General features: G+C 43.5%; 2 protein-coding genes across 3 annotated transcripts; both read right to left on the bottom strand.

Moving 5' to 3' along the window:
- Positions 1-22,050: 22,050 nt before the first annotated feature.
- On the bottom strand, positions 22,051-33,284 carry KCNE3 (potassium voltage-gated channel subfamily E regulatory subunit 3). Its single transcript, XM_014842100.3, has 3 exons — positions 33,096-33,284; positions 31,786-31,868; positions 22,051-23,985 (listed from the first exon to the last, which is right to left on the bottom strand). Exon 3 carries the CDS (start codon positions 23,943-23,945, stop codon positions 23,646-23,648), a length of 300 nt encoding a protein of 99 aa, XP_014697586.1. The 5' UTR covers positions 23,946-23,985; positions 31,786-31,868; positions 33,096-33,284; the 3' UTR covers positions 22,051-23,645.
- A 12,574-nt stretch (positions 33,285-45,858) lies between these two features.
- Positions 45,859-47,322, bottom strand: LIPT2 (lipoyl(octanoyl) transferase 2). 2 transcript variants are annotated; one of them, XM_014842101.3, is made up of 2 exons: positions 46,822-47,322; positions 45,859-46,297 (listed from the first exon to the last, which is right to left on the bottom strand). In XM_014842101.3, the coding sequence occupies exons 1-2, from the start codon at positions 47,285-47,287 to the stop codon at positions 46,068-46,070; spliced, it is 696 nt and encodes a 231-aa protein (XP_014697587.3). In that variant the 5' UTR covers positions 47,288-47,322; the 3' UTR covers positions 45,859-46,067. The 2 variants fall into 2 exon arrangements, with proteins under 2 accessions (XP_014697587.3, XP_070346811.1); XM_070490710.1 differs by having other exon boundaries at positions 46,858-47,320.
- Between the last annotated feature and the right edge of the window lie 24,502 nt (positions 47,323-71,824).

The following is a 71,824-nucleotide window of genomic DNA, read 5'->3' as shown; positions in this document are numbered from 1 at the left end:
TGTTGGGGAACAACGTCTCCAACCGGGAGTAGATGCTGGTAACTGGCAAGCTGAGACTAACTTAGAAGAGGGCTGTTGTTCCCAAGTTGGATCTGACCTAATTTGGAACTGGTCTAATTTGGTACATATTGGTAAAGACTGCTCCTCACACTGGGTGCCCTTCTTGGCTATTCATTCTCTCCACTTCCACCCCGGGCACAGACACCCCTTGGGCTCCAGCTGCCATACAAACAGTTTCAGAATTGATTCTGGTTTCTACCTATCACAGATACAGAACCACTCCCTCATTTTTTATTTAAAAATTTTTCAAAAAAACATTTTTTATATGTTTATTTATTGTACTACTGATTCCAAGTAGGGGTAGAGCCCTGTACTTGTTCCCCAAAATAAGAGTTGGAAAATTTTACTGCTTAAAATTGAGGATGAGTCATTTGATCCTCAAAAACTATTTCCTAATGAATCACTGACTTGAATTATATCACGTCTCTATTCTAAATCTACCTTTTATGTTACTTCCTCTATTTCACTGACTTCCTGTTGGTGAAAAGGGAGTTTGGTGATGTCTACCCTTTGAAGAGTGCATTCATTAAGGCTCTCAGCACCATGTCACTTGAACATTAGAACCCTGGTTTTTATTATGTTTCTTTTCTGCTTGTTCTCAGTCTTGATTCCTGAATGATCTGCAGTCTCTCTTTGCTGCACGCTTGAATTACAAGTACACGCAAAAGAAGCGGATTTTATGACATGCTAGGACAAGGATGCTGTGTTCCAGCTTTATAATAATAGCACTGGGGAAAATATTTTATTTCAAAAAGACTGAATAGTTTCTACTTCAAAAGAGTTTTAGTTAATTAAAGTTAGGGTAGTGAAAAGCCTAAAAAGTAATTCTGGGACTCTATAGTATTTTTATTTAACTATTAATTAAATATAATTTCATTGTTTATAGCCTTACCTATTAATACTTTGTTTTCAAATAGTCAAACAAAAATGGATATGCATGTTGGACTGCATTTACTGTATTTCATTATTTCTTTTTGCTACATTATGGCGTATTAAAAGTGATTTCATATTTGCTGACATGGTATTGATGATTCACATTTATTACACAGTTAATATGAGGTATATTGTGCATCTTGGAGCAGCAACCTGGTCATCTGTTCTTCTGCCCCTCCCTGCAAGCCATCTGCTTGCTCTCGTAACAGCTCTACTGCTTATATATTCCATATACTGCCTTTGACAAAAATTCACTTATTCATTTAACAAACATCTGCTGTGTCCAAGGCACAATTGTACACATTGCAGGAAAAGTAAAAAATAACACTACATTATATACTGTTTTATAATTAAAAAAATATTTTTTACAATGTAGGGTGAGTGGGAAATAGGGAGGTAAGATTCATTAGAAATGAACTCTGGAGTAAATGGGTAGGGTATTGCCAGACCATTGAGAGGGAGGAGATTCGAACATGGAGATGTAAAGTAGGTAAAATTTATCCTTGTCTCCCCCATCTTACTCCTCTCTTCATCCAAAGCTTGCTGTCAGCATGCCTCCCAATTCTTTACCCAAATGAATGTGAGCTTCGCCAGGGCAGGGATTTTTATCTATTTTGTTCACTGCTGCATATTCAGCACCAAGAATGCCTGGCACATGTAGATACTAAGTATTGTGAGTTGCTGAATGAATAAATGTATGAATGAAATGATAATTGCCTGTAAGATTTAGGGTCTCTGGCCTTCTAAGATGCCAAATATTTGACTTTTTTTCCTCCTTAAACCTTGGCCAAAACAATTAATTATCAAACTTTTAAAAAGTTCTTAATTTTAATTTATATCTTTAAAATTTGAGATTGCACATCGTATTATGTATTTTGCAGGCATTTTTTAGTTTGTTACTTCTGTTTGTGTCTTTTCCTATTTGTATATTGGTTGTCTCTGTCTTATGTAAGAACTCTTTGTATGTTAAGGAAATCAGTTTTTTGTCTGTCATATGTCTTGCAAACATTTTTTCCAGCTTGTCATTTATCTTTCGACTTTATTTATTGTATTATTTACTGTGCGTTATTTTAAATTTTATGTAATCTATATAAATATTTTACTTTGTTTTCTCGGTTTCTCCTTGATTATTTAAGAAAAATTATCCCATACTTTCTCCTAGCACATTAACTATTTTGCTTTTTTTACTTATATATGTCTTTTATCTATTTAGGACAATTTTTGTTAAATAACCAATCTTTTTTGTCACTGATTTGAAAAGTCATCTCATCAAATACTTAATTTCTATATGTATTTGGATCCATAACTGTCTTTCTTTTCCATTCTAATGATCTTTTTGTCCATTCATGTGTCTGTACCAACATGCTTAGAATACTGTATCTTTATAATATGTTTTTTTGGTGTGTGTGTGTATAGTTCTATGCACTTTTATCCCATGTGTACATCTGTGTGACCACCACCACATTCAAGATACAGATCTGTTCCATAACCACAAAGGAACTCCCTAGAGCTACTCCTTTATATTTTCACCTCACCCTGTCATGCTCCGGCAACCACTAATTTGTTCTCCATGTCTATAATTTTGTCATTTCAAGAATGTTATTAAATGGAGTCGAGTAGTAAATAGCCTTTCGAAATTAACTTTTAACTAAGCATAATGCCCTTGATATCCATCCAGGTTGTTGTGTTTATTACTGGTTTGTTACTTTTTATTGCTGAGTAGTATTCTACTGTATGGATGTGTAGTTTGGTTAACCAGTCACTAATTTCAGTTGGTGCTATTGGGGTTATTTTCGGTTTTTCACTATTACAAATAAAGCTGTTATGAGCATTATTCTTGGTGAAGAATGTTGTTGTTCCTAGTAGAGAGTATAGATTAAATATAATCCTCAGTTTATGATATATAGTCATCACTGGTCCAGTACAAAGCCCTCTTATTCATTTATTTATTTTCACTTATTTATCTGTACTAATAAAATGAACATCTATGAACCTACCACTTAAGCTAAGAATAAATAACTTACATCTTCCTATGTTCTCCATCCCTATCCCATCTCCTTGCCTCCCCCTCAAAGACACCCACCCTCTTGAATTTTGTTTTTATCATTACTTTTGGGGAGAGGGTTTTTTATCACACACGTCATTTGTTTTACTCATTTTATTTTATTTTATTTTAAAGATTTTATTTTTTCCTTTTTCTCCCCAAAGCCCCCCGGTACATAGTTGTATATTCTTCGTTGTGGGTCCTTCTAGTTGTGGCATGTGGGACGCTGCCTCAGTGTGGTTTGATGAGCAGTGCCATGTCCGCGCCCAGGATTCGAACCAACGAAACACTGGGCCACCTGCAGCGGAGCGTGCGAACTCAACCACTCGGCCACGGGGCCAGCCCCAGCTCACTCGTTTTATTTTTTAAAAAAGATTTTAATAATCTATGTTATCTTCTGGGATTTTCTATGTTACTAAAACTTTTTTGTCACTTCATTTTCATTCCTGATTAATATTCCATTGTGAGAACATAGGAAAATTTAGGTTGTTTTCAGTTTTTGCTATTATGAGCAAAGGTCCTGCTTCTAATCATTAAGCTGTAATTTAATAATGATAATAATTTGTTTTAACAGTAATAAATATAATGTTATAATCTAATAATAATAACAATAAAAATAATAATGTACTGCCCATCATAACAGCTACGTTGACCTGAGCTGCTTTATGATAGCCATAGCCTTGTATTTAACTTCATAAGTTAAAAAGATTAGTGGAAAACCAGGTAAGATCTAAATATTCTGCCTGTTCATGGTGGTGTTTATGTTTTATAATAAACCTCTCCCCAATATACTTTTCCAAGATCAACTCTATAGAGTATTTGTTGGGAGCAAGGAATTATTTATATGTTTAGATAGTTGGTCCAAGAAGCAAGCCACTGTCCCAAACAAGGCCAGAATCCTTTTACAGGTAGTGACATTCAGATGATGTGAAAAAGAAATACTCTCATTCTGCAAAGGCTGCTCACCTTAGTGTACCAGATGTCTTCCATACTCCCCTCTAAATCTACTCTCCATTCTTCTACAGCCCACTCTGCCTCAGGAGGTTGACCTGTACGGAGTACATCCACAGGCTTCCTTCTCGTCTGCTGCCAATCTAGTTGGCCAATGGGGAAACATCAGCAGGTAACTGGAGGAAGGAAGAGATTGATGTTGAAATGCAATCTGACTTATCCCTTGACACAACTCATGTCAGGGTACCCTCTCCACATAGCCCTTTTGGTCTCTAATTCCAGTAACTGCTACCTCCCCTCATCTCTTCGGGTTCAGAGAGGTAACATCTTCCCACCAGGCTGTTTCTAGCCCTGGGGCACTACATTATCCTTTGTGGTATTTCCACCCATATCTTTGTATATAATCTCTTTATTAAACTCTCCTCAAATTACTCAATGTGAAACGCCTCTATTTCCTGTCAGCACTCTCTCTGATACACTGAGGTGGCAGGTAATCATTTGTTTGCCACCTGGTGGAAAAAGCATGTCTACAAGAGAAGAAAATGAAAGTGCAAGATGAAAAGGGAAAGTCCTGGTGACCTGGAGACCTGAATTCCGATCCCCAAAGCCCTTGTTTCTGCAGCTCTTCCTTCCATTCCCTCAGGTAACTGAGTTATACTCCGTGGCAGACAGGCGAGGAACAGGAAGCCCTTCAGCGTCTAGACCAATCTGAGTTTTCTGTTACTTGCCATGAAGTATTCTAAGGCAGCTCATGGTGTATGAAACTGCAAGATTCAGAGATAGTTGTGCTTCTGAATTAGTTGATCTAGTAGTTTGACAGTGTTATCAAAGACCCTGTTTGCCATCCACAGTGTCAGCTTCATTCTAAGGCTGGTTTTCTGTATAGTTGTAAAAAGGCAGTTGTATCCATTCCCCTCACATCTGGTGGAGACAGTTGCTTCCAGATACTTTTTCAGGAAATTCTTTCCCTGAAACTCTCAGCAAACCTCTCCTATCTTCTCATTGGTCCATGTAGTGTCACATGCCCATCCTTGAACAAATAACTGTGGCCAGGAGGTGGGATTATGCTGATTAATGGAAACCTGAGCATAAGCCCTCCTTGAATCGAGGGGGTTGGGGGTGGGGTGGGGGTGTGTCAGTTCCCCCAAAAGCAGATGGGCTCCACGCTAGGGATGGAGAGGGAGAGTCGATAATGAACAACAGTTAGGGGAGATGCCAAGAGAAAAGGGAACAGATATTGGGGAGATAACCACAGTATCTTCTATAACTTACCAGCTGTATAAGCCAAAAATTTATTTGCTGCTTAAACTATTTTAACTTTCTTGTTTTGAAAAAAACCCTGATTAATACACGTAGGGATATCTTGGTACTAGTCCCCTCTGCCATTTCCTAGCTGTGTGACTTTGGGCATGTCATATGAGCCATCTAAGCCTTAGCTTCTGCTTCTGTGAAATTAAGGTGAATAACATCTGCCTGACAAGGTTGCTGGGAGCTCAAGTGAGATGAGCGATATGAAAGCACTTTGTAACCAATAAAGGACTAAACAAATGTGAGGGCTCTTTATTAGCAGCAGCTTTGTTCTTGCCATGCCCTGGAGATCATGTTGCTGTCTTTAGTGAGCAAATTAAATGCTGTCACCTGACTCAGCAATGCTAAATTGCTAACAAGGTTTTATCCTCTTCCCTTTTTGTAAGAGACTTCTCTCTGAGCTACTAAGGGCCAGAGTCGGATTAAATTAGAGAGCTTTCCTCACTACCTTGAAAAAGAACCAAGATGTACAGGTTATTCTAGTAAATTCAGAAGCACTTATTAACCACCTTCTAGTGTCTCCTACTGTGCTAGATATAAATATAACCACAACAAACTGTTAGTGTGAATTATCAGAGACAGCAGCCCTCTGTGCAACTGGAGATTAGTCAAGCAGCAAACATGTATTGTGCTATCTTCCAGGCTTTATGTGAACTCTTATCAATGTAAGGCCTTTTATGAGTTGACTGTGATAACGGGGAAAACATTGAAGGAAACAATTATATTGTTAGGAATTTCACAAGGTGGGTTTTGTAAGTAGACTGTAGAGAGCTTAGGACACCTATGAATCTCTGTGTTTCCCTCTCCAGCCCCCGGAGATGAGAACTCTGAGAAAACAGTAACTGGCTTCAATTTAATAAAAACGGCTCTTAGTAATCAGAATAATCATGGAAACATGGTGAAAGACGCTTTCTCCCTGCAACTACACAAAGCTGTCAGAGGTCACTACACTGAATAATCTCAGAGTCTAAGGCTGTAGTTTTCCAAATATGTCTCGTTTTCTCTTGCCCTCCCATCCCAGGGTAGTGAATGAGCAAGAGAAAGGAAGGATCAGGCCTGTGTATTTTGGTTAAAAGTGGCTGCTCCTGCAAACCATTGAGACCCACTGGCCTAAGATAATGTTTTCATCCAATGTTTTCTTTTATTGTATGAGAGAAGCTCAAGGGATAAGTAAGTAACTTCTTGGTCCGGAATCCCAGAGCCAGCGTATTGCCTTGGAGCCTGTGCTTCTAAATCCAGTTTTCTTTCCTACTGTTCCAAGCTGCTTCATGCTCATTCTTGACATAAACCTCAGCAGGGAGTGTTTTGGAAATGTGTCTTGCCTTTCTCTTATGCTTAGTGCACTATGATATAACTACAAGATAAATTAAATATATATGCATATTTATTCATGTATAGGCGTATATATCAATATCCTTGTTTTTCTTGATGTTTTTAACGTAGTCAGAAAGATAGGCATATCCTAAAAAAGATTTAAAAATAAAAGAGTTTGTGCTTAGCGCCAAATGAGGAATTTAGACCAGTGAGGCATCACAAGTAATTTGTTGCTAATAATGAAGCAAATTTTGCAAATGATTTACCTTTGTAAAATAAATCAGAGCAGATTATAAGGATAATAAAGTCATTTTTATTCACATTTCAGTATGCTTTCTTAAATTGGGGAGAAAGGAGTAGAATTACATCCAATTAGCCAGAAATTACAAATTGTGCATAACAATAAATCGTTTAACATGTAACTTAATCTAGTAAGTTTTTCTGTGAGGAAAGCCTGAGAACAGTTGATTTAGACACCGAACTTTAGAATTTTCTAACAGACAATTATTGAAGGCTAGTGATTTTGGAAATTTTTGTAAAAATGAGAGTAGAACTACATTTTGATTGAAGTATAGGATTTAAGCAGACTGTAGGGAGATTATGGGGAGTGGAAGGAAGAATTCACTCCAGGCCTTAGAAATGTCAAGTAACTGTATGACTTAGAGCAAAGGAAACTAATATTGGATAGATAGTTGTTAACATGGCAGGGAGTTCTAAGCATTCATTCAATAAATATTTATGCAGCATTTGCCATGTGCTGGGCTCTTTGCTGGGTCCTGGGGCAAATAACGGTCCGGGGAAACAGGAATACTCTCTGTTCTCGTGGAAGTTACAGTAGAGTGGAGAATAGAGACAAAGAAAGCAGGCAGTTACTGTCCAGGGTGATAGACGTTGCGAGTGCTTATAAGAGGTATTCCTGACCCATACTGGGGAGACCAAATAAAAAAATATATTTCACTTCCTGAAATAAAGTGGTCTAAATGGATAACTGAGAGACAAGTGGGAGTTAGCTGAGGTGATGCCTGAAATTTGGCCATGCATCAAGACTAGCTTGCTTAAGTAGTAGGTTCAGGTTGAGGGGTAGGAAGAGAATACTGCATAATTGGGGGGGGGGTCTCTGGTATTGGAATTTCACTCCTGACAGCTGAGGGTAAGACAACAGCTAGGCAACTGGGACCCAGGGGTGACTAAGCAGTAATATAGGAAAACTGACCTAGAGAAGGCGTCTCAATCGGTGACCCAGAGAAACAAAAGATTGGGAAGAAGGTGAGATTAAGGGGTTGCTCATCTTTCAGGTTTTAATGTGCAGAAAAACAAAGGGTGGTACAATGGGAAAAAGGAGTGTCGGATGACATAGAGTCTGATCTTGATTTGGCCATAAACTCCCTTTTAGTATGTGATGTTGGATAAGAAATATTCCCTTTCTGAGACTGGTTGCTCTGTCTGTAAGCAGTGTGGGTCAGACTATTTGAAAGGAGACAAGAAAGGAATGCTACGGAACAGAAAGTGAAAGTGGTCAGACTAGGGGAATAGTATTCCATTTCCATGACAAGTAACATTGTCACTTGAGCCATGACCTGGCCAAAGCACATAGGACTTAGGATCTGATGTTGAGCAGGTGAAGTCACTAGCTACCAGTTCTAGAAAGGGAACCAACCTTTCTAGATTTGTGGCTCGCCTCTCTGCTTATTTATTGAAGGTTTGCAGAGGGAAGTGGACTGTGATTTCTACTTAGCTGCCTGTCTCTCTCCCTACTTTTGTCACACTTCTGCTCTCCTCCTTCTGTTATAGAGAAGGAGGTGAAAAAATGAGCCTCGAGGAGCAGAACCCAAACCACAGCTAAGTGATTGCAAACGGCGGCACTTCAGGTCTCAGTGTTGGAATGATCTTTAGAAGACTGGTGGACATCTATTGTTTTGTCTGCCTGGCACCCATCCTTTCTTGGAACAGTAACCTCCCTTCTGTTTGAGCACTGATTCCCCAACTCTAATCCTGTGGTTCCAGTAAGGGCTAGAGATCATAGTATCCCTCTGCCTTGGCACAGAGGTGGATGTCACTCAAGCCAGGGCAAAGGGAGATTTTGCAAATTGGAATTAAGAGAAGGGGCTCAGGCCCTCTCAGATGGCAAAACTGTGAGATGGAGTCAGAAGCTATTGGTAGCCATGTCCCTTGCTGTGTGGAGGAAGCCAGTCTATAGTCTGTAGACTGACAAGAGAGGAAGGCTAGGCGTGGGGGCAGTGAGAAGACTGAGGAGAATAAGAATGCAGTCTATCTTGTAGCATTATTGTGCCTATTTCCAGTTGTACTGGAGGCCCAGCTGCAACTTTCCTCTTGTCATATGAAGCAATAAATTTTCCTTTTGACATTTTTGGGTTTCTGTCCCTAGTAACCAAAAAAGTATTGCCTGACCTAGAAGTCCTTAGTTTTCTGTTGGAGGTGACTTCTTACTCTGTTAAGATATAAGTTTTCTCTGGGTCCTGGTCCCCTCATAGTTCCAGGTTCCCTGAAACAGCCCCTCACTTCCCACGCGTTTAGTATTTTTACAGTTTACCAAGTGGTAGTTTTAAATCGCTCCTTACAATGACCATTTGTGGTGGACAGGGCAAGGTTACCCCTATTTTGCATCAAGGATACTGGGGTGAAGTGACTTGCCCAAAGTCACCTAGTCTGTGAGAGGTAGAGCAAGGTCTTGAACCCAGGATGTGCCTGGTACTCTTTCCATTATGCCAGGCTCTCTGTCCACTTAGGAAAAAGCATTGGACTGGCTCAGAATATGTTGTTCATTTGTTCAACAAATACCATTGAGCCTGTGCTAGGGCCGAGCACCATTCTCAGGCCCAGGATACAGTGTGGAACAAGACACAGTGTCTGCCCTCATGAAGCTGATAATCCAGTGTGAATATAGACCAGTAAACTGGCAATTAGAATAAAGTGTGGCAAATGTGATGGTGGGGGGAGTACAGGGTCCTTCTGAAGCAGAGAAGAGGGCACTAAACTTGACCTGAGTTAGGAAAGCCTTCTCAGCAGGGTCACTGCCATCTGGCACCGTTTTGTGAATCAGAAAAAAGATGCTCTTTCTTCAAAATACTTAACTACCAACTGCTGGAAAGTTGTCATAAAATATATAAATCTGTAATATCTATGCTGCAATTGGCACACCCTTGGTGTGTGCAGTGTGCACCCTGCACAACTATGTGTGGCACCCTGCTTCCCAGAGGAAATAACATTTAGGCTGAGATCTAAAGGGTGAAAGTAAGTTAGTAGACACCCTACTGGTAGGCCCCAGGCATGTCCAAGAATTTAGTCTGCTGTCAAACATGCCATTATTTATTTAGGCAGCACAGCCCTCCTGTGGCTGCTCTTGTGTCCTCATGGGTGCCCCACCCTTTTCCCTTCACTGCAGCCCGTCTCCCAGGGAGCCCAGAGTCCTCTCTCCCTGCAGGTCATGTAATCTCCCTAGATCTGTTTGTCTACCAGAGGCTAGGTTAAGAGTTTATGTTTCTGGACCATAGCCCTCAGTGGTGCTTAATTCAAACAGGAAGAAACCCCAAGGGAAAACCCGATCCTCTCTGGGAGGGGCTAGTCTGGAAGGTACCATGTCTGAAGGCCTGAGTTGTAGAGGCTTCACCTGATTGGCTGCTAATTATGCCATTCCCTTGACTGCAGTTTTTGTTTTTGTTTTTTCACTGGTGTTTACTTAGCTCAATAGGAGAAATAAATGAGAAGGGAGCGTGAAACCCTGTTCTTAGAATCCTAAAATATTAGGCCTGGGAAAAATCCCACGGTGTGCTTTCCCCTCCCAGAATTCTTACCTAGGTAAAAAGAAACAGCAAATGCAAACTTAAAGGGGAGTAGAAATGGTTTGTTTTTACAAGAGAATACTGGAAGAGGCTTCAGTAAAAGACAGGGACAACTCCATCCTCTTTGCTTTGGTAACTACTTGGGGTTTCCTATATTGATGGAATGTATATGAATCTCAGATCTTTTAGAACCAGCTGACAGGTAGAACTATTTTCCTTCCTGGATCATCTGCAACTCTATATAAAGATAGAATAGAGTCACATTTCGATGCCCCGAATATCTTGATCGTGAAATTAACTCCACTTTAGAGATGTTATAGGTCCCCATTCCTACACTCTCCCGCCTAATATAATGCTTGTTATGTTGTGTCATGTTACATTATGTTGTGTTGTGTATATTATATTATTCCTGGAAATTTATATTCCTGGAAATATTATTCCAACGTTATATTATATTATTCCTGGAAATTCTTTTCATCCTACACCTCCTCTCTTTCATGCCTCTCGGCAGGCTCTTCCGAGATTATTTTCGGGAAGCTGTTAGAATCTTAGACTGTTCAAATGGAGGAACTTTAGAATGTCTAGCCTAGCTCTGCAGATTACAGCCAAGGAGCACAGGCCCAGAGGGGAATTGAGTGACAAAGGTCAGGCCAAAAGTTAGAGGCAGAGCTTAGGTGTCGTGTCAAAGCGTTCTTTCCACTGCGGACACTCTCTCGTTTGCCAGGTGATTAGGTTGGAATGAATTTTGGCATGCTTCTGAAAAGCCTGCTGTCTTATCTCTCCAGCGACAAATCCCTCTTTCCTAGTTCTTTCCTCTTCCCTCCTTTCTCCCTGTCAAATTTTGACTCTGATCCAGGAGCCACAACAGCTGTCGGGCCTGCCTCTTAGCAAATCATGAATCTTGGCTGGCAGGGTCCTGGGGGTGGAGCGTGCCCTTGTGCCGCCCGGTTGGCTGCCAGATCAGTTTCAAGGTCTCTCTGGTAACCTCCAAGGCCAATTCTAGTAAGAGACTCCTTCCTCCTTGGAGCATCCAATGACTGGCATGAGGAAAGTCTTCAGTAGTCTCCTCTGAGCTTCTGAAGGGTGAGGGACATTTATTGCAAACCTACCTTGAACTCCCTAAAGATTGTACTAAGCTTGACACAGTATTAATAGACAAAAGAGGCTATTAAAACATGCCTGTTGTTGATGATAATGGTAATAAAAACTCACCTGACTACCTGAAACCTTCCGGGACTCAGTCAGTCTGCTGGAGAGGGCACGGCTGCTGTAGCACCGAGTGCAGGACCTTTTGTAGGCTCAACAGATATTTGTAATAAATATGCAAAATAGGCCTCAGTTTAAGCTTAAATTCTGTTCACTTTTTGAATTCACACAGGTGTGGGCATGTCCAGCATGGCAGGTGTAGGGAGGAAGTATGCTGCTCAGGTCTCCCACACAGGGAGCCTGCTGGGAGGAGTGTAGTTAGCTGACCGCCTCTGGCTGCAGCACCTTCAGAATCAGTGTTTATACCATGGTCATGCTCTCCCTGTCCTTCTCCCTGTCAATCACTGAGCACTGCAGACGTGCTAGAGCCAGGCCTTTCCTGCCCAATGCAAGACTCCTCTAATGGGTAATCTTTGCTCTGCAGCTCCCCATTAGCCCGGCTGAGACTTTCTCAGAGCTGTAGTGAAGTCTGAGCCATCTCCTGTCCACTCCTTCCTTCCGCCTCTCATCGATGTCAGAACCGCATCACAGTCTGAGGCCCTCTCACCTATTCCTGTTCCCTCTCCCCTTTATACTTCACAGGTGTTTCCCCCAGTAAACCTCTCACACTTCCTACTCCATCTTGGCATCTGCTTCCTGGAGGATCCAAACAGATGCTTCCAACCTAGTAGGCCCAACTCACAAAAGTCTCTTTTTCATGAGGGCGTTAGGTCTCTCCTGGGAGGGAACTCATCCTAAGAAAAGTGAGGAGATAGGCAATGTGGGTCCAGTAACAGAATCTTCAGAATCAAAGAAGAGTGAGTCTCAGTTCAACATGAGGTTTATCACGCAGGTTTGTTTCCTGGCATTGCTACAGCCCTTCCCCTACCCTCACCATTGGCTCATGCTTAGTAATGTGGAAAGGAATGGGAATGAGGAGGAATCAGCAAAATAAAGAAGAGCTGCCTTAACAAAAACTTTGAGTCAAAGGGTATAAATAATACCTATTGGAAGCTCCTGTGAAGTATAGCATGATGAGGGGAAAAAGGTATTCTTCCCTCTGCACAATTCATCTGATGGTTCTGTGTACCGGGGACCACAGGCAGGTCAGTGTCACCTGGCATGTCAACCACAAAGCAGTGAGAATCACTCTCTGGGCCTCCCAGAAATCAAAAAGAGCATTTCTCAAGGAGCTAGGGTCCTTTGTTAACAGATGGAGACAAGAGCTTGCAAAACTAAATGCAAATTTGGATCACAGACTATCAGAACTGAAAGGAACTATAGAGATCATCTAGGCTGCTGGTTCTCAAACTATGTTCCATGGAGATTCTCAAGAGCCTGGGGGATGGAGTGTTACAGATGAAATATAAATGTATGATAGTTCAAATAAGCAAGAGGTTAATTTGACGTAAGAGAGTTTTCAATAAAAGTTAGGGGATGAGTAGATGAATTAACCAGTCTATGTCAAGTGGCTAATTGGAGGAGCTAAGATGAGAATTATGATTTCCTGGCTCCTTGTGTGCCTTTATATGGGACTTTTGCTGTTTCTTTTGTAATGTGATGGCTGTGAGCAAATTACTCAGAATGGAAAGAATTTGGGGGTCATAGTGTACGTTTTGTCTCTATATTCCTACTCCTGGGAGAGGGGCAGATTGCATCTGCCTTTTGGATGGAACTGGGTGGCTCTAAACAAGTACGCTCTTCCTGGAGTCTGGTTTTCATTATTTTTATATCCTCAGGCTCACAAGTCAGCCGGGGCAGAGATGCTGACAGAAAGGCCTAATGGAAGGAATATGTTTGCTTCTAATTTAGAATAAGAAAAACCACACCCCACAGATCAAAACCCATGGAAACTTCCAGTACCCTGCAGCAGTGTATTGAGCAGCATTTCAGAGAGAGTTCTAAGAGATACTTAATATGCTCCTGAGAAAGGATTCCACATCAATGCTTTGGGGGAATATTATATCCTTGTCTTGGAGATTCATAGAGAAGTCTCTGAAGAGCTGTGCAAAAGATGTCTATTCAACCTTAATCCAATGTTTTGCAAACTTGCTTGTTGGTGGAAACTTTTTTTAATGGAAAATCTATTATCATAATACAGAGCACGCTTGGGAAATGCTGAGGTAAAGTCTATTGACTGGGAATAGAGGAGTCTGGGTCGTGATCCTGGCTCTGCCACTAACTTGCATTTTTCGCTCTTCTTTGGATTTCATTTTCCACATCTGCAAAAGGAGAGGGTTAGAATCAATGACCTAGAGAGAAAAAAAGACTGCTGTTTATTGCACACTTACTCTGTGCCATGCACCGATGGCACATCTGGGCTCCGTTTTTAAAAGGGCCCCATGCTTGTCTTAATCCTCTGCTTTCACCATCTTGAGATCCTCTTTAAACAAGCAGGCCTGCATTTTCATTTTGCACTGGGTCCTGCAAATTATGTAACTGATGTGTATAAATAGACAGGTAGATAGATATTATCTCTAGTCTTCCCTCAGTCTATTGAGAATTTATGTGCATTATTGTGACACACACATATGGAACTTGAGAATGAAAGAGGTTAAATAACTTGCTCAAGGTCACATAGGGAATGAATAGCAGAGCCAGGATTCCAGTCTAGTCCATTTGGCTCTAAAGCTTTTGCTCTTCTCTACTGGACCAGCTGCAAGTGCAAACAGTCTGTGATTCTAAGATTCGTTTGTTTTTCAAACTACTTCTAGATTTATCTCACTGTTCAAGTAACAGAATAACTGTATTAATCCCATTCACTGTCTGAGCGAATATTTGGCTAAATGAATTAGTGAGGGATGGACTAGATGTCAGTGAATGAATGGCTATAGAAGTTAGACAGACATAGAGTCCAACAAACCTGGTTCTGCCATTTACTAGCCATGTCACCTGGGGCAATCCACTTGACTTCTCCGTCTCCGTCTACCTCATAGGTGTGTTGTGAGAATTAAATGAAATAATGCATTGCCTAACACATGATAACCCCTTGAAAGATTATTACCATTCTTTCATTAATCTGGCCAGGCTAGATTTGCTATTGTGATATCAGAGCTTCAAGTACTGGAACTATTTGATTTGTTCAATAACAAGGGCAAAAACATTAGATTTCTTTACTATTTTTCTAATTCAGATCAAGTTAAATTTAGCTTCACCCCCACCTGCCAGGTTGGTGGGACATCCGATTTCAGAACTTTTGTGGGGATGCAGAAACCCTAGGGCTTACCCAGTCTAGGAAACCTAGGGAACTGTCTTGAGTCCATTGTAGTTGTGGCTCATTGTCCAAGCAGGTGTGTTCCAGTCGGATGTACCTGGGCCAGTTGTTCAAGGCATTTACTCCTTCCATTCTAAATCTAGCCACCAAGAATTCCTATATGGCTCCCAAAGCCATACCTTGGTGTTCATTCCCTGGGTGTCCCTGTAGTCATCACTGCCAGAGATAATGGGAGAGAACCAAGTGCGGGTCCCACTACCCCTCCATTCTCCTGCTTTGTAGAATCCAACTCCTTTCCTCTTTAATCTTTAGAGTTTCCCTCTTTCAAACAATCCAGCTCTGTCCCTTCAAGAATGTATTTGTTGGAATCAGAGACCTCTAAATGTTTTCCCCCTCAGATAAAGAAAGCCACCCCACCTACAAAGGACTAACTGTCCTTCCAAAAAGGGTACAGAGGAGAACTTTCCTTAAGTCTTTTTATGAAGTCCCCAGCAGAAAAAAATTAATTGATTTAATTCATTCAATTACACAATGTTCTCAAACCTTTTCATCTTCTGCGAAGACTCCCATAACCCTTTTCTCCCTTGGCCACTATATCTCACATCTAAGCCTATATGTCTTATCTTTACTGCAAACAGGGGGAGTGGAGGGGGTGGAGAAAGTGACAGGACTAGACAGATTATGTTGCTTTTTTTTTTTTTTATGAGGAAGATTGGCCCTGAGTTAACATCTGTTGCCAATCTTCCCCTTTTGCTTGGGGATGATTGGTGCTGAGCTAACATCTGTGCCAATCTACCTCTATTTTGTATGTGGGATTCCTCCACAGCATGGCTTAATGAGCAGTGTGTAGGTCCATGCTGGGGATCTGAACCTGCGAACTCCAGGCCACCGCCATGGAGCATGAGAACTTAACCGCTATGCCATCGGGCCAGCCCCCAGATTATGTTGCTGATTCTCTCCATTTCTAGGTGAGAATTGTCACAACCAACTGTTTGGAATTCCACATTTCTGATCTTCTGAACTTCCTGGGAACAATGAGAGCAGTGGGTGGAAAAAACACAGGCTTAGGAAGCCTTGATTTATGGGAATACATTTATATGTAATGGCCCAGAGGGCTTCTTGACACAATATTGGAAAAGGCTAGGACACTGATTTCCGTGGATTAGGTAAAGAAAGAAAGCGTTGGGCCAATAATTTCTTTCCCCTAGTGCAGACAATTATGCTGGGTCTCTACTAGGTGAAGGGCAAAATTAGAATCTTGCTCTAAAATAGCAGCAGATCTATAGACCTGTCGTACTGGGCCCTCTAGTGGCTGGTTCTTATTCAGTGCAAGTAACGGGCTGTTTTCTACACTGCCAGTCTCCATCACTGCCTTGTTTTCTTTTTGGTTTTGCTAGAACCACTAACTGCCTCCATCTATATTCTATTATCCCATTCCTCTCTCATTACTGACAGCTACTTTGGAACAGGCTCAGTGTCAGGACACAGTTCCTGAGGGAAAGATTGGTTCCCCTGGAAACAGACCCAAGATGCGGAGTAGCGTGCAGGTTTTTTGGGGGAGTGATACATCAGTAAGGAAGTGAGAAAGTGGGAGTGGGTGGATGGAGAAGCTAACAAACAATGTGTCTGCAACTGCAGCCTCAACTGATCTCACAGGGAGTTCTGGAGCTGAGATGGCCCCTCAGAGTTATCCCAAATTGATGTGATGGAACCAGACCTCGGTATCTCTGCATTAGTCTGTCATTGGTTATGAGCCACCCCCAAGAGGGGGTATAGCCTTGAGGCAAAATAGTTCCCTGTGGCCCAGGGCAACAGACAGCGAGGGATGTAGCTGTGTGCTTTCCCAGCAGCTGGGCAATGGGTGCGCTGGTCCCAAAGATCTCAGCAGAGCACCACTCTGTCCACTCCTGGGAGTTTGCAGTAATGTTCATGGACTCCCTGAGCACTTTGTATCTCTCTTTTGTCAGTTTCCTTTTGACGTAGGGAGGAAAAGTCCAGAAGTGGAAGTCAGGAGACATAGATTCTACCACAGACTCCTGCTGCATGACCTTAAGTATGTCACCTAAATTATCTGGCCTCAGCACTAGCAAGAGAGTTCAATAACAGTTTTTCATCATTTATATTTTACAAAGTGCTCTCACATCCACTTTTAATTGAATCCACTGGACCAAACTCTCTAAACCAAATGAGATAATGGAGACAAATATTTTGAAAGGTTGGAAGCACCGTATACAGGTGAGAGATTATGTAGCACAATACTCATAATAATATCGATTCATTCTGCCAATATTTATTGAGCATCCATTTTGTGGCAAGCCTTATCCTAGTTGATGGGGGTATAGAGATGCATTAGATATGGTCCCTGCCTGCACCTTTGCATTGTTTCTAGGAGGGAAAAGACATGCAAAGAGAGTCCAATGTGATAAAAATTATTATAGAATTATAAGCAGGACAGTAAGATGAGTGAATGAAGCCTCAACCTATGCAGAGGAGGGGCAGAGAGAGGTTCAAAGTAAAGCTTCATAGAAATGGAGATTTCTAGAAAAATGGAAGCGGGTGAGGTAATCCTTGCCGCATGAAGGCCGGGATTGTGCCTGTCTTGTTTGCTGCTGTATTCTTAGTGCCAAACACGTTGCCTGACATCTAGGTACTTGATAAATATTTGTTGAGTGAATGATTAACCAAGAGCAGAGCCGTAAGCCTGTAGCTGTCCCACAGAGCTCTATTGAGATGTATTTAAATAATCCCATCCTCTCTCCAGCTGAGGGAGATGCCCCAGTGATTCACATTAGATTCTTTCTTGAGATTAAATCTTTCTAATCTCCCAGCAGATTCTGTGGCTGGCCTCTCTGTTACCCTTGTCCCCAGTGTTGAGAGTCAGTGCTGTAGGCATTCAGGGACCCTCACCTGAGAGCTGTCCCAATTGGTTTATTATTCCTGTAAGCACTGTGACAGTGCCTCATCTTCTCTTTGAGGCATCTTGACTGGGGGTAGGGGACGTGAACAAGGACGAGATTGTGACTACTTTACCTGATCTCTAAAGTAGAACAGAGAGGAATTCTAAGGACTATCAAAGGAACCAGCTACAGTAGGGAAAACAGGGGCTTTGAAAATCAGGCAAGTCTGTGTTAAAATCTAGACAGCTCCACATATTAATCGAGTGAAGGTTAAACAAGTATTTCACCTCTGAGCTTCTGTTTCCTCATCTATAAAATAGGATTAAAAAAAATTATTGGGGCCAGCCTGGTGGCACAGCGGTTAAGTCCGCACATCCCACTTTGGCAGCCTGGGGTTCACCAGTTGAGATCTCGGGATGCAGACCTACGCACCGCTTGTCAAGCCATACTGTGGCAGGCATCCCACACATAAAGTAGAGGAAGATGGGCGCAAATGTTAGCTCAGGGCTAATCTTCCTCAAAAAAAAAAATTATCTCAGGGACCAGCCCAGTGGTATAGTGGTTAAGTTCATGCACTCTGCTTCAGTTGCTTGGGGTTCGTGGGTTTGCATCCCGGGCACAGACCTACATGCTGCTCATCAAGCCATACTTTGGCAGGGTCCAACATACAAAGTAGAGGAGGATTGGCACAGATGTTTGCTGAGCGAGAATCTTCCTCAAGCAAAATGAGGAAGATTGACAACAGATATTAGCTCAGGGCCAGTCTTCGTCCCCAGCATTGCTCCCCCACCCCAATTTATCTCAAGAGGTTTTGAAAGGGTAAAATAAGGTAACATGCAAATTCCCAGCACACTGCCTGGCAGAGATTGGTTGCTCAACAAATATTAGTTTTTCTTCCCTTTTTGTTTCCTGTTCACTAATTTCTGGCTCTCCTGCTCCCAGGAGCTCATTCTCTGTCACAGTTTAACCACTGCCACAGGTAGGTTCTCTGATTTCATCAGGCAGATCATGTTCTCGGTTTCTTAGTGGCACTGAAACAGGATTCTTTTTGCTACACAATGTTGGCTGAAAGCCTTGCTTTGTCTATTTCCCCTATGCCTAAACCAGTATCTTGGATATTACCATTCCAATGAGAGAAGAAACCAGACTCACCAGTGCTAGAAAAAAAATGATCAAAAGTCACACTCCCAAGGACAGGATTAGTTTGACCAACAAGGCTCCCACCCCCACACCCCCAAAAAACATGATCTTATCAGAGTAACAGCACTTTTTCCTTCTTGGCAGGGCTGTACTTTTTTTTTTTTTAATGACTGGCACCTAAGCTAACATCTGTTGCCAATCTTCTTTTCTTCTTCTCCTTCTCCTTCTCCGTCTTCTTTCTTCTTCTTCTTCTCTCCAAAGCTCCCCAGTACATAGTTGTATATTGTAGTTGTGGTCGTTCTAGTTGTGGCATTGAGATGCCGCTTCAATGTGGCCTGATGAGCGGTGTCCGCACCGAGGATCCGAACCTGTGAAACCCCGGGCCACAGAAGTGGAGCATGCAAACTTAACCACTCAGCCACGGGGCCGGCCCAGGGCTGTACATATTTTGATTGTGACCAGTCGTGGAGGAAGAGTGAGGAGGGTGGGGTGAAGACCACTAGCTGTCCACCAAAATACATTCTTTCCTTCCATAGTGATAGAGATCTGGCTGGGGCAGGACTGCCCAGATAGGAACCTCATTTGCCAGCTCCCCTTGCAGCCAGTTTTCGCCATGTTACTAAGCCCTTGCCAATGGATATGAACAGAAGGGATGTATGCCGCTTTTGCCTTGCTTAAGAGTAAATCTCTAGCCCTGGACTTCTGTTCTTTCTCTCTCCTCACTAACTAGAAGTGCTTTGACTAGAGTGAACTTGGAAGCTACATGCTGAGGATGGCAGCCATTATTAAAGGTCTCTGAATGACTGAGGAGAGCAGAGCCATCCACCTACTTGGGATGCTGCTTTGGATCATACTACGTTGGCCCTTCTAATCAAATCCTATCAGTTCTTCATATCCTTCCTCAGATCTCCAGGAAACATCCATGAAAACTTCCCTCTCCCTTCTCGACGATCACATTAGTATCTGTTCCCCACATTTTCTGGTACTTAACTATATTGTCTCCTACTTGGTTCTATTTGGTGTTATCTTGTTTTGCTCTTTATTTGGTGGGTGTTTTTTCTCTCTTAAACTAGAAGGAGCTCCCAAGACGTGATGCTCTGCTTCTGCTCCCATTTCTCCAACAGCACAGCTGTAGTGGATGCTGACGGAGCCCCAGGTAGGCCCCCTGCCCCAGCTGCTGTGGAGTGTTGGCTGCCATCAGCTTGGAGCTGCTTCCTTCTCTGGATTTGGCCTCAGCCAGATAGAGGCACCCCTGGAAGGTTAAATGCCGCTGCTAGCAGCCAGCAGCCAATGATGACTGACATGGGATAGAAAAGGATAGCCACAAAAGGTGGGGCCAATTCTATGATGAAAATTGAGCTTCAGAACATTCCTGAGGATCCAGGCTCTTGGTGATCTCCAACCAAGACAACTTCCTTGCTTAGCTTTCTTCCACTGCTCTGGCCTGCAGTAGCTCACAGGTGCCACCCTTCTCCAGAGAATTGATCTCAACCTGTGAGATCCTCCTTCTAACCCTTCTTTTGTCCGCCCTTTTCACCAGGGTGGCTCACAACCAATGACTCACTGATATGGGGACATAAATGGCCAGTCCCCTTGCCTCAACGGGGTGTAATCCTGCCATGTGGTTTATGCCCATCTGTGTGTGACAGTTGCCTGTGGATCAGGCCAGGGCTAGACATGACCTGAGACACACCTTGTTTGGCTCTTCCCCTTTGCTATCTACTTCACTCTCTCCCTTTCAGGTTTTCCCTGAAAAGTGCTCCCTCAGTAAATGCCTGTCTCAGGCTCTGCTTCTAGGGAACCCAACTTCAATCGATTAGTCTCAATACTCGGCCATCATTTTTCCAAATCACTTTCCCATTCATTTCTAGGGACTGCTCAGTCCACTCTGGGAAGGGTGTACCATGGTGCCAAAGTTGGATCGAGGGTGCTGCAGGGCTAGATGAAGAACAAGTGGGCTCTACTGAAGTAATTGTAAGGAATACCCACTAATGACGGTGGTTATGAGGGTGGTAAAAGCTAAATGAGTTAATATGTGTAAAATGCTTAGACTACTGCCTAACATGTAATAAATCTCTTAAGTATGAGAGCAAGGATTTGTTTGATTTTTTGTTTGTTTGTTTACTTATGTTTTCCAAGTGTGCCTAAATGAGTGCTTGGCACATATTAGGCCCTCAATAAGTATCTGTTGAATGAGTGCTTGTTGAAGTTTTGCTTTGAGGGCTCAAGGTGATGTGGTGGGGTCTGGCCACCAGAGGGCAGAACCAGCACAGACAGAAGATCCTGTGGGCTGAGGGCCGTAGGGGGATAGAACTAATTCCCAGACAGCTGGGGTCGGGTAGAGCTGGGGGGAGGCCTGAGAGGAGTACCTACGTCATAGAACATTAGGATGTTTAAATTATACCACCTTAACATCCTAGAATTTTATTTAGTCCAACCCTAGGTGTATGTAATGAGGTATACCAAGCCCCTACTTTGTGAATTAAAATAAGCAGTCAAATAAGTAGCCCCAAGCCCTGAGATCCCTGGAGTTGCCCTGGTATCTACAGCTCTTCTTTTGAACTTGTGACTACCCCATACTTTCCTCAGTAAATCCCCTTTTGTGTTTATGCTGATATACGTTGGGTTTCTGCAACTTGCAAACAAAAGAATTTGTATTATTTCATTATTAAGCCCTCTGAGTATGAGGACTGTATGAGGGGAGCTGCCTACATGGATAGGGACACTGAAGTCCCAGAGAAGCCACACTGGGCCTGCTTGCTGCTCCGTCCCCCAGCCAACGGCTCTCCACATTTCTGCCTCCAAGATTTCCTTGTCTCGTTCCCTTCTTTCACTCTGCCCGCTGAGATCTGTCCTATCTTTCAGAGCCTAGTTCAAGTTCTACCTCTCTGACTCCTCTAGATCTACTCAATCTTGTTTCTCAAAACCCTGATACCATCCATCACCTGACCATTTGTTATTACACTTGATTGCATTTCATATTTTATTTGGAAGTTTGGGCTGGGTGGTCTCTAAAGTCGCATCCAGCTGTCGACTTCTAAATCTGTTGTCTTTCCATATGTCACATCTCCTTAAGCAGGTCTCCACCTTCTCCCTCAAGAAAAGATGAGCAAAGGCTTGAGCAGACACGGGGCTCAGCACAGATTTGCAGGGAGTCAACATAACTAACCGCTCACGGGAGCAAATGTGGTCTGTGATCCTCCATTCAGGAAACACATAGGCATTCATTTTTATTTTTTCAAATTGGAAGTAGCTTTTCCCCTTTTTCCCCCTTATTATACAAGTAACATACTTATGGTCAAATAAATCAAACATTACATAAATTTTTAAAGTAGAAAGGGAAAATCACCCATAATCCTCCTCAGAGATAACTGCTATCAAAATATTTTTCAGAGTTTTTGCTATACACAGATATGTAAGTTTCAACAGGGCCTTCTGGAGACCCCATGGAGACCCTGTGAACAGGAATCAAACAGAACAGTAGGAGGTCCCAAACTGGGATTTGTAGCTTCTAAAGTATTCACCTGCCATATTGCATGTATTGGATTGAACCATATGAAACTATTGATGTTCATCTGCTTTTGTCCTACAAGCACAGCAGTGTTATATGGTTCAGCCTAACGTATGTGAAGCCCTGAATGTCAGAACTGGTAGAGCTCTTAGAGACTTTCAAGGCTATTTTGTTGTGCTGAAGAGGGAAAAGGATCAGAGAGAGAAGTGACTGGCCAGTTCATATACCACATTAGTGGTAGAATCAGGGCTCATCCTCTTTCCACTGAACCAGGTACCTGCCTTTCACACTCTGCTTCTCTTAAGATAATCTTCTAAGTGTGATAAAATCTTCTAGAAGCAAATTTCAACTTGGTATCAGAAAATTTCTCACAGTACTCAAATCGGAAGAGGCTGAGTTAGAGGTAGTGAAGTCCCCATGACTGGAGATGTGGCTGGGAAGGGCCCTGTGACATGACTGGAGAGGCACTTGAACCGTAGACATACGGAGGCTTAACATTCAGGGCCCTGCGCTTGCATGGTCCCTTCTTAGGGTCTTAGGAGGGGCCCTAGCAATGTATTAAAGTGGTAATATGTTTTTGTAATATTTGCAAAAGTAAGATATTTTTTAACTCTTTTTCTTAAGGAGGGCCCCCAGAATTGTGTAAGTTTCAGGCCTGGACCCACTCCTGTGTGGCACAGAGTTTTGAAAAGCACTAGGCAAGGAGAACATAGTTCCTGGGTTCCAGTCATGGCCCCACTCTGGCCCAAATGGGCAGAACAGCACTCGCCCTGCTTCCCTAATGGGGTAAAATCCCAAATGTTAAATGGGTTGAAAAACATAAAATATGAACAAATATAAATAAGTAACATTACTCAGATTTCCATCTGTGATATGGGATAATCATCACTGCTTTTCATGGTCATTAAAGATAACACATAAAAAAATGTGTCCTCAGTGCATCTTCCTGTTCCATGTCCCTCTGCTACAACTTCTCCTTCCTCCAGCCCCAGCCCCCAGCACCCATACGCCAGCCACAGGACAAATCATTGGTTATTATCCTTTGCTACTTGTATATATTTATTCATGAGGCTCTCACTGTCTATAAAGTCGACCTTTGCAAAAAAAAATCCTTATACCCAGGTCTGCCCCTGTCCTCCCAGCCCAATGATGATCTTTTTTAGCACTGTTTCTTGTTAATCTTACAGACAGGCATACTGAGGCCTAATGTGGTCCATGGATGAGTTCTGGAGGCTCCAGAAGACAATCTTCAGGTGTCTTGATCTTCAGCTGCCTGGGCCCCCCAGCATCAGATCATAGACACACGGTTCTTGATGTACACGTGATAGGGGTCGCTGCGCTTGTCCACTTTGCGGGAGCGAGTATATCCCAGAACAAGGCTGCCGACAGTAACAGCAAATAGGAACATGACAAAGAGAATGTACATGTAGGAGTTGTCATCACGGCCAGGTAGCCTGGCCTGCCGCTCCTCGGTCAGGTTGTCTGGCCCCGGCCGACAGAGCAAGTTGCTGTGAAGAGTGGCATTTAGAGCCTTCAGCACAGTGTGCAGGCTCTCATACCAGGTCTCCGTCCCATTGGTGGTCTCCATAGCAACAGGGATTGAGGTGAGGGAAGAATGGAAGAATGCTCTGGTGGTGACAAAAGAGAGGGGATGGTTTTGGTTACCTGCAGCTTGAATGGCCTCCCCATTCCTTCAGACCCCAGCTAAAGTCCCAGCATCGCAGTTTATTCTAACTACTTGTTAACTTCTCTGTCTTCTTCACTAGATTGCAAACTCAGTGAAGGAGGCACTATGTCTGTTTTACTCAGTGCTATATACGAGCACTTTTGACAGCCCTGAGTAGGTGCTTAGTACTTGTGGAATATAGCCTTCCTTGACCATCGCAAACTATGCTGATCTCTCCTTTCTTTGGATTCTATAAATGACTGAGTTTTAGGCTAGAAGGACCTTAGGGATTATTTAATCTAACTCCTTCCATTTTACACACAGGGAAACTGAGATCCAGAGAGAATAAATGGCTTGTCTGTGGTCCCAGAGAATATTAGGTGTAGAGCCAAGACAGAGCCCCTCTCTTTGATGGCCAGCTCAGAGCCCCTTCAGCTTCCATGCCAGCTCTCAGCAGGACTGAGTGGCACCATTAGAAGACATCCCTCAGAACTCTCCTTCAGCGCAGTTCTTTTTAATACTCCACAGACACCTTTAGAAGATGTTTGTGGATGGCTTAGATTTCACCCTACCTGGAGGCCAGAGGCTGGGTCACTTGACCTCTCAAGCATCCTATGTCCCAGTCACTCTAGGTATTCCTAGCTATTTGGGGGAAACACTGTTGGAAAGGAGGTGGCTGGGGAAGCAGAGAGAGGCTGATAACCACTGCAGGCATTGGAGAAGAGAAGAACAGGGTTGGGCCTGAGGACAGGGGCATGAAAGGAGCACTCAGTCTGGTTTGGGGTTTTACCTGCCCCAGAGAGAGAAGACACAGGCACCTCAACTCTCCTGCCTTGCCACACAAAGCCACTATGTACCTGGTATATAATAGGTGGTAAGAAATGTTCCTTTACCTTCCTCTCAGAGATCCTTAGTCTACAATATTGAAAAACAGCCAAAGACAACCTTGTATCCCAGTCTCTGAAAAACCATAGGTCATTCCCTTTAAATAAGTCTCCACACTCACTGCCTTCAGGAAGCCTCATTAAGTGTTCCCCACCCCTTAACCATACTCCACAAGCTTTATCATCACAGCCTTCCCTTTCCCCCAGCACTTACATAGAGGCAATGTGTGGCTGTCCTCCTCTTATTGATAAAGGTATCAGCAGATTACATGCTCCTGGTCAGTAAGGCTGGGTCCCCCAAGTCTAGCAGACTACCTTGAGACTGGCTGAGTGTTCTCCTTCCCCGAGGGTCTACCCTGAGACTTGCTGGGTGTTCTCTTCCCCAGGTGTCTACCCTGAGACTGGCTGGGTGTTCTCCTTCCCTCAATGGTCTCCAGTAAAGATGGCCACTTCAAGAACTTCTCCATAGGCCAAGCACTCAGAGTTCACTGACTGGTTCCAAAGCCCTCCTTTATCTAGGTAGAGGTGTCAACCAACCAGAGTTGATAAACATGACTATTAACCATAAAGTCTCTTCCCTGGAAAAGATGACGGTTAGTTATGACTGTGATAAATATTCATGAATGGCTCTATGAATGCAGAAGTTAGAGGGAAGAATCGAAATAATACAGAGGTCACCCAGGACTAGCCGACATCATGCAAAGCCTTTGGGCCCCCTGCCATCTAGTACTTGGGCTACCTTGTCTGAATGGAGGAGGGGAAGAGAACAAGAGCTCACTGAGTTGATCTAGGAGGTGGAGGTTCTCATCTAATACCTAACTTGTCAGGCAAGAAATTTGTGCGTTCTTCTTTCCTCACGATCCAATGTCCAATGGAAAGCAGCAGCAGCACAATGAAATTAATGGCTCAATGAATCATTCAGCCAGTCATCATTTCCGGAGGCCCACTCTTGGCCAGACCTCATGCTGGGAGCTTGGGGAGGCTCGCCCCAGTCCCTGCACTCAGGGGTACATTGCCAGCTCTTACATAATGCAAAGAACAAGCCAGGAGCTACTGGGACTTAAAGGAAGAAGTAATGAATTCTGATCAGGGCTCAGAGAGTGTTCATAGTGATGAGGTATTTGATTTGGACGTTGAATGGTTTTTAGGAAGTAGAGAAGGCAAGGGAAGGAAAGAGATAACAAAGCCACGACAACAAGGAAGCACATAAAACATTTAAAAGAATGGAAAGTAGTATAAAGGAGTTGCATGGAAGGACAAGATAGGATGTGGGATGGAGAGACTGGCAGGAGCCAGATCATGTAGAGTCTTGAGTGCAAAGCTGCAGAGTTGGAACTTCATCCTGAAGTTGGGGAAGAGGCATGGAACGGCATTTAAAAAGGGGTAAAATGATCAGATCTGTGCTTGGAAAGAACACTCTGGCTGCTGTGTGGACTGGAGGGGGCAAGAATTGAGGAAGGAGCCCAGCGACAAGGGTCTTGAAATATTTCAGGTGCAAGATGCCGAGTCCTGAGCTGGGGCTGAGGGGATGACAAGGTGGGGCGGGAAGAGATGTGAAATGTGACAGGCATTTTGGGGAGGGAAGGGCTAATGCGAGGACTGAGGGAGGAAGGGGCCTCAGACAGTTTTACAGATAGACGACAGACAGATGGTGACAGGCAGATAGCTTAAGTGTTGGAGGAGCCCCCTTTGAGGTAAACGAGTTTCTTGCCTTGTCGGAGCTTCAGTTCCATCATCTACCAAAAAAGATTATCACCAGTAGTTGTTGTTCAATGGGTATAGAGTTTCAGTTTTGCAAGATAAAAAAGTTCTAGAGGGGCCGGCCCGTGGCCGAGTGGTTAAGTTGGCGCACTCCGCTTCAGCGGCCCAGGGTTTCGCTGGTTCGGATCCTGGGCGTGGACATGGCACCGCTCATCAGGCCATGCTGAGGTGGCATCCCATGTGCCACAACTAGAAGGACCCACAATGAAAATATACCACTATGTACTGGGGGGATTTGGGGAGAAAAAGCAAAAAAAAGATTGGCAACAGTTGTTAACTCAGGTGCCAATATTTAAAAAATAAAAAAAGTTCTAGAGATCTGTTTCACAACAATGTGAGTATAGTTAACACTATTGAGCTGTATTCTTAAAAATGGTTAAGATGGTAAAGTTTATTTTATCTGTTTTTTTACCACAATTTAAAAGAAAAAATAGATTATCCTTCCTGCCCTGCCTCCCTCCAGGCTCACTTGACCATGCACTTTTATTATGGTGAAGAGGATTTTAAAAATATATTTTAATGAAAAACATGTTTTTTATTAAAATGAAAATCTATTTTTCATTTTTGAGAGGTAACTATGTCTACACAGTAAAAAATAATAATAATAATAAATTTGAAGCATGAATGAAGATGAAGTTTCTCTGTTCAAATGGCCCAGGGCTTTTTCTGGGGACAGTCACTGTTGGCAGTTTTCTTAGATATCCTTACAAGAGGGTTTTATCTGACAGGCAGAAGCGGGGCCAACTCAATCTGGAAGACCCCCCCCCAACAGCAGGCCAATCCGCTGGCTCTAAGTCGGCTTCAGGAATCTCCCTGTGGGTGCCTTAGGCTTCTCAGCCCCTCAGCCTCTTCAGGATGCCTCTGGACACATCCAGGGGCTCAGTGTGGACTTCAGAAGCTGGGAAGGCCCAGTACTGGAAAGCAGAGGAGGGGGCAGAAAGGAAGGAACCAGACACACAGGAAAAACTTCAGAACCAGGGTGGATCGCCCAAGGCCAGGCCCCAAGGGTTGTGCAATAGCCTTGCTGTGGGCCCTGACCCCCTCCCGCTTCCCCTCCCCTTCCTGCAGCATCTGGGTCAGGCTAGCCTAGGGTTGCAGTTACAGGAACTGTGCAGTGGCCAAGGGACATCTGACTGCTATCCCTGACTCCAGACCTGCAGTGTCTCCATTGGCTGACTTCATGAGAAACCTCAGTTTAACATGTGGACTCCTGCTCAGGGACCAGCTCATAGTGCAGCCTAAAGCATTCCCTTTCCCAAGTGTACTGGTATCTTAGCAGGAGCCTCTAAAAGGCTGAAAGGGCCTGAGACCCAAGGGAATGATGCAAGTGGCAGAATGGCAGTTGGCAGTGGGGCTGATACTTTACGTAGGAACAATGCTGTTCCCAGTCAATCTATTTGGATAGACAGGGTACAAATGTGGTTACAGCATCAACATTGTATATAGCATAGCTCACTATAAAAATCAAGGAGAAAATTATACAGTGCCTGCCACCAAGCACTCCACAGACGTGGTGGTGGTTTTATTTTTGTACAGCAGAAGCTGGCAGGGCCTTCAGAGTCCATGTAGTCTAACTTCCCTCATGTTACAGTGAAGGAAATGGAAACCCAAGGAGCTGTTTTGGTTCAGCTGCTACTTGTGTGACTTTGGGCATGTGACTTCCCTTTTCTGGGCCCCAGCTTCTGTCTCCATCTGTAAAATGAAGACGTTCTACTATGTAATCTTGTAAGGTCCCAGTCAGCTCTAACATCCCATGAAGGTACAAATCCCAAAACTGTACTGTGAGATTATGGGAGATTGGAGAGGCTGGGGGGAGAGGCATTTGGGGGTTTTTTAGAGCCCCTCAAATCACAAGATAGAGAAGGTTGCAGATTTTTCCCTCACAGGTTAAGATGCTTCTGAGCCCTGGGACCGAGTTGTACCTCATAGTCCAGCCCAGATAAGTTTATCTGGTTAACTAAGAGCCAAAACAGTTGACTTCTTTTTTCCTCATAACAGCTCATCTGCCAGGGTGATCTAGCCTGGGGAGGAGACAGACTCCGTGTAGAAAGTGGGGGTAGGGGAACGGTGGGGGCTCTGAAGCAGAGTTCAGTGAGGGAAATAAGGATTCATGAAACTGTTCTTCCTCAGATTCTCCTTCTGGGGCCTCTCTGGATAGACCTGGATGTTTGTGGTTCATGTGGGGAGCAAAGAAGCCATAGTTACATAACTTTAGGTGCTGGGTTGGGGTGGCAGTGAGGGCCTGGGTGCAAGGGCATCCTATTGGGTCAGGAGAGGCAGAGAGCTGATAAAGGGTCAGGGTGGTTCTCTATGACCTGCCTCTGGGTCCCAAGCCAGGGATTGGCAGTTGGCAACATTGGGAATTTTGCTCCTCTTTCTGAGCTCCTTGACTTTCCTCTCTAGGATGGTCACTGACTATGAAGCTCTTTGGATGGGAGAGACAAAGCTTCTGCCCTGGAGAGTCCTTGACTTGAAACAGGAGGTCGACCAGCTAGGAAGGAAGGTGAACAGTGACTGACCAAGCTGAAAGAGATTTTGAAGATCATTTAGAATCTAAATTCTAGGCCAACCCTTTCACTTTGTAGATGAGGGAACTGAAGCTCAGGGTGGGAAAGTGACTCATCCAGAATGACACGGCTAGTAAATGGCAGAACTCGGGTGAAAACTCGGGTCTTTGGGGATGCTGTTTGGGTGCTCTTTCCACTACAGATGGCAACACTCCCTGGCATCGGAGCTGCATATCACACCAAACACAGCCTCCTCATGTCCTGGGGCATCATCTCCTCTAACTCCATTACTACTGCTTTTCCCTGCACAACAGATTCTCGCCAATCTTAACTGAGGATCTGGTAAAGGGGGAAGTTGGTAAGTTTTGGAGGAGGAGATAACCTTTATATTCTCATCTCCCACGGCCCTTTCTGCTCCAGACCTGCTCCTCATCCCCCAAACAAGCCAGGTGCACTCTCGTCCTCCACATTCTGTTGCTACTTTTCCCTGCACATTAGCAGGTTCTCCCTATATGTTCTTGACTTGAACTCATCGGACCTCTAACTAGGGGGTGGAGGTGTAAAGCTGTGATCTGAAGGATGAGCTGCGTATCTTAGTGAGATTTTCTTTCAGGTTTTTCTGGGGAAAAGGGAAACTCCACCAGTGGTTCTTCTGGTTTCCCCGTTGCTCTGTTTCAGCTACTCTTTGAGAATGAGTGTCTTATGTGCCTGGAAATGTAGCAGAGAAAGCCGGAGAAAAAGTCACATAAAGCAGGTAGGGGATGCAAAGACACCTCCTGGGACCACACAATTTTGCTACTAGTCCCTCTGGTGGTCTGATCACCACCATGGACTGGGGACCGGTGGAGTGAGAGAGGAGTTGAAGCAATGGACCTTATCATATAGTAGGAAGGAGATACAGGAATAGAATCTGAGCTGGGAGGGATCTTAATAATCATGTCGTTCGTGCAACTCCCTCATTCAACCAGTGGGACAACAGAGGGCCCCCCAGAGAGGAAATTACTTGCTCAAGTTCTCACAGCGAGGAGGAGTGGAACTGGGACTGGAGACAGGTATCCTGTCCACAGATATTTCCACTGTAAGATCCCTATTGCCTGTAGGACAATCTAACCTCCTCTGATTATTGTTCAAGCTCCTTTGGATGTGATCCTGCCTCTGCCCCCATCTCACCACAGCTCTCCCCAGTGCTGTGTGCCCCATGACACTGAGCTATAGGCCATTCTCCAAACATTTCCTGCACCTGCACACCTCTTGCCTTTGTTTATGCTGTTTTCTTAGGCAGGAATGCCCTTCCTCTTCTTATCTGCCTGGTGAACTCCTACTCATCCTTCAAGACTCAGCTCCATTGTCACCTCTGTACACCCTCTCTTGAGACACCCCCTCTCCACTCCCTAGCCAATCAGTCTCTCCTTCTTGTCTGTTCCTAAAGTGCTTTGCATAAAACCCTATTAGAGCGCTATGGTGTACTGAAATTGTGTGTATCTATATAGATATTGATAGACATAAATGCTAAACTGTGCGCTGTGAGGTGTGAGGGCAAGGAGCTGTGTGCCTCATACATTTCTTTATTCTCTGGGCCTGAGCACATAGCAAGCACTCATAAATGAATCGGGCCGGCCCGGTGGCGCAGCAGTTAAGTGCGCACGTTCCCCTTCTTGGCAAACCGGGGTTCGCCGGTTCGGATCCCGGGTGCAGACATGGCACCACTTGGCAAGCCATGCTGCGGTAGGCATCCCGCATATAAAGTAGAGAAAGATGGGCACGGATGCTAGCTCAGGGTCAATCTGCCTCAGCAAAAAGAGGAGGATTGGCAGCAGTTAGCTCAGGGCTAATCTTCCTCAAAAAAAAAAAAAAGAATAGATGAATCAATGCCTCTTCTTATTAGACCATCCCCCTTTCAGCACACACATACACATTCATGAAAACAGCTTACAGTACTTTAAAAAAGCAACTTCAAGGGCTGGCCAAAACAGGTTCCATTTGGTGCAAGGAAGGGGAGGCTCAAAGACAAGCCAGGTGGGGAGGTGAGTCAGAAGAGGAGGAATTCTAAGCCTCCTTTGGAAGCCCAGAGTTTCCCTGCACCTGAACCCCATTCAATCCAAAGGGCAAACATTCTTGGCCCCAAAACACCGGCAGTGGCTTTGCAATCCTCTTTCCTGTGTACCTACCCAGGGTGTGGCCACCCCCTGACCCACTGCACACACACAGTCCAACTCCCAGTCGCGCAGCCTGTGCTCTGCCTTTCAAGTGTGCCTTTCATGGTTCCGATCTTGGCTGTATGCTTGGCTGTGTGACCTTGAGCACTGTATTTATTTTGTCTGGAACTCATCTCTGAGGTGAGATAATCACCCCTGTCCTGCTCACCTCACATGGGAACTGGGGGAGACAACAGATGGGAAGGTATTTTAGAAATTGCAAAGAATTATATAAACATGAGGTAATTATCAGGCAGGCTAGTCACCTTGTTTCCTTTTCTATTTCCCTAGCCCCCTCACCCAATATTACCAAGAACAGCCATCCCCATGTCCCCTCTCCCCACCCTTGGTTCTCCTACCCTCAGAAGAAGCCAGGAGATTCTTCTTACTCTTTGTGGTTCTCAGACACACTTACCTCCTTCAGGAGCCTTTCTTGTTTCCAGTCCTCTCTGATCAGCCCTGTAGTCTCTTTCCATTTAGGGGTACCATTCTGTAGTCCTGTAGTTGATGGAGAACACACCAGAGTTGGAATCAAGAGACCTGTCTCTATTTTGCTGATGTATCTAACCGTGTGTCTTGGTTAAGTCGGTTCTCCACTCTGGTCCTCATTTTCCCCATCAGTAAGATGGGTTTTTTTGTTTTGCCTCCCCCTTAGTAGGTATTTTGAGCATCCACCCATTCAGTTTAGGGATAGACATGTGTTTTGGGAAGTGTGGAGTGAGTGAGGGATGAAGAAGGTTGTTGGTTATCATCTCAAGGCGTCAAGGAAATCTGAAATCAGTTTCCATGCTTCCAGCATGAGACTTCTCCATTTGGAGCCGATAGCATGGCTGGATGCCAGGAGATAATGGGGAGCTCACACATTTACAAGGCACCTTTGTAGGTGAAGTGGAGAGCGCCCTGGGCTAGGAGTGAGAGACTTGGATTCTACTTCTGTCTGGTCCCTCGTGTGACAAGCCATCTCTTCCCTGGGCCTCAGGGTCCCCCTCTACAAATTGGTGAGGAGTAGGGAAGGGGGATGGGAGGAGATATGCTCCATAGGTCCTCACACAAGGGTCTGAACTCATCCACTTTCTGGACAAGAGACTCCCAGGTCCAGACCCCGTTCCCCGCATGTCACACGAAGTGCAAGAGCAACAGGACCAGGAGGCCCATTTTACAGGCGGTGACCTAGGAAGAGAAAGCACAAGGCATAGAGCCGGTGGGGGACCGCCACAAGTTTACACACCCTGTAAACTAGAACCCAAGTCTCCCGACTCCCAGCCCAGACCTATGTCATTAGCAGCAGAAGATGCCTTTGGGAGTCCCCAGATGAGGAGCCCAATGGAGCAGCGAACGGGCAAGTAAACCCCGCAGAGCAATTGGCTCCGCCAAGCAAGAAGACCGCGCTGGGTCCGGGTGGGCCATTTCCGCGTGTGCGCTGGCTGGGGACCCGCAGGTGATCGCTTGCATGTTTGTGGATGTGGAAGGAACTTTGGTGGCGCCGTCCAGGGACCTGTGAGTGCTGGAGCAAGCTTCCACGGTTTCCAGGCGGGCTGTGCCAGGAGTCCAGCTCCGCACTCCCACGTGGGGCCGCGGGATCCCTGCGGCTCAGTCCTGGGGAGGATCAGCTCGGATTTGAGTCGCCCCCCACCTCCGGTCGGCGGTCTCAACGGAGGCGGGAAGCTCCTTCACCTCTCCCCGCCGCTGCAACTCAGCCTTGACAACTCTGCGAGTGCGCCTTACCTATCTCTCGGCAAGACTCCGAGGGGCGCCGGTCTGCTCGTCGGACACCTGGCCCTTGCTCGCGGTGCCGCTGCAGGGCACCTCTCTGCTCTCCGCTGGCCTCTCCGCGCGCAGCCGGCGCCCAGCACCGCCCCGCGCCCCCTGCACTCTGCGCGCCGACCTGCAGTCTGTCGGCTCCCTTTTTCCTTCCCCCGGGCGTCCCCTCCTCCGGCCCCGCCCGGCCCCCAGCACACCCATTCCTCCTCCCCAGGCTGGCTTCGGGCGCCTCCGCCCAGCGGCCTGGCCTCGCCCGGCTGTGGGCTCCGACCCTTCCGTCCCTTGCAGCGCCCGCTTCCTGGATCTGAGACCAAATGCCTCTCCCTTCACTTCAGCTTGCCCGGCGCTAGGCTGATCTCCGGAAGGCGAGGCTGAGCGTTGGGTGCTGGTGGAATCAGGGTTTGCTCCTAAGAGGCTGTGTGATGGTGGGCAAGTCACTGCTTCTCTGGGCCGTGGCTTCCTCGCTGTAAAATGGGTACAGTTCCTGCAAGCATTCTCCACAGTGATGTTAGGGTCAGATGAGATCTTAGAATCCAAAGTAGTAAAGCCCGATGGTCACCAGAGAAGTCATCTGATTCTAACACAAACTCTCTTTTTCGTTCAGTTTGGGGAAGGGACTGGCTTCAAGGAAGTCAGTGGCAGAGCTCAGACTCAGAATCCACTACACCACTCTCTCCTTCACCCTAACCGATGTCTCCTCCCTGCAAGTCTCAGCAGTCCCTCACATGCCCAGACAACCGATGTCCAGCCACACCTCACTGGTCCCTGTCCCAGGACTCCTTCACTTTCTGGCCACCAGGCTCTCACTCAAACTATTGCCTCCTTGCTGGTGACACCGCAGGCTCGGGAAAAGAGAGGCCGCCAGGGACAGCTGGGAAATGAGGGCCTTTTCTTTTAGCATTTAAAAGAAAAGCTGGGAAATGGGAGGCTGTGGGAGGGGAGTGGAGGTGGGGGGGGGGGCCAGGGAACAGCCGCTCAGGGACTCTGGGGGAGTCCCTGTCAGAGCCTTCTTTACCGGCCTACAGCCTTAGAATAATTAATAACAAATCGAGGCGAGCTCTTGCTCCCTTGCAAACAAAGATCTGTTTTAGAACATCCGAGGCACATACCCTCCTTCAATCACAGAATCTCAGATTATATCTAAAAAGTGCTATCATTGTAAAAAGACCTAGAACTGGAGGGAATGTTGTCCAAAATTGCTAATCTTCATAAAAACACATTACTTCCTTGTTATTTCTGTGGTTACTTATTTTGACCCAGCTACTCCTTTTTCTTGGTCTGGATGTCACCTCTCAAGGAAGTCATCCTGACCCTGGGCGTGCAGTCTCAGATTTCAGTCTGCTTAAGAATCACCTTGGAGCTCCTCTCAGTAAAGCAGATTTTGAGTTCCACTCCAGAGGTTCTGCTTCAGGAGATTTGGAATGGAGCCCAGAAATGAGCATTTAAAAGAAAAAGGATTCCCTAATGATTCTGATTGGAGTGGTTCTTGAGACCAGCCCTGAAGATCAGCCCTGGCTCAGTTAGGGTTCCTTCTCACATCCTGCCAGGGCATTGCATTGACTTTATAGGACTATTTATTTCAGCTATATATAGATTGTGAGATCTTTGAACATAGGGATTGTCTCTTGTTCCATCCAGTTCCCCGTATGTTTTCTTCATAGAATTCAACGCAGTCTTCTTTTTATCTGAGTACTCATTTGGGGTCTGCCTTTCCCATTAGACTGTAAGCACTACGAGAACACAGACCAGAGGTATCTTCTTCACCATAGAATACCCCGGATGTAACTCAATGTCTGTCTCGTAGGTGAGGAGAAGCTTTGGGAGGTAGGATCAGCATGGATTGTGTCTGCCGACAGTCTCAGAAGCCTGGGTCACCAGGGAAAAAACAGCATGAATCACAGAGGAAGTTTAACGGTCACATCATGTTACTTTATTCCATTACTCATCAGGAGGCTGTGCCTGTGCTGCCATGATCTTATCTCCTCTTGGCCTGTCAGTTTGACCCTCAGAATGCTTTGTCCTTTTGTTCTGCGCTTCACCCTTCTCCTGCTCTGCAGGCAGCACAGAGCTGTGGAAAGAGCACTGGAAGAGGTGGAACAAAGTTGGGGTGGGGTGGGGTGGTGTCAGGAGACTGCAGACCTCGGTGGCCTCTTCTCACCTCACCCTCACACACACTGTGTCCTTGCTTGTGGTAAGTGAGGTGGCACAGTGGTCCAGAATACGGACTTCGGGGTCCAACAGAGCTGGCTTTGAATCCTAGCCCTGCCACTTAATGGCTGTGAGAGCTTAACTTCTCTGAGTCTCAGTGTCCTTATCTGTAGAATGGGGATAAAATACCTACATCTTATGGTTGTGTGGATTATAGTAAGAAATTACAGTTATGCACCACATAACAATGTTTCAGTTGATGACGGACCGCATACACGATGGTGGTCCCATAAGATAGTACCATATAGCCTAGCTGTGTGGTAGGCTGTGCCATCTAGGTTTGTGTAAGTGCACTCTATGATGTTTGCACAGTGATGAAATCACTAAGGACGCATTTCTCAGAATATGTCCTTGTCATTAAGTGATACATGACTGTGCATGTAAAGTGCTTCACCTCGTACCTGGCACCTAGAAAATGCTCCATAAAGAATAACTATTAATGAGGGCATGTGTGTTCATGCTCACGTAAGTATGGACTTTCGAATCTTATGGTTTAAACAATAGGGGCTATTGGAATGCAGGCAAAAGTGGCGTAGGTGAGGACTAGGGTTGCAGAGGAGGTGGGTGTATCAGTCGGGAATCTTAGTTGCAACAGACAGAAAACCCACCTCAAACTGACTTAAGTAGAAAAGGTAATTTTAATAGCTCATGTAATTACAAAATTCAGAGGTATTCAGGTATGACTGGATCCAGCAGCTTAGATGATGTCTTCAGGAAGCTGTCTCTGTGCATCTTTGGGCTCTCCTTTTTTCATAGTTTCCCCATTCTCAGGCAGGATACCACTTGTGGTAATAAGATGGCTGCTTTCAGGTCCATGTGTATACTCTATCCTGTCAGTAAAACCAGTAGAAAGAAATTCTTTTCCCCAAACCCTCCTGACAGAAGTCCTGGGTCAGACTCTTACTGACCTGATACAGGCCCAGTGCCCATCCCTGCACCAATCACAGAAGCCACGGAAAGAAGCTGGCAGGGGCATCATCTCTATTCAAACCACATAAACTTGAGTGGGAGAAATGGGTGAAGAGGGTCAAAAGGTGCAAACTTCTAGTTATAAAAGAAAGAGTCATGTAACATACAGCGTGGTGACTTTAGGAAATAAAACTCTGTTGCATATTTGAAAGTTGCTAAGAGAGTAGACCTTCAGAGTTCTCATCACAAGAAAACAAGGTGTTTTTTAAGATTGGCACCTGGGCTAATAACTGTTGCCAATCTTTTTTTTTTTTCTGCTTTCTCTCTCCAAAGCCCCCTGTACACAGTTGTACATCTTAGTTGTGGCTCCCTCTAGTTGTGGGATGGGGGACGCCGCCTCAACGTGGCCTGACAAGCGGTGCCATGTCCGCGCCCAGGATCCGAACCCTGGGCCGCTGCAGCGCATGAACTTAACCACTCGGCCACGGAGCCGGCCCCGAAAAAATGGTTTTGTAGCTATGTGTGGTGATAGATATTAACTAGACTTATTGTGGTGATCATTTCACAATATGTATACACGTGTCAAATCATTTATACACCTGAAACTAATATAATGTTATATGTCAATTATAACAATTTTTTGAAGTATGATTGACATTATACCTCAAAAAAAAACCACATAAACTTCAAGTTGGTGCGGGGAGGGGGTATGATTCCCTAAGGAAAATTTGGACACTATTATCAGAAATAGGGTGAATGGCTGTGCAGTCTGAAACAACAAGTGTTCTCTACGGTGGGCTGTGGAAAACAGATACGAGTTGGACAGGCAGAGAGGAGGGAGGAAGGCACCCCAGAGATTCAGAGCTCAGCAAAAGTGAGAAGAGGGGAATAAGTGTGCTGTGAGCCCGACTCACGCATCTGGGGCAGGGGAGCAGGCATGTTCTCTGGAGTCGTAGAGAGAAGACTTGGGACCAAGTGGGCTTGAGGATGGGGCAGTCACAGGACCCAGATCTTTGCTCACCGGGAGCATGGAACAGGCTGCCTCTGCTGGAATGGGCTTCTCATCACTGGAGGTGTGCAAGCAGAGCTTCCTTCTCAGAGTGGCTATCAGAGAAGCCTTCTAGATCGGCTCTGAGATCCCTTTCATTTCCCAAATCTGAAATTCTGTGGTCCAGAAATCAGCTCCTCCCCCCACCCCCCACCCCGATCCTGATCCTGACGCCTTCTCTCTCTAAGGCGAATGCTCTGTTAAAGAAAGACTCAGCCTGGCCTCCTGGGAGGGACAGGACCCACCACAGTTCTCAGGGGAACCAGGGGTGGGGGCTCTTCAGGGTCTCAAAAGCACCTTCACGCTCTCTGCCTTGTTTGGTCCTCTCACTTGTCCTGTGAGGAGGGCAGAGCGGGAGTCAGGGGTGCTGTTTACCGCATGGCCTTTGGAGTCCAGACTTGAGTCCAAACCATAGATTTGCCTCTAACTAACAACAGGAACTCGGGCAAATCTTCATCTGAGCCGGTTTCCCCTTTTCAAAACACTGTCAGTAATTCAAGCTTGTGGGCCTGTTATTTGCTGTGAAGATTAAACAATGCATGGAAAGTGCTTAGGACAGCCCTGGGCCCTCGTGGGTTGGGCTGGAGAGGGGCGAGTGTGGTGGAACTGAGTTGAGCTGGGTAACAATACCTCCTTGCAGGCACCCAACATTTCACAGGGCATTGCACACCCACAGTCCAGCCTCTGACTGCAGATTAGGGCCGTGTGTCAGTCAGGGTTCTGGCAGGAAACAGATGACACCTTGAAACTGTGTAATTTGAAGAGAGTGTGAAGGAGGGTTTAAGAAACCAACAAAGAATAGTGCAGTAGGCCTGGCTATCAGTGGGTGGAGACGGAAGCCACTGCTGGGCTGAGAGGGCGAGAGGAGGAAGGGGTTACTAGAACCCAGAGAGGGCAGCTGGGCTGGAGCTGCGGCCCTTGGCAGAGACAGCACCAACTCATGCTGACCCAGCAAGGAGAGAGCTGGGGAAATAAGTACCTTCCTCTCCCTTTTTTTCCTTCCCCTCCCCACTGTGGTCTACCACTGCCTCCCTTTGCCCCAACCCAGATAGAAGCTCAAGAGCAAGGAGGCCCGTGGTGGATGGAGAATGGTGGTGAGTGCATGGAGGGGCAAGTGGGAGGATGAGTACAGGCAGTGACAACAGTCAGATGGGTGGGGTCCTCGCCACCCCTTTTTAGCCTGCTCTGGGCAAGGGGTGGTATAGAGGAGTAGGAGAACTAAGCAGTGTGGGAGGAGGCTGTAAGCCCAGTCTGGTTACCCTAGAAAGGGGTAGGAGGACAGCCTGAAGTTCCTGAAATACCCACAAGCTGTCTGTCACCTCCAGGCCTTTGTCTGTGCTGGTCTCTCTGCCTGGAATACCCTTCTTCCTAGGCCTGGCTAACTCACCCTTAGATGCTACCTCCTCCTGGATCAATCTGTGCCTGAAGTCAATCCCAAGTCTTTTTAGTTATGAGATCTAAGATACTCTCTTCATTTGAGCTAGTTTGAGCTGGGTTTTCTCTTACTTGCCACCTAGAATTCTAATCCAATGTCACCTTGAGCCCTGTCTGCCCCTCCTCCCTTTTAAGATTTGTCACTGCTTCTTTTATGTTCCCACAGTACCCTGTGCAAACTTCTCTCATGGTACTTGTAGCAGCTTATGGTGAATATTGTTTACAGGCATGTCTCCGCTACAAAGCTGTGAGCTCCTTGAAGCCAGGGACCAAGTCTGATCCATCTTTGTGTCCCCTGGGGCCCAGCTCAGGCTGACATACCTCACACTGGCTAGACCACATCAGGCATGTTATCTTCAATTCCAAGCAACACAGATTAAGGGCACATTAGCCAATTGGAGCCTGTTGAGCTGAGGGCAGTGGTGTGGAGTCTGGAGCCCATGTTCTATGCAGAACAGAAGCATCAGGAAAGTTTAACTTGAAGAAGACACCACTCCTGGGATAGAATTCATTCGCTGACTCAACAGGCCATATCTGGGTACCTCCTCTGTATGAGGAGGCCCTGGGCTGGGTCTGAGGGGGCCACAGATGATGCAGCTACAGTCCCTACCTGGGGAGCTCACAGGATGGGGTCAGGCATAGAAACAAGTAACTACAATGCAGTGTGGCCACTGCCACCTGAGGGGGATGTAGGGCGTGGCCAGGGAAGACCCCTCAGAGGAGGCCTTGCAGGAACACAAAGTTATGACAATGTTGGGGGCAGGTTTGAGCTTAAGATAAGGACTAACTTTCTAACCGGCAGAACTCTGCAAGAATGGAAGCTGCCTGCTCCATATCTCGGGCTGGGTGAGCAGGGCCAGGATGACCACTGCACATACTGCATATTGATGTCTGTCAATGAAAGGACCAATGTGGAGGCTATAGGGAATGCCTTGTAAGGGTCGTTAAGCCACTCCTTCCTTTTACGTGTTAGGTACTAGAATACAAAGACACGCCAACAGTCTCTGGCTTAGAAAATCTCACAGTTTAGGAAAATTGAAAAAACGTAACACTATGGCCTTGAACCAGTGTCTCTTGGACTGGAATAATGTATGGACTGCTTTTAAAGGAAAAAAATTACTGAGGTCCTCAGGGCTGACAACCTAACTATGTTCAAATTTAAACTCAGTATGAACTCCAAGGCAACTGGAAAAGCAAATCTTTTATATAGACAATTTTCATTCAATGCAAACTTTTATTGAATATGAACAAAACTAAAAAACAAATAAAATTCTAGCAACAACACGAATGTGACTGGTCATGTTGAGTTCTTTTGCACTCAGCCTGCCAGTTCTGTAGAAGTATTCCAGCTAGTAAGTGAAGAAAGAATGATAGAATCAGAGTGTCACATTTTGCAAACCCCTAATAAAACAATGGATCTAGGGAATGGTCAACACAAAAAAGAAAAAACAAGCAGATATCACCCGCCTCTTGATGTAAGAACACACCACCACCTACGAAGCAGACTTGCCCAAAAAATCACACTGGAATCAGACCAAGTGTCAATATCTACCTTTCAATCTTCAGGAAATACAAGAGAAAAAGACAGAAAGGATCGAGGGGCAACCATAGGTGAAAAGACACTTAGACATTTACAAGACATATGAACCCAATGCAGCGTGTGGACATTGTTTGAATCCTGATTTGAACAAACCAACTGTAAAAAAATGAAAGAAAGAAAGAAACAATTGGAGAGATCTGAATATCGACTGAATATTTGTCATTATTGAAGAAGGTTTTTTATGTGTCATAATGATACTGTGGTTATGTTTTTTTAAAGAGTCCTTATCTTTTGGGAATACATACTGAAATATTTATGGATGACATAATATGGTATCTGTAGTTTGCTTCTCAATAATCCAGGGAGGAAGCGGGAAGTGGGCACCAGTTTAGATAAACTAAGATTGGCCATGAGTTAATGACTGTTTTAGCTGCATGATGGGTACGTGGGGGTTCATTATTGTATGTTTAAAAGATTTTATGATGAAAAATTTTAAAAATGAAAAATCTAAGATTCTAGAACATTTAAAATTCAGGCATCTCCCCTGTACATTGCTGATGGGCGTATAAATTGGTATAACTTTTATGGATGGCAATATGACAATATCTATTAAAATAAAAACGCACATATCTTTTGACTCAGAAAATCACTTCTAGAAATGCAACTTCTGTACTCACCATGTTAGATATAATACACAAACATACACACATTTACATATGGATTCTCATGGCAGCCTTGTTTGTAAAAGTAAAAGATTACTAATAACCTAAATGGCCTCCATAGGGCACTAGCTAAATGAGTCATGGTAAATCCACTGAATGGAATACTCCATTTTTTTTTTTTTAAGATTTTATTTTTTCCTTTTTCTCCCCAAAGCCCCCCAGTACATAGTTGTATATTCTTCGTTGTGGGTCCTTCTAGTTGTAGCATGTGGGACGCTGCCTCAGCGTGGTTTGATGAGCAGTGCCATGTCCGTGCCCAGGATTCGAACCAACGAAACACTGGGCCGCCTGCAGCGGAGTGCACAGACTTAACCACTCGGCCACGGGGCCAGCCCCTGGAATACTCCATTTTTAAAAATGAGGATGGTCCTTAAACGCTGATCTGAAACATTCGCCAAAGGGCAGTGCTGTGTGTGTATTATGCTACATACGAGAAAGAATGTATATAATCATGTATGCTTATATATGCATAAAATATTTCTGAAGTACATCAAAAAGACATTTACCATCATTTAGGCCTCCAGGAAAGAGAATTAGGTTTACAGAGGAAAGTGACAGGAGCAAGATTTACATTTCAATGCTACCATTTTGTACCTTCTTATTCCATGTGCATGCATGACTTATGTTAAAAAAAAGATCTGTTTTAAAAGAAAACAAAATTAAGACATTCCAAAATATAATTATAAAGACTATGTAGCAATATGGGAAAATGTTTGTAATATTATGTTTGGTTTAAAAGAATACACAAAATTTTATCCACATAATAATTAAAAGTACATAAAATATGTCTGTTCATGATCAAGTACTGGAGACACAAATGAAAGGGATGTGTTGTTAGGTGGGAATGGAAGTGCTGGTTGCTTTTTTTTACTTTATAGGTATTATAATATGGTATGATAATATGCATGGTAAATTACAACTTGGTAAGAAGAAAAATACGATTTAGATTGCAAAAATCTGATTTCCATGGGGTTTTCAGAGAGAAGCTTTTTCCACAAAGCAAGGTGTACCTGGTCACGTTGCCTGTGCTGTTTCTGCTTGGTTTCCTGCCAGCCTCTCCAGAGGAACCAGATGCTGGACCAGTCACTGCAGCTGGTCACGTCTTCACGCTTAGCACTTGTTCACCGGGTCCTGGACAGTCTGTTTATTTATGAGGAAAAGACTCTACACAAAGAAGAGGCTTTCTGCAGGCGGGAAAGCCAGGGTGTTAAATATCCTCCTTCATATGCTCAGCTTCCTTCTTTGAGGAAGGGACCCAGTGGGAAACTGGCGGTGGGCTCTGTCCAGGCAGGAAGGAGAGTCAGGAACCCACAGCAGTGGCCTTACCCGATTCCACAGGCCCGGGCTCAACTGAACTCTGGCCTTCTGTTCTGCATCCTCCCTGGCTCTGCCGACCCACAGCCCACCTGTTCTTGGAGGCTTGTCTCCTCTAGGGCACCTGCCGTGCTCACCTGTCAGAGGCAACTGTGGAAAGACCCAGACTGGGAGCCGGGACTGACACTACCCCTTACTAACCGTATGACTTCATACAAGTCACTCAGCCTCCCCAGCCTCTGTTTTCTCATCCATGAAATAACCCTACCTATCTTGCCGCGCTGCCAGAGGAGTGAATGAGATGGTCACTTGCCTCATTCCGGGCCCCTCACTACTTCTCTGTCTACTGCTTCTCAGTCTCCTTGGCCTGCTCCTCCTCAGCCTGTGCCTCACATTTATCAGTCCTCTTCCCTCCTCTCTCCTTGGGCTCCCAGATCTAAACTGCTACTCACCACACCCATGCTCCAGATCCACACACCCAGCTACCTCTTGGGCCTCTCCATTTGCATCTCCCACAAGTGTCTCAAACTTGATTTATCTAAAACGGAACACATCATCTTCCTCTCCAAACTTGGTCTTCATCCAGTGTTCTTTATCCCAGCAATACCTCTAGCATCCACTCAGCTGCTCAAGCCAGAAACCTGGGGACTTTCCTTGACTTGACTCCAACACCCACGGACAACAGCAGCAGCAGCCACCTTCCACCACGTGGCCTGGGAAACAGAGAAAGCGGGACTGAAGCAAGACAGAATGAAGCAAATACACCAAGAAGCCTGGCAGAGAGTAGGAGAGAAAAGACTATGTGAGTTCCTAAAGGGCTACATGCTCTGGTTCTGTTCTTGAGCCCAGCTGCAGCCCACCTCTTGGATGTTATGAGAGCTTCAGGACCTTTTCCAATAATGCTGCCACTGTCTCTAATTTTTTTTGGCTTAAGTTAGTTTGAGTTGGGTTTCTACACTTGCAAATACACCGTACAAGAGTCCTAATTAATATAAACATATCGTATCAATCCAGAATAGGCTAGGCTATGCTGTGGTAAGGAACAACACCCACAATTCGGTGACTTAACTCCATGACATGTTCAGCAGCAGCAGGGGCTCTGCTCATTGCAGTCCCTTAGGAAGCAGCCACCATCCTGAATGTTGTTGGTCACTGTTCCAGAGGGAAAGAGAAACCCTAAGGGGTTTGACACCAGCAATTCAATACTCCAGCTCAGAAGTGGCATGTCACCTCCATTTGTAACTCATTGACCATAGCAAGTTACCTGGCCCAACCCAACCACAAGGGGGCTGTGAATAGTTCTGCCATGTGCCTGAAATATTTGGTGAACAATATTAATAACTACCTTACATTTCCTGCTGCCTATTCCACGCCAATCCCTGAGCCTAATGAAACCAAGGCTTAGGAAGGTCAGGTAACTCAGCCACTATACCAGGCAGAATGATTCTCACTGATCCAGAAGGATAGGAGAGGGTGCGGAATGAGAGAATGTACTTCAGACCGCCAACACAGTACCTGAGACTAAAAATAAATGCTGAGTAAATGTTTCTGGCATTCAAGAACAGGCTGTATAGTCACTTATTAGGGTTGCTGGCTGAGTACCAGATGGGTAGCAACACTGTGCACAGCCTTCCAACCATGAGCATCTAACTCCACTTTTCCTCGAATAATTATTTCTCTTCTTGGCAGTAATACTGCAAAGTAATTATCAACTACTCCCTACCTCGCCCACTCCTACAACAGCACTGTTGGCTCCATGGCTGGGAAACCAAGGCCTACAAAGGATATGGGTAAATTATGGGCAAACAAAGCACGAATCAACTAATACTGACTGAGTGTCCATGACATGTAAAGCATAATGTCCTGGGCTCCAAGTCAGTGTGCACAGCAGGAAAAATGTGAGAAAGGGGCTTATACTTGGGACCTAGTCTTGGCTTTGTTGTTAATTTACTGTGTGGCCTTGAGCAAGTTTCTTCCAAAGTCTTGATTTTATCTCTGTAAAATGAGGAGACAGGAATATACCTGTGAAGTCCCTTTCAGCTTGGATAACTGATATAAATTATGTGCAGGGTCAAAAACCAAACCTCAGATATGGGAGGACTCACCTTTCTTTCTAGAAGCCAGTGAGGCCACAGAACCCTGGGAGCTCAAAAAGGACTTTAGATATGCTATTATCTAAAGCTGCACTTTCCAAAATGGTAGCCACTAGCCACATGTGGCTATTCGAATTGTGGCTAAAGTGAGGTGTGCTGTTAAGCATAAAATACACACTGAATATCTAGATTTAGTATAAAAAAGGAATGTAAAATATTTTTATATTGACAATATTTTGGGTCAAGTGGGTTAATTAAAATGTTACTAAAATTAATGTCACCTGTTTCTTTTTACCTTTTTAATGTGGCTACTTCAAAATGTAAAACTACAATGTGGCTCACATTATACTTCTATTGGACAATACTTGTATAAGGGGAAACTGAGGCCCAGAGAGGGTAAATGACTTGCCCATAAAGCCAGGTCTGGAACCAGGTCACCTGACTTCTCAGTCAAGGCTCTTTCCACCCTAACTGCCTGTGGTAGCCAATTTCCAAGATGGCCCCTAATGATCCTCACCTCTCATCACCTTTGTGTAGTCCCTTCCACACTGAGTAGGATTCGCCTATTAAGAGACAGCAGAAATAACTGTGTGACTTCCAAGGCTGGGCCTTAAAAGACATTGTGGCTTCCACCTTGTCTTTTTCTGGCATCACTTGCTCTGGGGGAAGCCAGTCACCAGGTCATGAGAACATTCAAGCAGCCCTATGGAGTGGTCCACAAGGTGAGGAGGTGAGGCCTCCTGTTAACAACCAACAGCAACTAAGCATGTGAGTGAACCACCTTGGAAGCTGATCCTCCAGCTCCAGTCAAATCTTCAGATGAAGCTGCCCCAGCTGACATCCTGACTGCACCTCATGAGAGACCTTGACCCAGAATCACCCAGCTAAGCTTCTCCCAAATTCTGGACCCACAGAATATATATGAGATAATAAATGCTTACTGTTTTAAGTCGTTAAGTTTTAGGGTGACTTGTTACACAGCAATAGATAATTAACACACAGCCTTATAAACTTACGGATCTCATATAAGACAAACTGACTTCTATCTTGGGCATTTGTACAGTGTGAGAAATTATTCTTGTCTTTCCCCCAGCCTCTGGCCTAGCTCAGGTTACCTAACTAAAAATAGCCATCAGGCTTGGGGAATCCAACCCAGGAAGCCAGGATCCCATTTTATTCTTTAAAAGGGTCTTTCCTTTTTCCCTTTATTGTGGAAAGCACCCAGGTTTCCTGAGAATGAAGAAGCACCACATAACACCACCTTCACTTGGGCCATACAGAGATATGATTCCTACAACATGAAAGGAACTGGAGCCCAGAACTGCCCAATTAAATGCAGTCTTTAGGAAGTGATAAATATTTGAGAAATGACACACTATGCTTTCTGAGTTTCTCTGAAAAATGGTGTCAACAGTAGTGCGAATGTCTTATATTTATTCATATAACGTGTTGCTTTTCATAATGTTTTCACATCTACTATATTTGAGGTGGAAAAGATATAAATAAACCAGGATACAAATGGAAACAATGGCTCAGAGCTCATGCTTTGCTCAGTCGCATGGTGAGTGAATGATGGGACCAAGTCTAGAATCTGGGTTTCAGCGACTCCAAGTAAGGCTCGGTGCTTTCCAAGGCAGGACCTCCCAGCTGTGGTAACATGAACGTCCTTCAGTTGGGGCTATCCTCTGAGATCAACGAGCACTTGTAAGTCTCCTTAAAGGCCTCAAGGAAAAGTGGTATTACTTCATCCACAGTGACGTGCCTCTGGAGCTCCTCACTCAGGGAAGTGACGCTGGTGCCAACCAGCCCGCAGGGCACAATGTGCTCAAACCACGTGAGGTCCGTCGAACAGTTCAGAGCCAGGCCGTGGGACGTGATGTGCCTTCCACAGCGGACTCCTGCAAGACAAGCCAGAGGGTCTTAGAATGGGAACCCTCCGTCCCTGGGATTCACAATCCCCCTCAGTGTGATGAAGGAACTGGACTAGATCACTGGTTTTCCAACTTTGTTTCTGGAGCACCCAAGGAGTCGTGCACAGATCGGGGAAGGGGGACAAAATTAGGGAGGGACGTGAGGCTCCACAGCAGCTGCACTTATTATGGAGATTCCAGAAAAAGTCCTTTAACATAAAGATTGTGTTGCTTTAAAAAAAAAAAAAACCTGAAAACTACTAACCGCCCTTATTGTCCTGACTGTGATTCACGGGAAGTAACCTGGCAATTCACTTCTCGTAAAGACAAGCGTTGGATGAGATGACCCCTGAGGGCCCTTCTGAGGGTTCTGAATGTGAGACGTCAGTAACGAGGCTTAAAAATTCCCGCGCTGCGGGTAGCTCCGATTCAAAGCCCGCGCCAGACACGCCTCCCCCGCGCCCGCGCTCGCCCTCCCCTCCAGGGGTCAGGCCGCGCCCCGCGGCGCTCACCGATCGCGCAAATCTTGCGCTCGCCGAGCCACACACCGGTGTAGGGCGGGGGCCGCGCGCGGGCGCCCGACAGGCCCCGGAGCTCGCACAGGCGCACAGCGCACGCCTCCAGCGCCGCCACGTGGGTGCGCAAGCGCAGGCCGAGGCGTCGCAGGTCGAGCACCGGGTGGCAAAGCAGTTGGCCTGGGCCGTGGAAGGTGGCCAGGCCGCCGCGGCCTGTGGCGCGCACCTCGGCGCCCAAGGCCCGCAGCCGCGCCGCCTCTTCGGGCGTCAGGCCGCCGCGCAGCCCGGCTGTGTACACGGGCCCCGCAGGCTCGCAGAGCAGGAGCGCGCCCGCCTCAGTCCCCGACAGCGCCTCAGTGCCTGGCTCGGCCTGCAGCCGCCGCAGCCAGCGCTCCTGCAGCGCCAGCAGCTCGGCGTACCGCACCCGGCTCAGCTGCACCAGCCGAACGGCCCGCGGCTGCATGGCGCCTCAGCATCCGCGGACTCCGCCCCCTGCCGGGTCCTGGGGGCGTGCCAGGGGGCGGGGACTCGGGGGCAAGTCCTCAGTACCTGTTACAAGCTGTTGAGAGGCTCGTCCCCAGATCCGGTACTAGGTGTGACTCTTAAGGTTCATTCGTTTCAGCAAGCAGTATTTAGGGCCTCCTTGTTTCTGCAGGCCCTGCCCTAGGCGCTTCGTACAGTGGTGTACAGTGTATGGGGTGGGGGGCGAGGTGTCCAGGGAAGTTACATTATTAGAGCAGACAGTAAGCAAGTATTAAAGCATTAGATAAATAAGGCTATTTCACATGTTGATAACTGCTATGGAAAGAAAAATAAAATAGGGTATTGGGGGCCCTCGATGGAGTTCCCTGAGGAAGAGATTCTAAGGAGATGAACTTGCAGGAGCTTTTTGCGGGGGAGAAGATACTTTCAAGACCATGCCTAGAAGAGAGTGATGGAACCAGGGTTAGGCAGAAGGAGAGGTTGAAATGCGAAACAATCTCAGCAGAGGCCTCAGACAATCCCAAAGAATGATCTGAGCCTGGGATGACCTTTTAAAGTTGTTTCAGATGAAAGAAGGGGGCCAGAAATTTGTATCCTTGCATTGACCAGTGATAGATAAAGGCTATATCTGGAGAGGCGCTGTAACTTTTGGCAAGGCTGCTTCCTTCCGTGGAGGGCAATACCTACTCCCAAAAGCTGGGGGAATGGCTGGCTAGGTCCGGAGGATGGATCTGGACTACAGCATCCATTATATTGTATTGGAGTGTCATGTAAACAAATCTGAATTCATTCCATAGACTTTTACTGAGTACTATGTGTTAGGCCCGTTGCTGGGTGAAGAGGATACACGAGGCTATACCACCCCTGTATTCCTAGTAGGGTACAGAACCCAGTTTTTGTGTCTTCAGTCTATCCTCTGAATCTGTCTTCCAAGCTGCAGCCAAGGATGGTGCAATTGAAAAGAAGAACGAAAAGAAGAAAGCAGAAAAGTTTAGAGAATAATGTAACAAATTACTGTTTACCCACCATCCAGCCTTGTCAAATTTTAATATTTTACTATTTTTCTCGGGTCTCTTTTAATTTTAGAAATTAACAACTTGGATTGCTCCCATAGGTATCTAAAAGACATTTCATAAATATAGACATAAAAATCCTAAAGCAAATATTAGCAAATTGAATCTAGCAATGTCTAAGAGGATTAATACATTGTGATGAAGTAATGTTTATCCCAGAAATGCAAAGTTGGTTTAACTTTCTAAAATCAAACAATATAATTTATCATAAAGGAGAAAAACCATATGATTATTTTCAATGATGCAGAAAAAGCAGTTGGCAAAAATCAACACCTACTCTGACTAAAACTCTCAGCAAACTGCGAAGAGAAGAGAAATTCCCAATAGATGAAGGGTATTGCATCAATTATGGTTCAGAAGAGAGAAACCACACAGGTAATATTTTAACTAAATTTTGTATTTTGAGAAAATTGCAGACTCACAAGCAGTTGTAAGGAATAATACAGAGAGATACTGCATACCCTGTATGCATGTTCCCCCAATGGTCATTTCTTGCCAATGTCAGGATGAGGATTGTGACAATTGATGTTGACAGAGTCAAGATACAGAACCTTTCCATCACGACAAAGATCTCTCATGTTGCTCTTTTCATCTACACCACTACTTAACTCTTGTCAAACACTGTCTGTGTTACATAAATGGAATCATAAAGTAGGTAAATTTTTGGGATTGGTTTTTTTTTTCACTGAGCATAGTTTTTTGGAGACTCGTCTAGGTTATTGTATGTATCAATAGTTCATTTCTTTTTGTTGATGAATAGTATTCCATGGTATAGATGTGCCGCATTTTGTTTATTCATCCATTGAAGTATAACTAGGTTATTTCCAGTTTTCAGATATTCTGAATGAAGCTGCTACAAACATTCATGTACAGGTTTCTCATGTGAAGATGAGTTTTCATTTCTCTGGAATAAATGCCCAAGAGTACAATTGCTGGGTCACATGGTAGCTGCATGTTTAGTTTTTCAAGAAACTGCCAAACTGCCCTCCAGAGTGGCTGTACCATTTTGCATTCCCATCAGCAAGATTCGTATGAGCAAACCAGGTTCTGTGCATCCTCACCAGCATTTGGCATTGCCACTGTTTTTTATTTTAGACATTATGACAGGTGTATACTGGTATTTCATTGTGATTTTAATTTGTATTTCCCTAATGGCTAATGGTGTTGAACATCTTTTCATGTGCTTATTTTCCATCTGTATATCCTCTTCAGTGAAATGTCTGTTCATGTCTTTTGCCCATTTTCTGATGATTGTTCTTTTCTACTGTTGAATTTTCAGAGTTCTTTGTATATTCTGTAGACTGTCTGTCCTTTGTTGGATGAGTGGTTTGTAAATAGTTTCTCCCACTCTATGGCTTGTATTTTTATCCTTTTAATGGGGTTTTTTGCAGAGCAAACGTAATTGTGATAAAGTCCAGTTTGTTCACTTTTCCTTTTATGGATCATGCTTTTGGTCTAAGTCTGTGCCTCACCCGAGATCCTGAAGACTTTCTCCTGTGTTTTCCCCTAAGTTTTGAAACTTTGGTCGTGTTTTCTTGTTTTGTTTTGCCTATGGCTGTCCCGTTGCTTCAGCACCATTTGTTCAAAGGCTGTTTCCTCCGTTAAATTGCTTTTACACCTTTGTCAAACACCAGTTGAGCATATTTGTGTGGCCAATTTCAGGGTTCTCTTCCGTTGATGTATGTCGCTTCCCTCCACTAATACCACAAATTCTTGATTGCTGTAACTAATAAGTCTTAAAGTCAGGTGATCTGATTCCTCCCACTTTATTCTTTTTTCCAAAATTGTTTTAGTTATTCTAAATTGTTTTAGTTGTTTGCCTTTCCATATAAATTTTAGAATAATCTTGTCTGGATCTTAAAAAACTCTTGATAGGATTTTCATAAGACTTGCATTAAACCTGTCTATCAATTTGGGGAGAATTGACATTTTTGCTACATTGGGTCTTCCAGTCCGTGAGTGTGGTCTCATTATTTACTTAGATCTTCTTTGACTTCTTTCATTAGCGTTTTGTAGTTTTCAGCATACAAATCTATACATATCTCGTTAGATTTATACCTAAGTATTTCTCTCTTTTTAAGGTGATTCTAAATGGTGTTTTAAATTTCTGTGTCCATGTGTTCATTGCAAAGATATAAAAGTGCAATAGATTTTTGTATATTTATCTTGCATCCTGCAAGACACTTTGTTGAACTCACTTATTAGTCCTAGGAGTATTTTGTAGATTCTTTAGGATTTTCTCTGTAGACAGTCTTGTCATCTGCAAACAAGAACAATTCTATTTTCTTGCTTTCTGTTGGGTATGCATTTAATTCTCTCTCTTTTTTTTTATTTTTTAAAGATTTTATTTTTTCTTTTTCTCCCCAAAGCCCCCTGGTACATAGTTGTGTATTTTTAGTTGTGGGTCCTTCTAGTTGTGGCATGTGGGACGCCCCCTCAGCATGCCTTGATGAGTAGTGCCATGTCCGTGCCCAGGATCCGAACCGGCGAAACCCTGGGCCGCCTGAAGTGGAGCACGCGAACTTAACCACTCAGCCGTGGGGCTGGCCCACGTTTAATTCTCTTGTTTTGCCTTATTGCACTGAATAGAACTTCCAGCACAACGTTGAATAAGAGTAGTAAGAGCAAACATCCTTGCCTTTTTCTAATCTTAGGGGGAAAGCGTTCAGTCTTTCACTGTTAAATATACTGTTAGTTGTAGGTTTTTTGTAGATAGTATTTATCAAGTTGAGGAAGTTTCCCTCTGCTCCTGGTTTCCTGAGAGTTTTTATCGTGAAGGATGTTGAATCTTGTCCAAAGCTTTTTTTGCAATGATTGATATACTCGTGATTTTTCTTCTTTAGCCTGTTAATATGGTAGATTACATTGATTGATTTTTGAATGTTGACTAGCCTTGCATAGCTGGAATAAATCCCACTTGGTTATGGCGTATAATTCTTTTTATACATTGTTGTATTCAGTTGGCTAATATTTTGTTGAGGATTTTTTTTCTTTTTGAGGAAGATTGGCCCTGAGCTAACATCTATTGCCTATCTTCCTCTTTTTGCTTGAGGAAGATTGCCACTGAGCTAACATCTGTGCCAATCATCCTCTATTTTATGTGGGATGCCACCACAGGGTGGCTTGGTGAGCAGTGCTAGGTCCACCCTCGGATTCAAACCTGCAAACCCTGGGCTGCCAAAGCACAGTGTGCGAACCCAACCACTATGCCACCAGGCCAGCCCCTGTTGAGGACTTTTACATCTAAGTTTATTAGAGATATTAGTCTATAGTTTTCTTTTTTGCTATAGGGTAATATACTAGCTTCATAAAATGATTTGGGAAGTCTATTTTCTGGGAGAGATTGTGCAGATTGTCTTCATTCTTCTTTAAACATTTCGTAGAATTCTCTGTGAAATCATCTGGGCAGGGAGAGTTCTTTTCTGAGATTTTTAAAACCACAAATTCAATTTTCTTAGTTATAGGGCTATTCAAATTATCTATTTCATAGTGGGTGAGTTGTAGTCATTTGTGTTTTTCAAGGAATTGGTTCATTTCATCTAAGCTGTCAATATTTACATGGTCTGCAGTGTTGTCCTTTTTGTCGTTCCTGATGTTGGTAATTTGTATCTTCTCTCTCTTTTTTGTCTGTCAGTCTTGCTAGAGGTTTGTCAATTTTATTAATTTTTTTAAAGAATCAGCTCTGTTTCATTGTTTCTATTGTTTTTGTTTTCAATTTCATTGATTTCTGTTCTTATCTTTATTATTTTCTTCCTTCTGCTTGCTTTGGGTTTATTTTGTTCTTATTTTCCTATGTTTTCTAGGTGGGATCTTAGATAATTGCTTTGATATTTTTCCTCTTTCCTAGCATATAGGTAGAGTGCTATAAATTTTTCCCTCTTAGTGTGACTTTAGCTGTCTCCCACAAAGTTTGATATGTTCTATGTTCATTTTCCTTCAATTCAATGTATTTGTTTTGTTTCCCTTGAGACTTCCTCTTTGATCCATGGATTATTTAAAAGTATGTTGTGTTCCTGTTATCTTACTGTTACTGATTTCTAGTTTGATTCCATTGTGGACAAAGGATACACTCTGCATGATTCAATTCTCTTAATTTTTTTTTTTTAATGGCCAAGCATGTGGTCTATCTTGGTATATGTTCTGTTGGCATTTTAAAAGAAGGTGGATTCTTCTGTTGTTGGATGCAGTGTTCTATAAATGTTAATTAGAATCTGTTGGTCAATGGTGTTGGTGAGTTCTATATCCTTGCTGATTTTCTGTCTAGCTGTTCTGCCAGTTGTTGAGAGAAGGGTGGTAAAGTCTCCAACTATAATTGTGGATTTACCTATTTCTCCCTTAAGTCTCATCGGTTTTTGCTTCACATATTTTGCAGCTCAGTGCGTATTCATTTAAGATTGTTATATCTTCTTGGTGAATTGACCATTTTATAATATTCTTCTCTGTCTCTGATAATTTTCTTTGCTCTGAAGTTTATCCATTATTATGGTAGCCACTCCTACTTTCTCCTTTGATTAATTTTGCATGATATATCTTTTTTCCATCCTTTTACTTTCAATCTGCGTTTATTGTTATATTTAAAGTGAATTTCTTATAGACAACATATGGTTGGGTCATGCTTTTTCCCACTCTGTCAATCACTGTCTTTTAATTGATATATTTAGATCATTTAGATTTAAGGTAATTCGTGATATATTAAGGCTTAAGCCTGACATTTTATTTTTTTGTTTGTTGTCTCTGTTTATTATTTTTATGTTTTCTTTTTCCTATCTTCCTGTGCTCAACATCATTAATTATCATGGAAATGTAAGTTAAAATTAAAACCACGATGAAATGCCATTATACACACAGCAGAATGGCTAAAATTGAAAAAATTGAAAACATCAAGTGTTAGCAAGGTTGTAGAGCAACCAGAACTCTTATACATTGTTGTGGTAGTGTGAAATGGTACCAGTGCTTTTGGTGAAGGTCTGGCATTTCTTATGAAACTAAATATATGTGTATTCTATGACCTAGTTTTAATCCTAGAAATTTACCCATGATAAATGAAAACATTTATACTGCAAAAGATTTATACAACAAAGTTCACTGCAACTTTATTCATAATACTCCCAAACTGGAAACAGCCCAGGTATCTATCAATAAGAAAATGGTGTGTTATAGTCATGCAATGGAATACTGCCCAGCAATTAAAATGGACAAACTGTCTTCTTTGAGTAGCATAGTGTGTAGCTCACCACAGTCTCAAGTATGATGACTATGCTAAGTGCTTCATGCATTTTATCTTATTTAATCCTTCCAGCCCTATGAAGAAGTCACTATTATTGTTGCTGAGCCCCTTGTGTATATTTTCTTATTTAATTGTATACGCCCCTTTGACACAGTATTCTGACACCAACTGGAATACTGAAATACAATTTAATTCCAATGCTAACCATCCAAAGTTAGCACCAGACTCCACAGGTATAAAAGCATGGTTCCCAACAAGACTGTCCTTCTTCAGATGCCAGCTTCACTAGCTGGGGGTCCTGGCCACCTGCACTTCTGACCAGCTGGCTACAAATTCTGAGGTTTCCGTGACCCCCTTGGGTTCAGTAAGTTCCTAGAACAACTCACAGAGCTCAGAAAAGCACCGTAGCTGCAATTCCAGTTTTATTATAAAGGATACAAATCAGGACCAATTAAATGAAGAGACACACAGGGTGGGGCCTGGGAGGGTTCTGAATTTAGAGCTTCCATGACCTCCACCCATGGAATTAGGAGGCATCACGCTCCTGGCACACTGATGTGTTCATCAACCAGGAAGCTCTACTGAACTTTTGTGTTAAAAGTTTTTATTGGGGTTTCATTACATTGGCATGGTTGATTGAATCATTGGCTGGGTGACTGAACTCAATCTCCAGTCCTCCTCTTCTCCCTGGAGACCAGGCTGGCTCAAAGTCCCAACCGTCTAATCACTTGGTTGATCTTTCTGGTGACCAGCCCCCATACTAAGTCATCCCATCTCTTAGCAGAAACTCAGATTTATGATCCAAAGAGTTTGTGATAACAAAGACACTCCTATTACTTGGGAAATTCAGAGGGTTTAAAGTCACCCTCCCAGGAATCAGGGACAAAGGCTAGTCAAATTATTATATAAGAGATAGGCATTATTATTGCTCCCATTTTACAGAGAAGTAGACACCTACAGAGGTTGCTGAAAGTCACACAGCTAGTAACCAGCAGAACTAAGACTCAAACCTAGATATGTCTGCTCACAATCTTGATACTCTTCTCCACTATATATATTGTCGGAAAGTAATTGCTCACAGTAATTGCATACTGAATGAATGAATTACTAGGAAAACATCGAAGATGATTCTGAAATTTCTAGCTTAGGGGACTGAGAATGATCAAAGACTTTCTAAGAACTTTGTTGTTCCTAGACAAATGTATACACTTGTGTAACCACCACACCAATCAATCATGCATATGGAATATTTCCATTACCCTAGAAAGTTTTCTTATGCCTATTTGCATCAATTTCTCCTCCCTTCTTCCCCAGGCAATCATCCGTCTAATTTCTGTTACAGTAGGTTGGTTTTGCCTGTTCCAGGACTTCATATAAAGGGAATTATGTAGTCTTTTGTGTATGGCTTCTTTTACTCAAAAGCTATGGATTTTTTATGATTAAAAGTAGGTAAAATATCAAAGATGACTAAATTTAATGGTGTTCTGTTGATGGACAGAATAAGAATAAGAAGAAACACTTAACTCATAAATGATTATGTACTTAAAAAAATTTTTCTTGCCTTCATTTCAGCAAAATCACTCATGTTGTTATAATCAAGATTTTAAAATAAATTTATTTGATTGACAATAAAGTCCAAAGTTAAATAAACTTTGTTGAGTCATTGTATGTTTTAGGGTTTTTTCTAGTTATTAATTTCAGTTTGGAAAAACTTTCCAGTAGCAACTGGAATTGTCAATAAAATTCTTAAAGCAATATTTTAGATTTTAAAAAGTATCATGAATTTTATATATTATGGTTAAATATTATGAGAACATATAATAAATTATCTATTTCATAATTATATTTATATTAAAATAAATTTAGAAAAATTATTCACATATAATACATTATAACAGAAAATATTCCAAAAACATTTTAATTTCATCATATAAATCACTACCATCATATAAATCACTATATTGTGATTTTTATCATTCCTTAAAGCAATATCTAAGTATAAAGAGTCCATATCATGCTTCACACATGCTGTAACCAGATAAATGTAAGAGTAGTATGAAATGTTTAACATTGCAAAATATTTATTAGTTGCCATGTGCAAACTGTTGCAAATACCAAGCAATTCTTGAGTTCCTCCTAGGCCAGGAACTGGAACACAAAGAGAGGCAAGAAAATGGATTCCCTGCTCCTCTGGGAAATGATGCTTCTTATGCGCTCTGCGCTCATGCCATCTGAGAGAAAGGATTTCACGGGATCAGTTCATTTGTTTGTCTCTTCTCTTACCCAAGAGCTTCTGCCACTCACGTGCCCCCTATCTTCTACAGCAGTGTCCAGCTCTGGTGTGAGCAGCCACACAAGCTACAGAACTTCAGACACAGCCATGCAATGGAAATGGTCTAATCCATGATTGAGTGGGATGGTGGTTACACAGGTGGATACATTTGTCTCCTCAAACTATGCACTAAAATGTGTGTGTTTTATTGAATGTAAAATATACAATTTTTTGTACTGAAGATGTAGGGCAAGACTTGTGGGGAAGTGACCCTGGAGCCTGAATGGGGTTAGGCAGAGAAGGAGTGTTTAGTGTACAGGACATCAGCTCCCGAGTGTCAAGGCAACCGTGTATTCTTTATTAAACTGTGTGTGTGTGGCTGATACACAAGGCCTCTAAAGCCCAGGGCCCAAGGTGGGGACCCCTCTTGCCCAAGTCCATGGGTGGTATTGCATTCTTGATTCCTCCTTTTTCCTTCACTCCCCCATATCCAGTCCATCAGCTGGTCCTGTGGATTGTGCCTCCAAAATAAATCTCTCTCCTTTCTCCATCTCCACTGCCCCCCTCCAGCCCAGGCTGCCATCATCTCTCACTGGGACTACAACAATCGCTTCTTAACAGGCCTCTCTGCTTCCACTCTTGCCTTCCCCCTATCTGCTCTCCATGTAGCAACCAGCATGATCTTAAAACATAAACAGCATCAAGTTGCTATCTGGCTTAAAACCATTCAACTGCATCCCCTTTGCTCTTCAGATAAAGACCAATAACCTTAGTGACCTTTAAGGCTCTTCAAGGACTGGCACCTGTGCAGCTCTGTGGCCTCAGGCCATCCTCCCGATTCTGATTTATTCTGGATCAGCACATCCTGTTCAGTGGTTTGGGTGATTGCCCAGAGGTTTGTTGTCTCCTGCACGCACCACAAGCAGGGAGGGACTATGTGTTTTGTTCATTGCTCGCCTACCTTGTGCAATGAAAGTGCTTAATAAGTATTTTTGCCAAATAGCCAAATAGATGAATGGATTTTTTTAAATTGGAGGTTGGCACAGACAGGTCTGGGTGTTTGAAACGTCCCTGGCTGCAGCATGGAAGGTCAGATAGGTGGGAACAGGCTGGAGGGAGGTGGCTGCTGCCTGTGCACGGGCTTAAGATCTCACTGGACCAACCAACTGCCACTTTTGAGAGCTAATGATGAAAAAAATAAGAGGTAACAAAGGCTGAAACAGGGAAGGAGAGGCCAAGAAGCAAAGGCTTTCTGCTTTATATAATGGGGATCTGTGTAAGATTTCATTGGAGAAGTTTCCATTACTAAAAACGGATTTCAGAACCCCTAGTGTAGTGGAAAGAACAGCCTGGTAGTCAGGAGTCCTGAGCGTATGCCCTTTCCCTCTATGTCCTTCGGTAAGTCCCTTGCCTTTCTTGAATCTTGGTGTGGGCAGGGATCTGGTAGACAGCGCTGACAATCAGAGTCTACACAGGGTGGCCAAGCCCTCACGGGCCTGTTCTGGCCTGAGTCCTTGCTTAGTCTTACCTGTGCCTCCTTAGAAGCTGAGGAGAGGGTTAGTGATACTAGAGATTAGGGACCCGAGAGGTCCCACATTTATGTCTTATCACATGCCTAGGGACAGGCTGGGCCCCTGGCTGTTGTTAACGAGGAAGGAGAGGGAGCCGATGGGATCTGGCAAGGGGGCCATAATTGGCTATGGGCCTTGTGCTGAAGGGTCAGGATCCACAGTCAGAATCAGGGTACAAAGGGATGTGGCTCAATCTAGGAGCATAGTAGCCAGCAAGAACACCAGGATGCAGACCACAGACAGAACTGTGGATCCCCAAAGCAAGAATGCAGCCAGCAGCTGGGGAAGACAGGCTATTCCGTGTCCAGCTACATGGATTGGGATCAAGCAGGACCCTGGCCCAACAGGGACCTGGGGGCAGATTTTAAAAACATCCAATTACATTTCTGTCTCATAGAAGAAGTGTTTTCTTCTTCTATGAGAAGTGCTCTGGCAGAGTCAGTGGCTCCCTCTTCTCTGTAGCTCTTGTCATGCTGTACTGCCATCACCTGTGGACATGTCTGTTTCTACTTCTGTGCCAATTCATTTTTATATTACGAGCACCCGCTGTGGGGTGGGGTAGGCCAGTAAGTATTCATTGGATGGATGGATAGATGGATGGATGGGTGGATGGATGGGTGGATGGATGGATAGACAGAGGGAGAGATGGAACAACACACTAACCCCATATGTTGGGGAAAGGCTGGGGCTCAGTATGTAGATGGGTACTCAGGGGAACCACATACCCTTCTAATACCCAGCTTTCCAGTTTACTGCTTTTATTTATTTATTCAGAAAACATTTTTACTGGGCACCTGCTATGTGCCAAACTGTGAGATGTGTACTATGAGGGATTTTAAGAGGAATAAGACAGGGTCCTCGTTAAGGGCAAGGATTCTGGAGCCTGACTACCCAGATTTGAATCTTGTCTCTGCCACTTACTAGCAGCCTAATGGTAAGCAATTTCGTCACTCAGTTTCTTCATCTGTGAAATGAGGAAAATAATAGTGCTTCCTTCACGGGTTGTTAAGATATTAAAAGCATTGATGATTTTAAAGCTTTTATAGTGCCCGGCACACAACATAAGTGTTAGCTTTACTCTGTATCCTCAGGTCACAGGTCAAATGTGGGGAGGGTGAGAGGGTGATGAACCCAACTTACAATAACCAAGGCTGACTACGTATTAGCAGAGGTCCAGACAATTTGTTGAGGGAAGGGATGGGGGAGGCATTGGGGAGGAGGTGCTCTTGGAGCTGAGCCTTGTGGGTTGACTTTAGATTCGATTCAGCATGCTATGGGGTGCACACATTTTAGGGCAATGACAGGCAAATATCAGTCCTGAATCCTGAAAATTTAAGGTACCTAGAGACCTGAAGGCCACCTTGACCCATTGTTTCCTTTTATGGTCAAGACACCTGGTAAAAGGTCCCAGTTCAAGGACACACAGCTGGTTATTTATTTAACAAATCATTCATTCATTATGCAAATATCTACTAAGAACTTACTGTGTGCCTGGCACTAGGCTAGGTGGGGATCCAGGGATCAAACTATGCCTTATCTGCCACAAAGGAGCTCACATTTTCAAATAAATAGTGCTAGACACAGAACATGAACCCAGATCCCCAGTCTCCCAGCCTGGATTTCCTTCCAATTCACACCAGGCCCTTCCTCAGGCTGGAGCCCTGGGTTCCTCTTCTACAGGAACCAAGTCACTTGAGTCACTTTCCCCACCTCATACAGGTTTATTTGTAGATTATGGGTACCTTGGGACAGGATCTTATGTAACCCAACCTCTGTTTTTCCCTCGGAGCCTGGAGCTATCTAAATGCTGTGTTTATTTTTAAACAACAGCACTGCCATTGATGACTCACAATGACTTTTGTAAATCTGCTCTGAAACCTACCATTGTATGTGTCCATCCATGTTATTTTGTCTCCCTTCCCAATTTCTTGGCCCTGAACCTCATTCTGGCTGTTATTCTGTCCCCTGACTCCGTTCTTGCTTCCTCCTCCCCTACTCCCGTGGACTGTTCCCCAACTACATAAGGGTTAGTTGATATTTATGTTTGATTGTCTACACTTCCTTGGCCCCCAAAATTGCTTACGGAATCTAGCCACACACCCTTTGAAGGGCTCCCTTCTTGTCTAAGAGGGTAGCTGGGGCAGAGAGAGATCACACCCACCCTAGGTTCCCTCTCTGGGTTAGTGGCCTCACCATCCTCAGAGATCTTGTATCCGTTAGGCACCACAGGCCCAGCACCTGGAGCTGACAAGCTTTTTTTTTTTTTTTTTAATTTTTCCTTTTTCTCCCCAAAGCCCCCCAGTACATAGTTGTGCATTTTTAGTTGTGGGTGCTTCTAGTTGTGGCATGCAGGATGCCGCCTCAGCATGGCTTGATGAGTGGTGCCATGTCTGAGCCCAGGATTTGAACTGGCGAAACCCTGGGCCACCGAAGCAGAGCACGTGAACTTAACCACTCAGCCACGGGGCCAGCCCCTGACAAGTTTTTCAAAGACTTATAAAAATGTTTAAGACCACGCTCCTTCCCATTTTTTTTACAGAATCGAAAATACAAAAACTGAAAATCTAAATCAATAAATATTTTTTAAAAGTTTACCAGTATGAACTACTATCAGCTTAATTAGTTGTTCAATTTAATTGTGACAGTGACTGCCACATATCCCCTTCTTCCTTTATTAATAGAGTGTCTGAGTTTTAACTAAGCACAAGATCACCCAGCAAAAGAATACACTTCCCAACTCCTCTTGAAGCTAGACCTGGTCATATGACTAAGTTTGGGATGTAGAAAGTGAGTGCGAGTGCTACCTGCTCCTTCTGGTTGTGCACTGGATGTGGGCTCTTCTTCATATTTCCCCTGATTCTCTGGCCGGGGCTGCTGCATTGGACAACTCCAGGGGCACATTCGCGTTGCAGTACATGTGAATGGCGCTCCCTGCCGTTGAGCAATGCAGTGGCCCTGCCCCTGGCTGCGATGTAGACCTTAAGGCCAAAGCTGGAACTGGTGTTCGAAAACATTTGATTACATTTAAAAAGTAATTTGTAAGTTTGCTTTTCTCACTTTACAAACATTCCATGTATGGTCTGTGATGGCCAAGAAATCAAATCTTATCATAATTTAAGTAGACATAGCCAAATGATTTCAAAGTAAAATTTTAAAAAGCCTTTCAAATATTCTTAGCAAGGAAATAATATTTGATATGGGGTATAGAAACATTTTAATATGGGATAGAGCCTTCCCTGACCTCTCCATAGAGGACAGCACCCTGCCTCGTACACCTCTGTTTAGATCCCCGCCTCCCGCACTGGGCGGTCAGCTCCTCCAGGTGAGGGGTGGGGTCTGATGGCTCTCTGGGCCCAGCAGAGGCCCTGATGATGTGGAGCAATTTTCCAGTAAATACTGAAGGAATGGATGGTAATAGAGAGTCCCGACGGTATTTATCGCAGCCCTATTCTCACTTGATAGCCTCTGTGCGCGTGGAGCCGCACATTTAGACAAACTAAACTTGATCTTCTTGAAAGAGTCGGCTCTTTAAAGGCAGAGACCACGTCTTCCACATCACTTCTCGCTCTCTCACAGACTGGGAAAGAGCACACAGATGTGAAGAGTGGAGGAGCCTGGTCAGACAGAATTGAATCTCAGCCTGGACTCTTAGGAGCTGAGTGTCCCTGGGGAAGTTACTTCACCTCTCTGAGCCTCAGATTTCTCAGAGGCTGAGGCTGAGGATTTGTCTGAGGTGTAAGAGTGGGGATGACAGAATCTACCTCATATGGTGGATGTGAGAACTGAGTGAAATAATGTATATAAAAGCGTCCAGTGGTTACCAGGGGCTCGGCGAGGGGGAATGGGGAGTTATTATTAAGGGGTACAGAGTTCAGTTTGGGATGAAGAAAAAGTTTTGGAGATGGATAGTGGTCACGGTTGCAGTGTAAATGTACTTAATGCCACTGAACTGTACACTTAAAAAATGGCTAAAATAGTAAATTTTATATTATATATATTTTACCACAATAAAAATACATAAATAAATATCCTGAGTGAAAGAAGCCAGACCCCCTCCACCCCACACAAAAGAAGCCTGGTCCCAGGTACACAGTGGATGATCTGTATGTCTGCATTTTGTTCTTCCTTCCGTCTGGATTTCTCTTCACCTGGGATCCAGGGCCACGGCCAAGAGGGAGGATGACGGAGAGCAGGATGCGTGTTGAGAGAGGAAGTGATTAAACATTGAACAAGGATTTGGTGGTTGTGGGGTCAAAGCTAGGACGACCCCCTGGGAAAGCCAGGCATGAGGAGCCGGGCTGCCTCTCTGCCTGGAAGGAAGAAGGATGTCCGGGGGTGAGGGATGACACTAGTGGTTTTGGCCATGGGAGGAAAGTGAGCTATCTAAATTAAGGAAGAAAGGCGGGAGGGAGCTGCAGGATGTCCATACTGGCCTATGTTGCAAAAATAAATGCTTCTGGAAGTAAATACATACGTAAATAAATAAGTACAGATTTTTTTTAAAGCCCCCAAATCCACTTTCTTGTTCCACTTTACCAAGGACGAGGGCAACATAATAAGCTGAGAAGGAAAACAAAGAGATTTTAGATTCCGGCTGCTATGGGAAAATTACAAACGACATCTGACGCTATCTTTGTTTCTTTTTCGTTATGAAAAATACCTTGCCTGACATGGGCACCCTGCCACCATTGGAGAACCGTGAGAATCCAGTTTGTTCCCAAAACACTGCCATAGAGAGGTGAGGTCACAAGAGAACATTGCTCTCCCCCAAGGGAGCCTGACCAAAAATAAATAAATGAATAAATGATAAATAAATAATGTCCTGGAAGAAATGGGAATCAGAGCACATGGCCTCTGGTCTGGTGCTTTCACATCCTAGCTGGGTGCCCTGGGGCGGGTCATTTTCCCTCCGCACTTTAGTTGTGTTCATCTCATAGGGCACTTCCATTTCTAATATTCCACGAGTCTAAGATATACTTTTCTCAAGCCCTTGAAGAGAACAATGGGAGTTGGAGAGAGGAAAGAAAATACAGAGCTGGATGGTAGAGCTGAATATCCCAGAGCTGGAAGAGAGATCACCTCACTCATTCACTCATTCATTTGCTCATCCATTCAGTATTCCTACCTGATCAAATACCCTGTGCCTGGCCCTGTGTAGGGAAGTGAGGACCAGAAATGGATCGGACTCAGTTCCTACCCTCACAGTTTGCGGTCTAAGGTAAAGACATCACAGAGCTTTAAAAACGATTGGACCAGAGTTTCTCAAACCCGAGTCTGTAGATCCCTCGAGGCTAATAGATGTGTTTTTAGGAGGCTGAAATATGTCTATGAGATCTTTTAAATGTTATCTTTTACTTTGGTGATCCAAACAATTAAAATAAACGTGTTCTGAACTGTTTGGAAGACCACCAGCTGCCATGCCACTTTGGCATTTACTTTGTGTTTGTGATCCCTCTGATGCCCGATAGTGCTATGTTGGTTGTTATAGACAGACCAGGAAAACAGGGAGGTGGACTAAATGTAAATGATGCTCCATGCCAAGTGAAAGTCAAGTGAGGTCTTGGTGCACTGTCAGAATAACGGTTTCCCATGAGCTTGACGAGAGAAACATGGCGGGAGCTGTCTGCAGCACACAGTGCCGTGGGTGCCCAGACTCAAAAGAACGGTGCTATGGTCAGGTTCCACACGGCGATTTAATTTCAGCAAAACAACGTCTTCTGTCACATTACAGTGAAGTGTTTATTCGAATTGTATAGGTTTTGTAGTTTTATGTTTCATTCGTCTTAGTTTAGAGTTGTAGAAGAGTTATAAACACAAGGAATATAGACTGAGTTTTGTGCTTATAAATATGTAAGTCGTATTAAAATAAAAATAATTTAAGTCAACTTTGGTGTGAGTCTGTGAGAATTTAAACAGGGGCCCATTCATTACTTGAGTTTGAGAAAATTTCTGTTATCTGCTCCCTGAACAATTCTCATTGTTAAGAATTTCTTCTTTCTGGGGGCTGGCCCTGTGGCCGAGTGGTTAAGTTCGCGCGCTCTGCTGCAGGCGGCCCAGTGTTTCGTTGGTTCAAATCCTGGGCGCGGACATGGCACTGCTCATCAAACCACACTGAGGCAGCGTCCCACATACCACAACTAGAAGGACACACAACGAAGAATATACAACTATGTACCAGGGGGCTTTGGGGAGAAAAAGGAAAAAAATAAAATCTTTAAAAAAAAAAAAGAATTTCTTCTTTCAGTCTAGTGGGAGTCTTTCCTGCTGCCACCTAAGGTCAAAATGGCCTCCAAAAAGATGAACCACAACCTATCATCATTTAGTTCAATAAAAGGTGTACAGGGCCTCGAGGAGGCAACCCCGTCTTCCAGGGTTAGGCACATCTGATTGAATTTATCTTTTTCTGCTGCCCCCAATATGTACTTTCTGCTGCAGCCGTGCCTCAGAGGTTGGTACCTTAGCAGTGTTTTTACTAAGAAACTTGGGCAAAGTCCTTAATCCCTCCAAACTCCACTTCCCTAATCTGTAAAACAGTCATACTAATAAAACTTTACCTCTTAGGGCTGTTCTGAGGATTAACTGGGCAAGTGCCTGGCGTATGGTAATAATATTTGTGAGAGCCACCATTTAGCATTAGCTAAACACATTTTGCACTTTATATTATTTAATCTTCCCAACAACTCTGCATGGAGATAGTTTATCTCAATTGTATAGCTCAAGAAACAGGCTTAGAGAGGGAAAGCGAATTTGCTCAAATGGCTGAACTGGGATTCAGATCTAACTGGCAAACGTGGAAATGGCCTTTGCTTCTGACCGTTGCCTAAAGTACTCACACCCCACCAGCTCCATCTGTGGATATATCCTGCCTGCCTTTTAAAATTCTTAGCTAGAATTAAGCTCTCCTATGTGCTCTTACCTTTAGCTTGGCCTCATGGATTACAAGAATTTAATCTAGCTTTGTATCATACGAAGTCAGTTTACCTGCTGGGGAGTGGTGGATGGGGACACAATATCTGCAGTCTGGGAACAATCAGATGTTCTCATGTTCTTAGCCCCCACCCAGTGAAGTCGCTACATCCAGAGCCCCTTCCCAGAAAACCCCCACCACTCCTTTTCCTTGCCTCGGTTCCCAGGGGCTCACTTAGGCATTTGTTATATTGAATGGGATTGAATGGAGCCAGGAGACTTGGGCTCCAGCCCCTGCCCCACAGCTACAGGGTCTGGTTTGGACCAGTCATTTGAACTCTCTGGGCCTCATACTCTGTAAAATGGGGTGGGGGTGTGTGTGGAATGGATGCTTGGTGAAGTCCTACCCATCTGCAAAATTCTATGTTTCTAAAGTTCTAGCCAGAGCATTGACGTGAGGCCAGTGGCCAGCTTAAGCTTCTTGGAGCAGGGCATTTCCTGAGATAACGTTTATTGTAGTATATCTTGATGAACTGTAGCAAGAAGGGGAAAAAAATGGATATTGAAAACAAACCTTACCATAGTCATGTTTGCCTTCCAGAGAATGCCACATTCATCAGTAGAGATAAGATTTTATTTGTCTAGAAAAATGCCATCATCAGCCCTTTCGGATATGAAAGGTGAGTCTTTCTCCCTCACCCCTTGAATAGGGTATAATCTAGAAGGGGAGGGCAAGACAAAGAAAGGTACACATTGCACTGCATAAGAGAATGATGAAAGTTTAGCTATTGTTCACGGACAGCTTCAGAGACTAGAAGGTAAAATGCTTAAGAACAGAGAGAGGAGAAACATATGGACTTTAAAGAGGGAGAAAGAGCCTACAGAAAGATGTCATCAATGGGAAAAACCTCATGACAGAGGATGGTTAATAAATTAGGGAAGTAACATTTGACGTTCAACTTCTTTCTTGTCTGTGATGTAATTACTCTCCACCACCTGTAACTCTTCAGTAATAGACTTGTTAGTACCTCCTTGGGAGAAAGAAGTATGGGAGGTGGGAGGTTGGTGTCCACTGTGGGACAAAGCGGGTCAGACAGAGTAAAGCGAGGGCCAAGGGCAATGATCAGAAGCAAGACACAGAGCTGCTGCAACAATTTAGCGCAACCCCGACTGACTGAGAAGAAGGTAACATGCCTTCCCAAACCCTTGGAGATATGGAGGAAGGCTCTGAATTTCTGCAGTATATGGCATGAAGAACTGGCTCATTTTACTTTTTGTTCTTTAATACTTTTTTGAGATATAATTGACATACACTGAACTGCACATACTTAAAGTTTATAGTTTGGTAAGTTTTGACATATGACGTGTATGTCAGAGACCGTTATCACAATAAGGAACATTTCCATCACCCCCAAAAGTTTCCTTATTCTCCTTTGCAATCCCTTCCTCCAACCCCTTCACCCATTCCCAGGCAACCACTAATCTACTTTCTGTCACCATAGATTGGTTTGCATTTTCAATGTCTATATCTTTTTGAGTGAACCTTAGTAGTTTGCATCTTCAAGGAAATTGTCCATTTCATCCAAATTGTCAAATGTGTTGACATAAAGTTGTTCGTAATGTTGTTTTATTTTCCTTTTAATATCTGTAGAATCTAAGGATATCACAAGTCTCATTCTTGATATTTGTAATTTTGTCATCTTGTTTTTTTTTTCCTGATCAGTGTGGCTAGAAGTTTATCAATTTTATGATCTTCTCGAAGAGCTTTCTTTTGGTTTCATTGACTTTCTCTATTTTTCTGTTTTTGACTTCATTGATTTCTGTTCTTAATTTTTTCCTACTAAGGGTTTAAATTGCTCTTCTTTTTTCTTACTTTTAGGTGGAAACGGATGTAATTCATGTAAGACCTCTTTTCTTTTTCTAGTATAGATATTTAGAGTTACACCATTCTGGCTACTGCTTCAGTGACATCCCATGAATCTTGATATTGTGTGTTTTCATTTTTTTTCATTCAAAATAATTTATAATTTCCCTTTTGATTTGTCTTTTGACCCAGGGTTATTTAGAAGTATGTATCTTGTTTTCAAATACTTGGGCATTGTCCAGACATCTTTCTATTATTGATTTTTAATTTAATTGCCTTGTGGTCAGAGAACGTTCTTGGTATGATCTCAATAGTTTTAAATTTATTGAGACTTGTTTTATGGCCCCAAATGTAATCTATCTTGGAAAATGTTCCTCGTGCACTTGAAGTAAATGTGTATTCTGCTGTTTTCGGGTGGAGTGTACGAGAAATATCAATTAAGTCAAGTGTTTAATACTATTGTTTAAATCTTCTACATCTTTACTGATCTTCTATTTTTTTAAATCAATTGTTTAGAGAGAGATATTGAAATCCAACTAGAATTGTGGATTTACTCATTTCTCTTTGCAGATCTATCAGTTTTTGCTTCCTATTTTGAAACTCTGTTATTAGGTAAATTAATGTTTAGGATTGTTATGTCCCCTAGATGATTATTTCCCTAATTTGTTTTCTGTTATGTCCTCTAGATGTTACTTCCCTAATTTATTAGCCATCCTCTATCACGAGGTTTTTCCCATTGACAACATCTTTCTGTAGGCTCTTTCTCCCCCTTTATCATTATGAAGTGATCCTCTTTGGCACTGATATTATTAATTGTTCTATGTATTCTACTTACCTGTCTGTTCTTTGTTTCCTTTTGTTCTTCTTCTGTCTTCTTTTGGTCTAATTAAAATTTTTTATGATTCTATTTTATTTCCTTTGTTTGCTTGTTAGCTATAACTCTGTTTTGTTATATAATGATTGCTTTAGGGTTTAGACTATACATTTTTACATTTCCATCTACCTGTAAGTGATATTATGCCATTTCACATATAGTATGTGTGAGATAATAGAAAATATATATTGGTCTCTGCCCTCAGTGCCTGAAACAGACCTCCTAAAACCCTTGTAATATTCTAAGTGAAAAGAACACTAGGAGCATCTCTTGTTTCAATCTTGGCCTTTGACCTTTGTTCCTGACACAGTACCCCTGAAACCCTTGTAATTTCTTGGGTGATAGGAGTGTCTTGTTCTAATGAAGTGACTCTGGGTGGGCTCCTGGGTGGCTCCTGGATGAGGGCTAGTCACTAGAAAGACCAAGCCACAATTAGAAGCTTGGAATTTTTAGCCCTGCTCCCCATTCTCTTGAGAAAGGAGAAGGGCTAAAAATGGAGTTAATGGTTGATCATATCTACACAATGGAGCCTCCATAAAAGCCCCAAAGTATGAAGTTCAAAGAACTTTGGGATTGGTAAACACATGGAGGTGCTGGGAGAGTGGTGTGCCTGGAGATGGTATGGAAGCTCCATACCCCTTCCCACATACCTTGCCTATGCATCTCTTCCATCTGGATGTTCATCTGTATCCTTTATCATATCCTTTACTAAACTGGTGAATGTAAGTAAGTGTTTCCCTGAGTTCTGTGAGCCACTCTAGCAAATTCATCAAACCTGAAGAAGGAGTTGAGGCAACCTCTGATTTATAGCCAGTTGGTCAGAAGTGCAGGTAACAGCCTGGACTTGTGACTGGTGTCTGAAGTGGGAAGGGTGCAGTCTTGTGTGACTGAGCCATTACCCTGTGGGATCTGATGCTACCTCTGGGTAGACAGTGTCAGAATTGGGTTGAATTCTTGGATACAACTCTGGTGTCCACGAATTGCTCATTGGTGTGAGGAAAAACCTCCACACGTTTAGTGACTAGAAGTGTCAGAAGTGAAGTGTTCTGTGTGACTAGTAAAGGAGACACATAGGAGAGAAATACTGTAGGGAAGAACTGGATTTTTTCCTACACAGAAGGTGGGGAAAACAGTTTTTCCTAATACATTGTAAGAATTGTAAAATAGCATACTTCCATTTTTCTTCTCCTGCTCTTTGTGCTCTTGCTGTCACACATGTTATTTTTACATACGTTATAAACTCTACACTATCTTGTTCTTTTTGTTAAACAGTTAATTTTCTTTTACAGAGACACAAATAATGAGAATTCTTATTTATTCTCCCATGTAGCACATTTTTTGTCCTCTTCATTCCTCTGTATAGATCTATATTTCCATCTGGTATTATTTTTCTTCTTCTGAAGAACATCCTTTGGCATTTCTTTCAGTATTTGCTTCCTGGTGACTAATTCTTTCAGTTTTTTTGTCCGAAAACATTTTTATTTTGATTTTTGAAAACGATATTAAAAAAAAAACTGATACTTTCATTGGATATAGAATTCTAGGTTCCAGTTTTTTTTCCAGTACTTTAAAGATGTTGCTGCATTATATTCTCAGTGGCATTGTTTCTAACAAGAAGTCTGTTGTCATTTTTATCTTTATTCCCTTGTATGTAACTTGCTTTTTTTGTCTGGCTACTTTCAATATTTTCTCCTTATCACTGATTTTGAATGATTAGGCTATTTGTGCCTCGTTGTAGTTTTCTTCATGTTTCTTGTGCTTGGCATTCATTGAGATTTTTGATATATAAGTTTATAGTTTTAACCAAATTTGAAAAAAAATTCAACTGTTATTTTTTCAAATATTTTTTCTGTTCTACTCTTTATTCTCTTCTTTGGGAACACCAATTACACGTATATTAGACTAATTGAAGTTGTCCCACAGCCTCACTCGTGTTCTTTTCACTATTCTTAATTCACTTTTATCTTTGTATTTCATTTGTATAGGATATTGCTATGCCTTTAAATTCACGAATCTTTTCTCCTACTATGTCTAATCTACTATTAACTCCATCCAGTGTATTTGTCATCATAGATGTTTGAGGTTTTCATCTCTAAAGGTTTGATTTGTGTCTTTTTTATATCTTTCATGCTCCTATTTGACTTTTTGAACATATGGAATACAATTATAAGAACTGTTTAAATGCCCTTCTCTGCTAATTCTAACATCTACGTCAGTTCTGGGTCAATTTCAATGAGTTAATTATTATTCTCATTATGAGTCACGTTTTCCTGCCTCTTTGCATGCCTCCTAATCTTTGATTAGATGTCAGATATGGTGACTTCTACCTTATTGAATGCTGGATATTTTTGTATTTCTATAAATATTCTTGTTTTGTTCCTGGATACAGTTAAGTTACTTAGAAGCTATTCGATCCTCTTGGGTCTTGCCTTTATGATTTTTTGGGTACATATAGAGTATTGCTCAGTCTAGGGCTAATTATTTCCACTACTGAGCCAAGACGTTTCTGATTACTCCACCCAGTGCCCCATGAAATATAAGTTTTTCCAGTCTGGCTGGTGGGAAGAGACACTATTCCTGGACAATAGCGGCTACTGTTACCTGTAGCGTGTTAGGGTGATTCTTTCCCTGGCCTTGGTAGTTTCTTCACAAACGTGCACTGATCATGACTGAGCTGAAAGACTCAAGTAAGAAATTTTGTAGCTCTCTGGAGTTCTTGCTGTGTGACGTTCTCTTCTCTCCATAAAGTACCTTGTGAACTCTAGCCATTCCTCCCTATTGAAAATTTGAAAAATGACCGCATGCTACAAATCAATGAATATATTAATAAGAATATTTATTAACGTTTATTGAACACTTGCAATTTCTGAATGAAGAAACTGAGTTTAGAGAAGTTAAGCAATTTATCAAGGATCATTAAAACAGAGGTGTTCTGTCTCTGGCACTGAAATTTTAAACCATCAAACATATAGTTAATGTGTTATTAGTTCCTTATTTTTGTGATAAGCTACTATTAAACCTGTGGTGTGGTTTATGATCAATGGCAGTTTAGAATACAGAAAATTTAGTAACTTTAAACACTGAGGACAGAGGATAAGAGAATGTGAGGTCATATGAGTCACCTAATAACAGTAAGTTTCGCTAACATCTATCAAGCACGTGCTGCAGGCTAGACATTTGGCTGAATGCTCTGCACGCACTGCCTATTTTACCCCTTATTCTATTCAGCAAATATTATCTCCATTTTGCAAATGAGGAAACTGAGGCTGAGAAAGATTTAAGTAAGTATTTGCCCGCTATCCCACAGTGAGATGGCAGACCTAGACCACATCTAGACCTGTCTGACCGCTAAACCCATGCTATTTACCACTCCACTAAATTGTCTGGTTTGGGAGAGTAGAATGACAAAAACAGATAATACAGGATCCCTGCCCTCTCAGAGTTTATAGTTTAGTGGAGGAGACAGGTGTGAAAACAGTTGCATTTGTATTGTTCTTTTAGTAAGACGTTCTTGATTGTAAGTGACAGAATTCCCGTTTGACCTACATAGTAAAAATGGGAATTTTTTCCCAGGTAATCATGAGACAGACAAGAAAGCAGCTGGGCCCTTAGGACAACTGGACCCAGAGGCTGGAATCTCCCCAGGATTCTCTTACTCTCTAATTCTTATCTGTTTCTTCCTCCCTCCTTCAATAATTTATCATAAAAAATTTCAATATACAGAAAAACTGAAAGATTTGTACACATATATACCATATTGATGCAAATAATCAATAATCAATCTACAAATCAAAATTGGGGTGAGTTTATATGAGCCAGTCTGAGAACTGAATAGCCCAGGAGAGCGCCTTCACCAAGGAAGGAAGCACCTCAAAGAAGCAAGGTATATGGTGTGGTTATGTACTATCTTGGAACAAGGGACATGCATCAGGTATGATAGCAATATCTCTTTTTACTACGATCACAAAATGTTGTGCTAGCACAGCAGGTCAATGGTCACAAGATGTACACAGTAGGTCAGTTTGACCCTTAGTTTCTGGGAAGAAATGCTCATTTTTAAAGAAATTCTGATATGGAGGGAGGCACACGTCCCTATCCTTAAAGGCATCCTTCTTTGCTTTGGGATATTATAAGCATTTAAAGCAGATGTACGGTGAATACTTGGCAGGTCATATCACTTCTTTCTGGAAAAACAAGGTCAGGCTGAATTAGTTTTAAACCAGATGGCTTCCTCATATGCCTCAATATTTTAACTTTTCTTCTTGCTTTTCATTTATTCATCAACCACTGCTTAGATTTTACAACTGTTCCATTTTGCTCTGTTTAATTTATCACATATCTGTCCATCCATTTCTGTTTTACTTTGCATATTGGATTTCTTTTCTCAGATTAGCTTTCCCCTGATGGCCAAAATTCCCATTTCATACGTCACAGCCTGAATTCTGCAGCTCCAGTTCACACACCCCTATGGCAGGACTCAAATTCATCTGACGTGGGTTGTAGCCCCCTGGACTAACTAAGGGGAAAGGTATGCTGTAATAGGAGGCTCCACCCAGGACTACGTGGTGGGCATGGAGGGAGAGGCGGGAAAGGGAACCAAGCAAACACAACAATACAGATATGTAAGTGCGGTGACAATGGGAACAACAGGGGACTGTGGGAGTGCAAGGGGAAGCACCTAATTCAGCAGAGATAGTCACAACATGGCTTCTTTCAAAGGAGGTGATCCT

This window comes from Equus asinus, chromosome 20 (assembly GCF_041296235.1).
Source record: "Equus asinus isolate D_3611 breed Donkey chromosome 20, EquAss-T2T_v2, whole genome shotgun sequence".
NCBI classification, from domain to species: domain Eukaryota; kingdom Metazoa; phylum Chordata; class Mammalia; order Perissodactyla; family Equidae; genus Equus; species Equus asinus.
This window is presented reverse-complemented; position numbering and strand designations above follow the sequence as displayed.

Bases quoted from the DNA above. Each gene is read 5' to 3' on its own strand.
- KCNE3 (XM_014842100.3), bottom strand. From the start codon at position 23,945: ATGGAGACCACCAATGGGACGGAGACCTGGTATGAGAGCCTGCACACT.
- LIPT2 (XM_014842101.3), bottom strand. From the start codon at position 47,287: ATGCAGCCGCGGGCCGTTCGGCTGGTGCAGCTGAGCCGGGTGCGGTAC. The intron at 46,298-46,821 runs GTGAGCGCCGCG...CTTGTCTTGCAG, and splicing joins GCGCAAGATTTGCGCGATCG to GAGTCCGCTGTGGAAGGCAC.